This window comes from Lonchura striata, chromosome 11, assembly GCF_050655825.1.
Source record: "Lonchura striata isolate lonStrDom1 chromosome 11, ASM5065582v1, whole genome shotgun sequence".
In the NCBI taxonomy this organism is placed as follows: Eukaryota; Metazoa; Chordata; class Aves; order Passeriformes; family Estrildidae; genus Lonchura; species Lonchura striata.
The window spans coordinates 15,961,135-16,033,223 of record NC_140713.1 but is presented as its reverse complement, the minus strand read 5'-3'; the positions used below and the strand labels follow the sequence as shown (position 1 = coordinate 16,033,223).

At 38.7% G+C, this 72,089-nt stretch overlaps 1 protein-coding gene across 1 annotated transcript; it reads right to left on the bottom strand.

Annotated features, from left to right (window-relative positions):
- Nucleotides 1–12,501: 12,501 nt before the first annotated feature.
- LOC110484415 (sodium-dependent noradrenaline transporter) lies at nucleotides 12,502–68,330 on the bottom strand. Its single transcript, XM_021555023.4, has 14 exons — nucleotides 67,874–68,330; nucleotides 46,946–47,077; nucleotides 43,027–43,264; nucleotides 35,311–35,449; nucleotides 34,452–34,586; nucleotides 30,451–30,554; nucleotides 29,618–29,742; nucleotides 28,783–28,895; nucleotides 26,118–26,246; nucleotides 23,276–23,375; nucleotides 19,808–19,908; nucleotides 17,633–17,800; nucleotides 15,858–15,929; nucleotides 12,502–14,279 (listed from the first exon to the last, which is right to left on the bottom strand). Exons 1-14 carry the CDS (start codon nucleotides 68,313–68,315, stop codon nucleotides 14,256–14,258), a joined length of 2,022 nt encoding a protein of 673 aa, XP_021410698.2. The 5' UTR covers nucleotides 68,316–68,330; the 3' UTR covers nucleotides 12,502–14,255.
- Between the last annotated feature and the right edge of the window lie 3,759 nt (nucleotides 68,331–72,089).

Below are 72,089 nucleotides of genomic sequence, written 5' to 3'. Positions count from 1 at the left end.
ATACAAACTATGATTGATGGATTTGAGTTTGTAGTTTATTATAACCAGGTTTAATACAAAAGTTTTCTCTTGGCAGAAACATGCATTAATCTAGTTGGCACTGGCTGGGGACAGAAAGTAAATGAACAAGAATTAAGGGTCATGCATTACTCTACACACTTGAATCACAATAGAGGTAGGATTGGAATAAAGTGTCTTCCAAGAGCTGGAGATAGCTGGAGCACCAGCTGAGATTTATTTACAAAGTTATTTTTTTATTGAAGTCCTCTCATAAAGAAATTTCCTATAAATCAGAACATTGCATTGCTTGACATCAGGCTAATCTTGTGTTTTTTTGGTTTCTTGTATACCAAACAATATATGTGGGATCTATTAATAATTATATACAGGATATAATGTGTTATTATATAAGCTCTATTAATAATTATACATAGGAAAACCACAGTAGGAACTTTAGCATCAGGAATAAATTTTCTTGAATATTTAACTGCCTGAAATTTGGTGTGGTATTTAATGTTTAATATTCATAAATCATAGAAAAGACTTGTACAAGGATCTAAATAGTGTGATTGAGTATAATTTTTCCTGCTGGAAGATGTTTGACATGTCTTTGTACATCTTGAAGACATTCTAACAGGAGCAGGTGGAAGTTTTTGAGAATGGTAGCTTGTAGATCAGGAACCAGACAGATTAATGTTGTGTGAATTAGATTAGAGTCCAAATTGTCTGAATGAGTTTGTTACCAGACATCTAACCCAAGTGGGTTTTTTTCCTCTTGAATTGGATTAAACTGTCATAGTCAAGCAATTGTGCTGTGGTTTATGGGAAGTTTACTGACTTTCATTATTGAAATAAATTTTAAGGAATTTTGTAAGTTTGACCTTTTGTCACACCAGATAGCAGCAGGTGTTTGGAAGGCAATCAGCTGGCTAAAGAATTGTTGAAAAGCCAGATTTGTTCAAGTATATGATATTTTTTTGAGAATGGATTACACTAAAACTCCAGAAGACCCTTGAAACTTCTTGAATAATTCTAAGGGATATTTTTCTAATTTTTAGTGTTTGGTTCATATCAGTTTTTTAAAATTTCTGTGTTGGAAATGAAGTCTTGGAATTTAAGAAATACTGGGTGGTATTTGTTACCACCCTGATGCATTTTTTTTCCTAGCCAAGTAATAATGGCTTATTATGCTTGCATACAAAACATATTAAATATCAGAAATGAAAGAAAGAATATATAAATAAAGGAAGAAAATCCCTGGGAATGTCTGAAATCTCTGTGGCATTTTTATCTAGGATTTTGTCTCAAAATGGAAGTAGAGCAGGTAGAGATTTAAATGAGGATTTTACAAACCTACATTGTGAGTACCGAATTGTTTCAAGCCAAATACAAGTAGCAGAAAAATCAATGAGGGTAATAGCAATAACTTTCTACTGATGTTGTGTGTGGAACAGTGTTTTGTATATTCAATCCACTAAACATCCTTATGGGTCATAATTTGTATTTAGCCCTGAAAGGGGAATATAGCATGAGCTAAAGGAGCTCAGGATCCAGTCAAAATTGTCTTTCTCTATTATCTGTATTTATTCTGTAGAACATATTTTGGTCTTAGTAAATAGCTGAGCAAAAGTTAGCTATTCAATAGACATGAAAGGAAAATTTTTTCTGAAATTGTAGCAAAGTGCTATGAAGAACAAAGCTGTAAATAATATCACCCCTGCTTTGCAAAAATACTTTTTCTGAGACAAAATATTGGAAGAGTTGGCTAAGGTTTTTTCACAGAAGTTCTAACTTCTTGCCTAAAAATACAGTGTATTTTACAAAATATTTATCTCATAAGCTTTCTGATAGATTGAGATACTCATTTACACTGAGGTTGTTAAAAAATAGTTCAAAAAGTCTATTCTGGTGTAGCCATAGTCCACGTAGAGGGGCTGAAGTTATTCCTGGAAGCCAGGCTGGTATTGCTGATAGGTGCTAACAATGGCAAATGAAAAATCACATGGATCACTTGTTTGTTATGGCCTAGAACATAATTCAGGGAAAATGAACTGTCTTTAGAATTCAGGAAACTGAAATGTCTCAGAATTCCTTAGGTCAGGTCCTGAATAGCACCTCAGAAGGTCTTTCAAGGGCTGTTACTCAAAACATCAAAACATCTACATGAGGTGGTGAAATGTCTTGTCTTTGAAGATTTGTCACACATGGGACTCCTGTGTCTGAATCAACCCCCCTAAAAAAACCCAAATAAAATAACAAGCCACAGCATGAAGCCTGAATGGAATTCTTCCTGACCTGAACTTGCCTGCCACCTTCATTTGTATTGTGAGCAATGTCAGGGCTGATGTATCTCCAGGTGGGCTCTGCATGGAAAGGGTGAATGGGAGCAGAAATGGTTGATCATTTGTTTTTCCTCTTTTTATTTGCTTAATTGTATCTTAGCTTTGTATACAGTGACTTTTCTGTGCTGCCTCTTTCTTGATGACAACAGCCTCATGTACTTAAAGGGTAATGTCATTTTGGCTTCAGAAAACATTGAAAAGTCAATGGAAAATGTGAACTACTGAACTGGCATATTACAAGGACAAACACATCAAATCAGATTAGTAGACAACAGGTAATTTTGTTCTTGAATAACAAAGAATATTCTATATGCCTAGGAGGGAGATTAATATTTCAGGTTTACTTTTTGAGTAAAACAAATTTAAAAACAAAGAAATAGTTCAAAGTAGTTCAGAGGTTTCGGGGTCAGTTCAGTAGGTAAATGCAACATGCTTAAGAAATAGCAAAAGAGCAAAATAGTAATTGAAAAATAGATTTTGAAATTCCTAGGCTGCCTAAGTATTTCAAACCAGAGCAAGGCTGATATGGACTTCTGTCATTTCTAGGTGGTTGCTCTGGCACTCAAGCAGCACCCAAGCTTTTCTTGCTATTGCTTTGGATGAGACAACTATAAACTGAAAGCCAGTTTGTTCTTTTCCAAAAATGGGAAGTCGGAGTTCTTGCACAGTTAATTCTCAGCCTTATTTGCTATCCCAATAGAAGTGGGGCCATTGAAGCCCAGCAAAACAGGAAGATAAATGTAGTATTTACAAAATAAATAATATAAAATCAGCTCTTTCTAACATTGAAAAATTGGTCTTCAGCTACAGACACTTACCTATGTATTCTTTAAGTATAGAATGTTTTATGGAAATCTTAATGCTTCATTCTGTCCTTTTAAAAGGATTGCAGGTTTCTGATTTCCTGTACAACTTTTGTATTTCTATTGCTTGGCCTACACCAAATGAACAGAAGATGGTTTCAAAGCCATAGCTGAGTTGAGTTGTTTTAAGCAAAGAAGATCAGGAAACCCCTGCAGATGTTGCATAGGTGGCAAACCTGAGGCAAGGCATAAACCTGCAAAGTGGAGGAGTGCAGCCTGGGGACAGCATTGGAGTCACCTGGCAGAGCTGCTGCCAGCCATGGCCTTACTGCATTAGTGCTGAGTGTTCCTTTAGAGGGCTCTCCTTTTGCTTTGTGAAACTCCTGGTGACCTCTGCTTTTCACCACTCAGCCCTACAATGCCTTTGTCCCCTTCAGATTTGTCATTACAGATGGTGAAAGCTACGTCATGGAAGAATTCAAAATTGGCCATAAAGTTAAATGTATATACTCTTTACAATGGAGCTTAATTAACTCTGAAGTTTGAAAGCAGAAGCTTAAGGAAAGCTGTCAGTGACCTCAGAACTGAGGAGGACTAAATGCTGTTCAACTCAGGACCAGAGTTCTAATGGAGACAGTAGGTGGCAGAAAATAAATCAGTTCTAGGAACTAAAGCCAGGACAAGACCTATTATCTGTCATCAGTGTCTGTTTCACCTCAGGCTCAAAATTCTGGTCTGTGGTTCCTTTAATGTGTGTTCTGGAAAGAAGACGGGAAATAGTTTAGATAAATGTGCATTTGGTTGGAAGAAATCACCCATATTTCCCTTAAAGCGTGATTTAGGATAAACTTCCCTTCTCGGGGAGGGAGGAATTAGCCTTGGTTGTCTTAGGAGGTGGCTGAGGGGGACATCCTCAGTGTCTGTCAGTGCCTGCAGGGGTGTCAGAGGATGCAGCAGGCTCTGCTTGGTGGGGCCAAGCAAGAGTGATGCTGTTGAGGCAGGAGGGGAACGAAAAGACTCTGACTCCAAAGGCTGCTGAGAGTAAAACTCCTGTTTATTCAAAATACACTGCTCTTTTATACAGAGCTTTGTGAGGACCAACTCCATTGGTCCTGAAGTGAAAACAACCCACACTGTTGGTGCAAAGTGCTTGATGCACAGTGATAGAACTGAACTATAAACAATGTCAACAAGAGAGATCAAGAATTATTTACATTCTCTTCCAACAGATTCCCAGGCTTCTGCCTGGATAGAAACTCTGTTTCTCTCTTTGACTGAATCTGAGACCCACACAAGAGGACAAGAAGAAATGGGCTGGTTTTGGGAGGTGAGGGACAGGAAATTGCACCTGAACACGACTGAATGTCCTGTGCTCCCTTTCCACCAGAGACATTCTGAGTTGCCAGAATGTTTCCCTTCTATGAATTTTTTTTACTTTTACGAATTAAAGAAATGGGTAAAAAAAAATGGAATATTGATTATGATACTTTCAATTTTGCAATTGAATAGCTGTAACTGAATTTCTGGTCATATTCAATGTCACAATATTGGATGTCTTTAAAGATTTGCTTTCACAAGCACTGCTGAATGAAGCTTCAAATCAAGCATCTCTTCTTTGAAAGGTGATAGAACATTTTCTCTTCCAGAAATTCCAACTTTTTTTTTTGCTGCCTACATGTGCTTTATTTTTTCTGTAGTGGTTTGTGAAGGTTTTGTTAAAAGGTAATGAGTGAAACCACTTGATAATTTTTTTCTTCTTGTGTACTGTCATGCTCACATTGGTTAATATTTTTGCAAAGTGCTGCTTGCAGAAATTTATCTAGACACAATAATGTTCGTGTTGATATTTGTGGGAAGCAAGTACTTTTTTTTTAAAATAAAACTGAACACACAATTCTGAACATTAATCTCATGAATTTACCAGAAATCATACTATGTGTCAAATAAGACAACTTGAACTTAAAGTGTTTCACAGGCCTGTCTTTAGAAAATTTGTGATCAGGATTTAGAAAAACAGTATTGACCAATGGTATTTCCCGCTTGATTGTTTTCTGACTTTGGCAGAGAGAAAGAAAATTAAAAAATGGATTTTCACTTTAAGATGTGGCATGTAAGTATCTTAAATTATGTTGTGTTTTTCTCTGAGTCTCAGTAAATAAAAGTAATAAACCCCTGCCACTGGTGCCTTCTGAAAATGTATGCAGTGTCATATACTTTGGTTAAAGTCAATTTCTCTCTGGGTAAGTTGAAAACTAAATCTTTGCTGGAAGAGAAATCTATGGTTTGATCACACATTTTTGCTTGAAATTACAATAAATTTCACAATTTGATTGTAACATGACCCTGCAAAAAATAATGGGTGGCTGAACTTTGAGTCTTGCTTAAAAAGAAATCAAGACCAGAACAAACTTTCCAGTTTGGTTCAATGTGAATTTACGTCACGTGGAACTGTTTTCATTAAAATGTGCAAATGTTTCCACACATACTTTGTAGACATCTAGGAAGAAAATTATTGACTTATTTTAATTCATTTTTGCAAACCACAGGAAGTTTTGAAGAATTTTAATAACTGTAGGCATGAAGGGTTCTATTACCTGGCTGGTGTAATGTCATTGCTCTGGCCTGTCCCAGATACTTCAGAAGTTCACAAAGATCAGCAGAGTTATCACTGTTTTTACAGCTGAGAAAGGGGAGGGCCTTTCTGTTCTCTAGGAATTGCTTTTGATTTATTGCTGGAATTACACTTTGGTGGATTATGCAAGTAGGCATTTCTGGCTCTCTTTCAATTCTAGCAGTTCACTCTTAGTTTTTAAAACCGATTTCTTCTGGAATTCCTAGAAAGAGGCCTTTATTTAGTTCACACTTTGAAATACGTCATACCCGTTTTCTCTTCATTCTCTTTCCTTGTACAAGAATGTAATATCTCAGCTTTTTGGCAGCATTGTTGATTTGTCTTATAAGGAAAAAAGAACCAGATGTTTTCTGACTTTTCAAAGCCTTCAATTTTCTTTTCAAAGATAATTTTTGTTGTGCTTCTGTGTTTTAAATTATCTTAGGTTATAAATATTTGTAAGAAAGCAAGTTGAAATTTCATGTTTGCTTGTGAGAATCTGAGATGCTGAAGAACCAGGGAAGCTGACACAGTAGTTGAATCTACTGGTAGCACCCAACCTCATCTGCCTCCTCCTCTGAGTGCTGAAAAGCAGTGCTACTTAAATTTCTGCTTTTAGAGCAAATTAGGGAGCTATCAGAAGAGGCAATATAGGTATCCAAAAATAGATAGAAAACTTGGTTTCAATAATACCTCCAGGAGGACAGAATAATTTTGTTATTTTAAGTAATCCCTATCTGGCTTTATTTCCATAATCTATTAATGCTGAGTTAATGAGTGCTAAAGATTTGCCAATTGACTAAAGCTTGGTTAAAGCAGTTTATGGGAAAATGAAGAGTAGTGGTAAAATGAAAATGTTGTTGTTGAATGGTAGAATAGATTCAGTGTTTCACAGAAATTTGTTTTAAAGTATCTTGAAATTATTTAACTTTTAATTGTTTTAATACTAATTTGTGGGTTTGGATGTTTGACACAGTTAAAAACTGGCATATGAAAATTTTGTTATTCAGTCTTTCAGATGTATTAAAATAGTTTAAACCATTCATTCCTTACTTGAAGGCAATAGAGAAATATAAACAATTAAAGGCTGTACCTTAATAATATTGAGATCTGCTTAAAGGAAAAAGCAGCAAGGAAGGTCATTAGGTTCTGTATGTTCTAAATATAAAATTTGTATGGAGACAAGCGAGATAGTCTAACAAAATGTACCTTTGTAAATAGTGCTGTATATTATTGATGTGGAAATGTAAGAAATTGATGTGGAAATATAAGAAAGGTTTTAGTTCTAGTAAAAAAAGTTAAATAATTGTTATCTATTCTTCATTTATGTTGGGTTAAGGGTCACCTTTACCTGGCTGATCTGTAAATTACGGCTAGTACTACGTTTGGCAAAATTAACAAGACAAAAATAATTTCTCGTAAAAAGGAGAACAATGTAGCCTTGGAGGCTATCTGTGCTATGCATCATGATTCATGTTCCTAGAAGGTCTTCATTATTTCCTTTCAATGTGTGGTTGTGAAGACTTCATTTGCATTACTGTAGTTATTTTGCTGAAAGGAGTTCAAATTTAGAAATTAATCTGCCCACTGCATCCACTGGACACTGAAAGGATGTGAGCAGTCTCCTGAAGGTTGAGAGCTATGGAGGTTTCCAGTTTTTGTGATTTTGTTTTCAGCTGTCTCCTGAACCAAGGACCAGCTGCCCCTGCAAAGCTTCAGCTTGAATAATGTCGATAAAACCCAAAAATTTCATTTCAGCTTTTAATTGACAGAAGTAAATTCTTGGTACATAATCCTTTTCTTTATACTCTTTTTATGTGCATATTTGTCAGATTTTAATTAAATAATTTTATACACAATATTGGGATAATCTGTTACATTAATGCACAGCTTAAAACAGTTCTTATTTACACTGATCACAGAAAGACAGGTATGAGGACAAATACTTTACATTCACCATCTTTATCAGCATTTTAAGTATAGTTAACCAGCACACATCACACACATCCATATCCATATTTATAAGAAATGCAGTTGTTTCTAATTATACACATGGGCATGTAAGTGTCTCCCTTGGAAACAAACAAAAATTAATGAAATAAATTTGAAATGCCATTTCCCCCAGATAACCAAAGACTTTAAAAAAAAAAAAAAAAAAGGCAAAATTGGCCTGCAGATTGCACAATTAATGGAATTGGGCATGGAAACATGGTGGCTGTGTTTGGACACTTTTGGTCACTGGGGCACTTTGGAGAGTATTTTTACTAGTGGCAAGTTTAGAGATCCTATGAAGACTTATTCCTGAAAACTGCAAAGTGTTCTCTTGCTTTGGAAGTAGATCTACTGGACACTAACACATTTGCTTCAATGTTAAGTCATCTAACAACACAAAATTGCAGCCAAAAGGTACTCTGGATTTTTTGGTTTGTCTTTAGAAAATAAATTAAAAACACATGACTTCATTCCATGAGATTAAGGCAGCAATGGAGAATATTGTGCTACAATGTGCATTAGCTGTAGGTAATGTTCTATTCTCCTGTATCACATTTTTACATTTATAATCAAAGGCCAACATATTATTGAACTAGACTGGCTGACTACAAAATCGTGTAATGAAGAGATAGGTCTTGTGTGATAACCTTGTTACATCAAAGTTGAATTTCTCGCCTTACAATATACATATACTCTATGAAAATTAAAAAAACTGGTAAAAATATTAAAATATTTCCTATACAGAGGTACCCTTATTGAAGTTAAAGTCTAGTCACTGCTATAAAAAGGCATTAAAAATTAAGTAAAACACTGGTGTAAACCAAGTAAATGCTTACTGTAAAGCTTTTATTTGTAAGGCAAATCTTCATTAGACCTATTAGGATTTATTTTCAAAATGTATTGTTTGGAGGTTCTCCCTTTGTAACTGATATTGCCCATAGCAAAGGAGAGCTAAGTCTTGCAGAAAGGTTCACAGAGAGTACAAGGTAAATTACAGATGCAGGTCACCTTCAAGCTTAATGCCTCTTGGCAGTGACCAAGAAACAACATGACACCTGCAAAAGAAAGCCAGCTTAAGGCTTAGTAATTCTCTCAATTCACTGAATTTATTCTGTTTCCTTATAATGAAATTAGGCAACTCATGTTTAGTACAGCAGCTAAAGAAACGCCTTAAAGGAGGAAAGCAAAGCACAGGGGTGACTCGATCTTGCTGTGAGTGCTTGGGCAGGAAAGGCCCCCTGTTGTTATGGGAATGAATGCAGTTCATGGTTAATGTACACAAGGGTTAAACTCTCCATTTATCCCCTGCTCTTCCCAGCCACTCAGATCTAGAGACCTCCATGTCCTTCTAAGAGCACAATTTCACTGAGCACAATCATAGCTGTGTCTTTTGCAGCCTTCTGGTTTTTGCCACAGGCCCCCAGGCAGGTAATAATTAGCATTGACTCTATGATTGTAGAAGGTTGATCAATTGCTTTTTTTATCATCTTATACTATATTATACTATACTTATTAAGAAACTCAGTTACTCTTCCAGCCAGTTTGATACAGCTTTGACCTAATTGGTCAATCCATCCAAACACCATCCAGTGTCCAATTAAGAAATCACCCCTTGGTAACCAAATCTCCATGACACATTCCACATGTGCACAACAGCAGGTGCAGCAAGTGGAGATCAGAATTGTTTCTCATTCTTTTCTCTGATCTTCTCACAGCCTTCCCTGGCAAAGTCCATGCCTGCTCTCTGTGGCCAGAGAGCTCCTGCCACATCTGGTGTCTTCAGTTCCTTGGCCTGCTTTTCTGGTCAGCCACACAGCCACTGCAATCTCTCTGAGCACATTCTGGTTTTTAGTAGTGAAGAAAGCCAATCAAATGCTGTACTTAAAAGTGACTGTATTACCTTGTTATGTTTTTACTGATTGAATGCTTTTATTGCCTATGCAACTATCTGTAGTAGTCTCTGATGAATTTAGATGTGCCTAAATTTGGTCTAAATTTGATCAGTACTACTGTACAAATTAATCACTTTCCACTGATTATCTAGGTAAGCTCACAATCACCAACAAGAATGTGGATATGAGTCAGAGGAAGTAGCTGAGAAAGTCTCCCAAGTTGTTCAGGGGTTTAATCTAAAACATCATGTTAGCCTTCACATTGAGAAATTTGGGCTCTTACATGAGGTGATCTGTGGACCACAAATATTCCTAGTATTGAGAAAATGAACTGTGTTAGAGCAAAAAAGTCCCAGTTTACTGCTCCAAGAGGCTCAAGGTTCACACAATTTCTGCAGGTAGGGTTATGTATTGTCATTTGTTGAACTGTGATAGCTTTCCAATGTCTGGGTCCTTCGGGCTCATTTTAATGTTTTAATGTGGCACTGCAAATAAAGCATCTTTAAGTCTCACCTCTTTTGAAATTGTTGAACTACGGTTTTAATTTGGTTCTTAGGAAAGAAATTCTTGAACATTTGCCAAATCCTCATGAAATTTAGTGAAGCAGTTCAAGATATGAATGAAAGTTATCTACTCCTATAAAAGCAAGTATCTGCTAATTAATCCTGTATGAATTGAAAGAACTGCAAAAGAGACATTAGCAGCAAAATAACTTTGATGTGGCCTCTTACAACCTAACAGTACAAAATAAACTTAATTGATGTCAAAACAATAGTATGATAAGTAAATGTATACAAAAAATGGGCTTGCCCTTTTTAAATAGTAGTTAAATGGTATTTTGCTGAGAAGAAATGACTGAGTACAGGAAATTTCCTTTGGGAAAAGTACATACAACACATTGCACGTGCAGTCAGGGAATGTGCTCAGTAGTAACAGCCAAGTAATTCTCCTACTTTCTAAATTTAAAATATCATGTTTGATCCTGGATATCCTGCAGAATCCCTCACTATGGTAAGATGTCTTTCAAGTGTTGCCAGGGTGTATGTCTCAGGTCATGACTGAACACAAGAACTGATAAAAAAGATATTGGTCAAACAGGGGCCCAATAATAAATAGTACTAGTGCTTTTTGGACTATTGCCCTAAAAGGCCCACTGTTTCTTCCAGAAATTTAAATCTGTGGTGTTTTAGTAATGTAGTTTTAGAATAGTTCCAAGGATGTGAAGAATTTTCTGGCTGAATGATGGCAGGGAAGGGTACAAAGAGAGAATGGAGGGTCTCTCTCTTTGGTGCTGACTAACTTTCTGTGGATTGATGAAACATCATCAGGCAGGTCTTTTTCACTGGTCAAAAGAAAGATCAGAAGAGATATACTGATATATGACAGCTGCTTCCTTTATCAGATTAAGAAAAGGCTTTTGAGGAAATATTTTCTAGAACTGTCAAATGAGCTCTTTAGCAGCTTCACTGAATTCTTCCCATGGGTTTGTTACAACAAACATAATTAACAAGCAGATGATTCTGCAACTTGTACCAAAAATTTTCTTCTTTAAAAAGTGGGCTGCCTACTCAGACAGAATATACACGCAATTCCACAGGGATATCTGGGAGAGTGGCATTCCCCAGAGAGGGTTTGCTCTTGAAATGGGTGCAGCTGAGGGAAAGGGTCAGCTGCTGGGCTGAAAAGTCAAGATAGAGTTAGGGGAAGACTTGCAGTTCAGTGACATGGATGATAAAGACCTGACTGGAGTCTTTGGTTTTGTTTTTTAAGTACAGGTGTTTTAACCAAAGGGAGAGGAGTATCTCTGTGGCATTTGAAATTTTCCATATTGAAAATGTACCTGGGGGCCCAAAGCAGGTGGGTAAGAGGAGGTGGGTGCCCATGTTATGGCTTCTTATTGGCCTGTCTGTACCATATCACTGAGTGGAGAAAATGAACATAACCTGGTCTTCACAGAAGTATTTGTCATTTGTATAGATGCTAGTTTGTGTCTAATGGCATCATTCATCATCCAAGAGGCATGAGGTAGTTAATCATCTTATTCTGTGGAGAATTTAAGATATTTGTCTTTAGGACAGAAGTCATATTATTTGGAGGGAGACTTTCTTTGGGCAATATCTTGAATTCAAAGTCTGCCTATGCAGTCATGCAGTGTGTATTGATATTTTCATTCAGGCTAGTTCTGGTAATAAGATCCCTAATTCCTTTGGTAAGACTTTTGACTTCAGTATAGATTGCAAGTTCTTTACCTAGAAAACCTCAGAAAAAGGTGGCAATAGTGCAATGTAGTCCTGAGCTATAAATACTATATTAAACCCAAGAAGTTACACAGTAACAGAAATAAAAATAATGCAGTGGGTAATTGCCTTAGGAGTCCATATTAAGAATAAAATCAAACTCAAACACGCTGGCTAAAGCTGATGTATTCCCATGGATGGTAGCTTTGCTTCTATATCAGAGCAGAGCAGTGAGGAAATGTAACTTTTCCTGCATGGGTTGTGCTGTAGGGATGGTGCTGATGGACTCCACAACTGAACATTGGTGGAGGTTTTTGGCATTTCCAATCATGAACCAACCAGTGTGCAAAGTGACAACCTATTAAAGCTCCATGTTAAACAGCCCCTAGAAGTTTCTAAACTTGGTAGTTGCATCTATGCTAAGAAGCTTTTGAGCCATGCCAAGACAGTGACTGAAGCAGCTGTATTGTTGAAAAGTAGGCTTTAAAACAATGGAAAGATTCTCATGACGTTTGGCAAGCAATAAAAATGAGATTAACTGAGAAGTTGGTGGGATGATTTTTTCAAAGCCTTCAATATGTTTTCACTATTTAGCCTCTTGTGTAATTACAGCATTAGAACTGCAACATTTGGAATTCCTTTATTATTGAAATATATTTAATAATGAGGTTTAAGCAGCTGTTGGCCATCACCAGGGCCAGAAAATAAAACTTCCTTTATAATTAGAAGAAAGTATTCTTTGGGTTCAAATCCCTATTTAAATAAAACTGTTTGTCACAGAGACTCTTCAAGACAAGGACAACACTTGATTTGCTCTGAAGTATTGAATATTTGGAGGAAAAGAATGAATAAGGAGAGAAATTTCCCTTTCATTATTTTGAACAGAAATCAATGTTAAATAGAAAAAGCCCAAAAGCACTTGGCACTTTAAAACTTGGCTATTTTAAAAAAGAAAACAACTCAACAAAAATTGTTTCATAAATAAAAAAGAAGATCCATTGAAAAGGTCTTTTTTTAAAAAAGAGGAAGCACTACATACATTTAAAAGACAAGCTCAACTGAATGTATAGACAAAAAACACCAGAGGTAATGCCCAGAGGTAAACTGTGTTGGATCCAGCGGAGAAGCTACTGCCTCAGAAAATTACTGTAGACCTAGTGATAAATAATCACAAGAACTAATTCAAAGCTACTGAATGTAGTGATCACTTGAAAGGTACTACAGTGACAAGTGACCACAGAGTAAGAACAGCACCCAAAAGCAGAGTTTGTTCTGTATCTTCTACTTTGCATAATACTACTAGAGAACAGAGTGGGAATAGGTTTAGAGAGCTGATTGTGCCTAAAATATAATTAAGTTAATCAACAAAATCTAACTATGTTTTGGTAGGTGAATCCTGGTTAAATTATAATATGTTCACAGCAGGGTAATTTGTGAATTTGGTTTTTTGTGCCACTTGGTAATTATATATTTTTTTAAATTATCACTTAAGTATTTTACACTCTTTATTTGGAACAAAATACAACAAAAATATGAGAGTCTGTCTATTTGGATGTAACTTTCATGTTTAGCTGGAAAAGTCTGCAGAGTGTGGATCATATGATAAAGCCATTCAAATTGTTGATATAAGGGAATATCTCTTTCAAGAAGTACACTGTGATATTAAGCTGTGTTCTACACTAGTAACCTAACAGGAATTCTCTTCCTGCTGCTCTTCAGTTTCAGTGTAATTAAACTGGTCAGAAAATGGCATAGATATGTACAGCAAAGACAATGTTCTTCACCAAGAGAACGAACTAATAACAAACCACTGAAAATGAAGCACTGAGTCTTCACTTCAGAAGGATGCAAACTCGCATCCCAAAGGACAGTATGGCAAGAAAGCTAATGACATGAGGACATAGTTAAAATTGCTCTTTTGTCATAACTGAGGTGTATTCTTTCCTTAGATCTGACAGCACTCAGGTGGTGTTGGTTTAAAATAGATTGTGGCATTAATATCTGAAGAAGTTATTACTGTCAGAAAAGTTTAATTCACGTCTTCACAATAAAAAAGCACTTAATTTTTGCTGATTGTTCTTTTCCTCTGCTCCTCCCTCCTCCACTTCTGCCTATAGCAAAACTCACAAGTTTTGGTCATGTAGGGATCTCATGGCACCAAAGGATGCAATAAAACTTAAACGGAGTCTTTAAAGATCATTTGAAGCCAAGTAATAGAAGGGAGGCATTGACAACAGAGAGCAGATGTCTTCCCTCATGGAGTCAGTAGATAAACTCTGGGCCAGCCTGGCCCAAGCATAAGTGAGGGAGCTTTGAACTTGACTTTTCTTTATTCTCAGTTTAGCTGAATGTGGGCTTTTTCCTTGATCTGTTGGTTGTCATATTGCTAGCCAGTGTTGGAGCTGTAAGGAAACAGAAGTGGTTGTTAGATTACATCATTGATTCAAATGATGATGCTGATAGATACATTTTTTTGACAAATCTAGGGTTACAAAGATGTTTCAAAATAATGGATAGATTATCCGTTCTGTAACTAAATTTCTATGCAGTCCAGATTGCAGTGAGAAACGTGCTGAATGTAAAGGCTACTTAGCCAGATCTCAATTCAGTTTTAAAATTCAGAACTGCCAGACATATATGGGAATAAAATATTTGTATTTTTTTGGTTATAGTAGGCAGTGTTTTGTTTACAATCTTAAACATTGTGAGCAAATTACTAAATCTGCTTTAGCATTAACAAACCCATTCCTACCTGTTCATTGAAGATGGCAGCAAATTAAAATGCTCTTATAATGTAGCATGGTTTGAGGTAACTTTAGTTGTTTACTTCTGAGGACAGTCTTTACTAATTTATGTGAAATTAATTTGCTAGTTTTGTTATAGATTTGTGTTCAGAACACCAGCACTGTGGAGTGGCTGTTTATAGCCCTTTCACACAGGAACATCTGCCTCTGGAAACACTGAGTAACAGCAGGAACAGTAAATCATCTGACAGCTGAGGGTAGAAACAGAAGAAAGAGAAGGCAGGAAGAGGTGTTGTGCTATTTTATATTCTTGACCACATCAAATAAATAGTGGTCATGAAACAGGAAGCCTATTTATGCTTTCATTCTGCATCCCATAAAGCTGCACATATTTCCTTTAAAAGCCAAAATTTACTTCAAATAGTATCTTTCAGAAAAAGCAAAAGCCATATTTATTTTTACAGTATCAACATACAAACCACCACTATAAAATCTGGGTCATATTTTGTGGAGGTGTGCATAATTGTAGTTGCTTTCAACTTTGAAGACAGAAATGCTGATAAGTGTAACAAGCTTCACATTTGCATCCTTTTAATCCTCTACATAAAGGAGTTTATTTCAATAAGCTCATTTTATTTGCTAAATGGAAAGCAGTATTTGGAAACCTAGAGTATAATTTTCATGGCTTATGAAGTCTCCAGCAGTGTTTTCAATCAACTCTAGTCCTGTGGGGAAAGCCAATTCCATCTAACCTGGTACACAATTTCATGACATTATAGGTAAACTCTGACACTGGATATTTATTTTGTGTTTACCATATGGTGTATGACATAACTGCAGTTTCAGAAACATGACTTCAGCTTGCTGAAGTGCAAGTAACTGAGTGACAGGCCATGACTCTAGTGACACAAGTTTGGAAATACAAATGCACTAGTTTGGAAATAACTTTGTTTCTTGGTGAAATCTCACTATATTCAAACACAACCTAAAATACCAGATTCAGGTGATCTGTAAAATTGAGGCTCTCCTTAGGCAAAGAAGGAAGGTCCCAAAAGCCTTCCAAAAGAGTTGATGCTTGTGGCACTGAGCGTCCTGCGTCTTGTCATGCTGGCAGAAATAAAGAACTGCAGACCTGCTAAGGCATCCAGCATGAGGAGATTGGAGCAAGGCTGTAGTTGTTGCTAAAGACAGGAAATGGATGGTATCAGGAGAAGAAGCATGTGAAGATCTACTAACCTTAAACTGCCTCACATTTCCTTGGGCCACGAGTTGGTGCTCGTTTTCAGGCGTGATGCAGTAAGCTAGTCTCTAAACCAGACAGGAAGAAGAGGAAAAAGTCAGCCATATGAAGTGGGATTATGTATGTAATCCCCAATCTATAGTGGGGAAGTAGCATGAACTTTATTTAAAATGGTAACTTAAGTCTTTAATATCACTGCATCATGTGCCTTTACTCAGTCACTGAGAGAATAAGCCTATCATAAGCCCTTGAGTGTTAGCCTTTAATATAAGAAGCAACAGTAGAAAGTTTATGCAAATACTAAGTCCAAATATTTAGCAAGTGCATATAGAAAAGAGTATCAGGAACAAGTTGGTATAACAGGCCTTAGATTCCCTAAATTAATGTTTTTTCTGTTAGTGCTGTAAAAGGCCTGGCTGGTCCCAGAGTGGGAGAGGAAGGAGGCACTGGTATTTCCCAGCTCATCTCCCTTGTCTACCCCGTGCCATGCCCTTTGAGATCACATGTAGATTTTAGTCTATTAGGAAATTTTGACCAACTTAAGGAGTTCCCATTAGATTAGGTTCATACCTTTCCCCATCCCTTAAAGAGCCTCAATTTTGAGGCATTATATTGGAGCTAGTTACTTGGATGTCATGTATTAGCCTTTTGCCATAATGCTGGTGGGGAAACTGGGGAGCTGCTCCTTGCAGCAGCAGTAACAGAACCAGAACTTGCTAACAGTACAGATGAATGAGAGAATGTGATTTTGGCCAAAGGCTTCTACATCCCCCTATCAGTAAACTTAAGCAAGAGGGCAAAAGCCTGATGGGCCAGTACAAATTATTCTTTGAGACTTAAATGCTCCTAGAAAATGTGCTTGTAACCCTCCCCTGGATGGAACAACACAAAGGGCTTATAGAATTGTTGGAATTGTTGGAAATGAGATCTAGAAATTGTGCACAACATTGAGATGCTAGACCTGAAAAAAACAGGGCAGCTGAGAAGTTTCAGCTTTGGGGTGCCTTTCTACGGTGAGCATTACATGAGGTTGACTGTAATGTTTTGGAAACAATTTGTTCCTTTGTGAGGGGGATATGACCTATCTATGTAAAGGTTGAGATTTTATTTTCTGCTTAATTCTGTATGTGGTGTTGATTCAGTGATTTGCCTAAGAACATCAAAATCTTACTACACCATTGTGTAAGTGTAGCTGTAGGAAAGGAGAGCAGTAGAACTAGGTGTAAGTCAGTGGGTCAGGATAAGGTTGTAAAATTATGATGTGATGGAAAAAACTCAGTGCTGTATAATGGTGAGGAGGCTTCTGAGCACTGTTAGAGGTTTTAAGACTATAGATAAGAGTATATAGACAGTGAAGGTTAATATGATGGTAAAAATGATATGGCTAGTGAACCTAATTCATGTGTCATTTTGAACTGACAAATAAAGCAAGGTATAGAACAGTTTGAAGACCATACCTCATAGCTGAATGTGAAGAAAGCATAATTTGCACATTCTTTGTTAAAAAAATAATCTGATCTCATCAATTGGATCAATTACATGCATAAAAATATTTTTTTCACAATTATTATGGTGCTGTCTGGAAAGCTAATTTCTGTCTATAAACTCAGAGTGCCGTAATCCTACCTCAAACGACTGATCCACCTGACAGATGGATTCAAAAGGTCACTCATAAGTAATAAGTTTTGGGAGAGAAATAAACTGCCAATTTAGACACAGCCATTTCATTTCACAGCAACATTTCATGACATTTGATTAGTGTTCCACTTACTTCTTTAAAGGTCCCACGCACATTCATAAATTTATAGATGATATAGGCAGGCACAAGGATCATGGAGGATAAAGCTATTCCCCAGCCAATGCGGTTTGCCCATGGAGGGAAGGTGTAGTCATCATAGGTCAGAGGTTTGAAATTTATTATGCTGACTATCACAACAAACTAGAGAAGAAAGTATAAAATGAACACAGATTTAAGATGAAGAACCTTACTGCAATTGATTCCAGGTGTTCTATTAGGCAGCCACCCTAAAGTATGTTTCAAACCAACTCTGATTGACCTTCAGCCTGTTTACTTTGGCTTCTTCCTGCTTAAGCTGTTGAAGTTCTTGATGTGTTTACTAGTATTAACAGTTCATTTAACTACTGTGGATACAGATTATTTGAAATTTTGATGGGAAAATCAAGTGACTGTCCACTACTGCTTCACTTAAACTAGTGTTTCAGATGTAGAAAAGGGATTCTGTAGTCAAGAAAAAGCTCTGCAGGATCTGTTGGTTTTACTTTTCATTTCCCAGGAATATTAGACTTCCTTTAAAAGCTTTGTACCCACTTTTCAATGAGAGACATAATGCAAACTCCAGAATGATACATGTACTGAGGAAAGGTAGACCAGCCTTATGGCCTGGAAAACAAAGTTGTTTTTTTTCTTCCTATGCTTCCCTGTCCAGTGCTAGATGCAAGAAGGAGAGAGTGGTGCACCACCCTACTTCTCTGCTGTTAAATCCATAGGGGTTGTTTAACATGCAGATATCCTTGATTTGGTTCTTTGGGGCTATATGTTCTGCTCTATATTTCAATTTCCAGTTAAAATATTTTGAGCCTAGGGTTTTAAAGACCACACCAGGATAGTGTGGGTTAAAGGAAGATCTTAGTGTAGAATCTGGTTAGAAAAATACTAATTCTATTTTGTGATTATTCTTGGGATTGTGTTCATAGCTGCAGACAATACAGAGAAAGAGCTTCAAGAACTTACAGAGGGAAAAAAAGGAGTGTGCATTGTGATGGCTCAGAGATGTGTTATTTACAGATTTATTCTGACCCTTATGTTTTCAGGCTTTCCTAGGAAGATGTTGAGGATCTTTCACCGAGACATCTTAAACTACTTAAGGTTAAACTGGTGGGCTCTCCACTTTTAGCTTGGTTATTACTACACTCATGATAAAATGTAAATTTTCAACTGTTTCCTTGTGTGCAGAATCAAAGGATGCTTTATCCAGCTTTTTCCCATTCTGCTTGAGTCAGCCTGCTTGAAGTGCTGCAGGATATAGTTCCATACAAGTTCCTTTCTAGAACTGTGTTTAAAAGGATAATTAGTACAGGCTTTGTAGGTGCTTATGGATGAATTGGGGTCATAGCTTTTATATTTAAAAAAAATGTGGACCTGTTCTAAAAGCCTAGCCAGTGTATATTCACAATACCAGTAATGCTTTAAGATCGTTGAGCTTTAATGCAAGGAATTTTCTCATAAAATCATAATGAGGTCAAATTTCTGTGTTATTATCCTGACCTTTTGATTTACAAATATGCAAAGAGATTCCAATATAAAACTCGAGGTTAGTACTGAATCTAACCTTTACACAAAGCAACCAAATTCACACTTTGGGATTTTTTTTTCCCTAATGCAATGGAATGCTTGTTTTTTCCAACAGGCAGCTTACAAGGTACATTTTATACAATTCTTCAGTGTTTCACACAGCTAATTACAGATGTAGCTGTATATTAATTTTTCTCTGTTGTCATTTCACAAATTGGGGATCCTAGTATCCTGCAATCAGAAATATATTTTTGCTAACACAATCTTTTATCCCTGGCTAGCTTATTTTCCCAAGGGAATGGTTTGTGTTTAATACAGAGAGGTGCTACAGGGACAGGGAGGACTGTCCTAAATGTTCCCTAAGAAAAGCTGCCTTCTTAAAATCACACTAAAATGAAAGATCAGAAGAAGACCACAACCACCATTAGCTTCTCTCCCATAACTGAAATGTATTATACAAAATATAACCAGCATATAATTTCAAGGAGAAAAAAAGCATTAAATTGGACTGTCTCCTATTTGTCCCAACAATATCTGGCACAGCAATAGGTATCTTGCTCTTGGATCTGTTGTATATTCTGGGAAGCAATGCACTGGTATTCTTTTCACGATGGCATAATTATAAACACTTACCAATAAAAAAGCAGGACTAACAAATTTCCAGCACAGTCTCCAGTAGAGGCCTGGTTTGAAACCCATCATTTGTTGGATGTCTTCACTGAATCTATCCACACCTAGAATGGGTGTGAATGGATGCAAGCATGAGACTGACTTCAGTCTAAACTGATGAGATGCTGTCATACCCAAAATATCTTTTTCAGAAACCAGACATGAATGACTTTCAAAGCAGAAGACATAAGAAATAACAACTTTCATCTCCTTTCAATGTCTAGATGTATCTTTTATATCACTGTATCTGACTTAAACGCCTATGAGCACCTAAGGCCTGCTGCAGACAGCAGCATTACCACTGAAAAGAGGCATTTCACAAATATCTAGAATTTAAGTTGTAAATGGGACACAATTTTTAAAATAGTTATGGATTATTTCAACCTAATTCCTCTGTTATTATGAGTATACTGCAGGAAAATGTAAACCCTTACAGAAACTGCTTGCTGATAATGAGATAGATTCATATGATTCTTAATTTATCAAAGGAGATTTCTTTGTTCCACTTAAGAGATGCTTACTTTTCAGTGTTTCATTGAACAAAGAATGTTCTTTATTACAAATATAATTTCATATTTATGACTTTTCCAGAAAACTCAGGCAATTATTCTTCTGTTTATTGTAAATATGTACAAAACTACACCACTTTAGAATGGGATAATTAACACTGATATAAAATGGGGGGAAAAATATCCTTCTCTGTTTCCTGTAAAAAGAAAACAGTCTCTGACTATACACCTTAGAGACGTTGGCTCTGTGCATTCTGTCATGTCAGACTATTTGTTTACAATTTGCTTTGCTCAATGTATTCAGAAAGTTTACTTATAATCATGAACCCATTAGGTAAACAGCAGAAACGCAGCTTTTTTCCATTAATATTTGTTTGTTAGAGAGGATGTATAGTTTTCCATAAATATGATTTCTCTTTATGTGGATCAGTTCAGCACAATTTATTTTATTTAATGTAAATAATTGGGTCAGCTTGAATTAGTCCATTGTACCTAATAGGATGCAAAATATTTTCAGGGTGTGGACACTTGAGTGCAAATGTCTTAAAACAATTTCCAGCCCCCAATATTATGTCCAGGGGAAGAGAAATAGGCAAGAAGGATCTGCAAATGCTCTTTAACCTTAATCTGATTCTATTTGCAGTGCTTTCTGTGAACTTTAAAGTGACTAAATTTTAACTGCTATGAGCACTGACTGAAATTTATCATTGTGAAGAAGGTCAAAGACAAAGTCTATGTATATCAGAATTTTATTCATATGTTTCCAGACAGATGCACATGGACCTCAGACAGTGCTTGGTGCTCAATTTCTGCTGAAAATGGGGGATGAATAGGCCATGCTCTAAGACTGCACTTTTCCACAATTTTCTTTTTCAGTACTGCATGTCTTCAAATAATTGTACTAAGAATAAACTTTTAAGCAGAACACAGCTATAGCTACAGATGATGGCACCTGTAGGGCTTGGTTTCAGAGATACTTAATTTTTTTTATTAGGAGCTGGTTAAATACATCAAAATAGAATATTAACCAGAAAGATGATATCAGGGTTGCACATGAGGAAAATTGGTAACAACTTAGCAGTCATAACTAAGGTACATCTGCACAGTAAAGGAAACTAGCTCTCCCTTCTCTTACATACACAGTTGGCCTTTGCAGGAAAAACTTCACAATAAATGGTCATAGATATAATTTGAACTAAATTTCCGTGTTTTTAGTCTGTGCCAAAATGTCAATGCTTGCCTTTAGGCTGGCTTAATATTCAGCTAGGTCATTAAGGCAAGAGGGGTCTATCAGAAAAAAGAGGCAGACAAGATCATGCCAGATTTAATAAGTTTAAATAGCACCTGGGGCTGTAATAAGTTCTTTATAAAGCAACAGGTCATGCTGTGTCAGTAGAAACATCTGTCAGCTGCTCAAGAAAAATGAATAGATATTTTCCCAATTATGGGGAGGCTGCTGGAAGAAAGGAAAAAAATTATAAAGACAGGAGGTGTAAAATAAAATTTAACTAACTTTGGCCTGGTCTGTGAACCACCTACAAAGCTTAGCTACTGTAAAGTGCAGTAAATCCTGTTTTAATAGTAGCCAAAAGTAACTTTCTCCTAGAAACTAAACAAGTCTCTACATCCAAGCTAAACTGTGATAACTCGTCCACATTCAGCTCTTTTACAGGGATTAAAGACATTTGTCTGTGAAATAAAGTGCCTCAGTTGTTTTGAGAGACAGGTGCTTGCTCCATGCTGATGTTGGGTGACAGAATTAGTGCATTAAAACTAGAAACTTTTCCTTTGATAGATTGAACAGCTTTATGCATGGATGCCATTCTTTCACTTCACGCACTCTTCAACAGTTTTTTAACTGCAAGATAAAGTTCGATTAGGAGAACATAGGAAGTCAGAATGAATGGATAAATAAGTGACTGAGTGAGGTAAATAATAAGAATCCTAATGTCTAAGAACCCTCTGAATCATACATTAGCTATAAATACTAGGTCTGAATAAAAATGATGATGGTGTTCAGAGGAAGAACAATCTTATTGGGAATCAGGACAACTCATTCAATATAGACTTAAAAGGAAGAAGATTTGCAGGCTGCTATGCCATTGAAACCTGGTAATAGTAAAAAGAGTTGTGATCAACGAGGAACTAAAGCATGAGAATAAAGAGGAAATTAGGAAGGAAAAGAAGAGGCCATATTTTTTTTAGGTGGCTATAGCATATCACTGCAGTCTGATTGGCATAGAGTCTAGTGCCAGAGGTCAACTAAATACTCCTAAAGCTTGCCATATTTGGGATAAAGTAAATCACCACTCCTTTTTTGTGGCATAAATTAGTATCAAATATGAGAAATAGAATTTCTAGTATCCAGTGTGTTGGGTATTTTATACCATTCTATGAAATAAAATAAATAAACTGCTAGTGTTTTACAATGAAGTAGAATATTGTCTCAAGCAGAATGGATTGATGTAGGAATTATTCTAACTCTCTAAACACTGCCTTTATTTGTGTTGTGTGAAGAGTGCTTGAGATTGGTCCTGACTAATGAAAAGCAGAAACAGGTGAGTCTATATTTAGGCTAATCTACTTGCTTTGAAAGTACCAAATCTAAATCTGCTACTGCAAGTCATCAGCAATACTAAGAGTTGTAAAATACTGGCAGAAGGAGTAACTTTTCCATCCCATCACAGCCCCTTTCACAAGGCTGTTTGCTTTGGCTTTGTGCAGGGTCTCAAAGCTTGGCCCACTGAATGTCTGCATTCCTGTCACTGCTCATAAATCAAATGAATATCACTCTATGAAACCTGACTTGTCATGGTTTTGTGTATACAAGGCTATGCTGTTTTCCCTTAAAATGATGTGTAAGCCTGTAATGAGAATTTGGAATTTCATAAAAGCTTTTGCACACACAAAAGGAGAAGCTTACCATAAAACCAGGAAACTCCAATTGCCTCCATTAGAACTGCAAACAATATTGAAGTCCCAGCTGCAAATGTGTCCAGAAGTGTGAGCACATAAATTCCACCCTGCAACAGGGAGTTAAAAGATGCAAGGACATGAAGTTACAAATAGAATCACCTCAGAATTTAGTATCCACTTAACAGAAATCTGCTTTACTTGAAGCATTATCTGAACCCAAGTATTTTAGTATGGATCTGATGCATCAGACACAGGTTCATATTTGCATACAAAATAGTGCAATCAAAGTTGCAACTCTTCTAAAGAGGCTTTTGTTCACCTATGTCCTCACTTCACTGGGAAAGAGAAACCTCACTCCTGTTCAGTGGAAGTTTGGGGAAATGATCAGCAGCTTGTAGGGCAGGGCCTGTCTGCAGCAGTTAATGAACATCCTAAATTAATGGCAGGAATGGAGCTCTGCAAGGGTTTCCATAGGCCCTTACCTGTCACTCTGCTCCTAAGGCCACTTGCTCTGCAGGCCAGCGAGTCTTGGGTGAGTTGGTCTCATTTCTCTTTTCCCTGAGTGCCTACATCTCTCTTGGCCACTGCTCTGTAAGGCAGGAGGGGATGGAAATTGTGTCCCCAGCAGAGCAAGCAGCTGCTGTGCCCTGTCCAGTCTCTGGGCTGTGGTATTTGCAAACCTTCGCTCAGTGGAGAGAACATACCTGGTCTTCCTTCACAACAGCACATTTTGTGCTTCAGTGGTTCATGACTGAGAACTGGAAATGAATTGACTGAAGCCCTGTTAGTTTTTTGGGTTTTTTGGGTTTTTTGGTTTTTTTTTTTTTTTTTTTTTTTTTTTTTTTTTTAGCTGCAATTTTACTACTTTTTTCCATGTTTTACAGTGTGGTGTGTATTTGTGAAAATTATGACACATTTTACTGAGTTTCAGCTAAAGGTGAATGGAAAACCATGAGATCCAGATTTGTTTCAAAATGAACCCTGATAAAGTGTGTCAGGATACTTTGTCACATGGAAACAACTGAAATGTTTGCAGTGGCAGTAGATTTTTGTTAAAATATCTTTTTACAACCAAATTTAATCTGATGATGCCTGTTCAGAAGGGGAGGAACAAAGGGAATTATTTTACCACCAGTGGTAGAAATAGCACTTGTATTGTTTAAATCTGTAGGTGATTCTAGTCTCTGTAATCAGTTGCCTTTTATTTTATAAAGATGTCTTTTTCTGAAACAGCTGTGCATATTTACAAAAATAGGGAGAGCAGTACTCAGGCCTCATGCAGGTCTTTAATGCTGTGGGGACTTGTCCAGAAATGGAATGAAGTTTGGTTATTGTGTTAGAAAATGTTGCTTATTGAATGACATTTGAGTTTGACCTCTTGTTTTTGCTCTACAACTGCTCCAAATGAATGCATTTTCAATCAAACTTAGCAAAGTGAATTACTAATGATTTTGTAAGAAACATGCTTATTTCAGAAACAGTTATTTTTGAAAATATAGCCTTAAAAATTCAGGGGCCAAAATCAAACAATTTCATATGATGTGCTCACAAGGGTTTTCCTTTTTATCTTTTACACATCAGAAATGTTGTCCTTTAGTTATGTGAACCAATTCGTTTGGACTATTCTGGACAGTTTGTGAATTCCAGCTGGAGGGGTGAACTTCAGCCTAAACAGGTGCCATTATTTAAAAGCTAAAGTTAGGTCATTATTTTGAATAGCTTTAGTTCACTTGGAGGCAGTGGAATTGCACCCACTGGCACATCTTCTGGTTCTTAACAATTAATTTCTTCTGATATTGTATTTCAGGATATTTTATTCCAGTTGAAACTTTGAATAAACAGGAGCTTGTCCAATTTTTAGGTATTGATAGAAATAGTATGGTATTAAAAGGATAGATATTTAAAATGATATATCTTTTTTTAAAGTCTCAACTATATCTCAGTTTGAGGAGACTGGAACAAAAATACTGGGGTGTTTTTACATAAAAAGCACTTTGTTATTTATAAAGTTATGCCATTTCACTAATCTTAATAATAGACGTAGAAGCCATTTCTAGAGATGGAGAGAGGTTCAGCACATGAAACCAGGTTTCATGGTCGTTTCTTCAAATTTCAGTTGTTTTCTAACAGTTTTGGTATGTTAGTTAACAGGTCTCTCTGGTTTTTTTATGGCCAAAAAAGAAAAATTATCTCCTGCCTAGAACTCATTAATTTAATTCCTTAATTAGTTTTAAAATGCCAGATGAGGCAAAATATTCAGTCTGATGGTAGTGATAAATACAGGTTATTGAATGTTCAGGATAAGTTTTCTTTGTGCTTTATGTGGTGTTAACAGTAAAAGATGTCAAGATCTAGGTACATGAAGGAACAAGAAGAAACAAGGTGGGGAGACTAGTTCATTACTCTGCACTCCTTCCATGAGCAGTAAGTGTCTTTTACTTTCTTCAAGAAGAGGACAGATATATGGTCTGGTCACTTGAAATTCTTAACTCCTCACAGAGGAATAAGCACTCTACACAATTCCATTTAATGTGACTAGAAAATCCAAAACCAACCAAACAAAAAAAAAACAAACATGCCAAAGAAAGCACACAGAACCAAATAAACCCAGCAATAGCAGAGATAGTTGTTTGGAACAAAGACTTACAGGCTTGGTTGATAGCAAATGATCTTGTGCCAAAAACTAGAGAAGCTTCATATATTATATTAAAAGTGATGTTCTGAATAGAAGTTGTTTAAGAACTAAAATTTATAATCAAATGTAGTCATCTGAACCTATCCATATTTCATCTGAAAATGTTAATGGCATTTTTAGGTAATGTTTTGAGGGAAACTTTTGTTGTACTTACATTGGTAATGCAAAAAAGACCAAGTAGGAAAGTGCCAAAAGAAACACCAAAGGTGAAAAGCTTTCTGTGCTGCTTCAGAAGGTGGAAATCATCTGCCAAGCCAGTGATGACAGCCTCCATCCCACCCATCTGAGAAAGGGAAGGCAAACTCTGGTTAAATGCTACTGGCTATAGGAAATACAGACTGAAGAATGCAAAGCAGATTGTGCAATTAATATCCAACCACTATGATTTCTGATATTTCAGCTGTAAGTAACTGGTGATATGAGGATTAATTTTCTTCTGGGTCAGGGAACTGGACATCAAGAGGAGTGGCTGCTGCCTCCACAGCCTCTGAGGACTCTTTGCTGACTCAACAGAACAATAAGTAGACAGTACTTTGGGGAAAAGGATACACATTTGAATATACTCCGGGGGAAAAGCTGCTAGCTTAAGTAGCTAAGCTCCTTAAGATATTTCTTAAAGACAGGCATGGCAAGCACCTAAAGGAAATGTACTGAACAAAGATTTGCATTAGCCATTGATTAATGAATCCAGTTTGACAAAAATCTTTACAGACTTGGAAGAAGTCTATAAATTACTACAAAGGAAGGTTGATGTGATTTTTTTTTGTTGACAACATGAAAGAATTTTACTTTGCTTTTCAGAAGTTAATGTGGGACATTAGCTATTGTTTTGCAATACAGGAAAGGTACTTTCCAAATTTTCATTTAAATTGCTGGATTATGTAGGTGGTTATGAATTTTAATTTCTTTCCATTAATGAAAAAAATCTGCCCCTAAATGCCAACAAAAAGCTATGAAAATTAATTTCAATCTTTTATCATAGTAAACAAATTTATTTAATATTTTGGAGAAGCTTAATTCTATGCATTTTGTGATGCTAAAAGACCACAGCAAGACCTGAAGTGCCTGGTGCAATACAAAATTTGGTTAGCAGGTGCTAACACAGCCTGTCCTGTTCCTATAAGCCTTTGATTAAAATATTCCTGGTTGAAATCAGTAACAGAGAATTATCACCATAAAAAGTACTCCAGGACCTGAATTTTCTTTGGCAAATTATGACAAATCTTGAACCAGTAAATCCTTCCCTTTTTAGAAAGAAAGAACTAAACTTGGCCACAGCTGACTAGTTCACTGTATTTTAATTAGCTCCAGCAGAAAAACTTTTCTCTATTAGTAGGAAAATTGTGTTCTGCAACCTACAGTGTCACCTTTATGTTTCTTTACATTGCCCTACATTACTGCTGTTGCAAAGTTAACTGTTTTGGATCTAGACACTTCTCAACATAAATTTTCTTCTTCATTCTGTCCTTTTCCTACTGGTCATTCATGTCCTTTCACTGCAATAAACCCTTCATTTCAATCATTTCTATTTGCTTACAGTTAAAAAAGGTGCAGTTGAAAAAGCTACAATTCCAGATATAATCTTCCCTCAAACTTTTGTCTAAGGATGCAGATCTTAGTCTATATAGACAAATTTCATTGGGCCTCAGCTGGAATCCAAAAATCCAAACACTTTGGAAATATTTAGACCTGAATCTGACCTTTACAGCTCAGCCCTCACTCCACAAGATCTTATTTAGCTATTTGCCAATGATTATCAAAGCTTCCTGCTTCAACCCTTTTTTTTTTTTTTTTTTTTTGATTTTGCTTTTTTCCATATCAATTCATTAATTCCCTTTCTTGCCCTTGAAAAGGAATGAATTTTCCTGAAGTTTTAAGCAATGGAAATACAGTGTTTTACCATTTCCAGCAAGAAATTCCTGGATCAACTTTGGACATTCTGAACTTCAAAAGAGACTTCTATGCTTTGGAATAGTAAGAAACCCCTTACCCTACTAAAGAGGATAAAAGTTTGTCCATGGTTTTACTATTTCTTAAAGACCCTATCTGGTTCTCCAGAAATGTATTAACCTTTAAGCTAAATATAACAGGATGTCTTGAGGCCTCTTTGGTAGAAAAAAGTAGTACAAAAGTTGTTTGGGGACTTGGAATATTTTCTGGGATGAAGCTTCTATGATCCTGAATATCATGTTGTAAAACTTACCTCATCAAAGAGCAAATACACTTGTTAGACTAGACATTTTACAGTAAGATTATAGGAAAACAAAACTGCTATGGAAATATTCTGGCATGATTTTAAACTTGTGATTAAATTTACAGGAAATTCTGTATCATGGCTTGTAGAAAAACAATGGGAGTACCTTCAGACATTGTCTGTCTAGAGCAGATTAGTGGATTTTAGCACATAAAATAATCCCTTCTAGAAACCACTCTACTCAATGTCTTACTTGTATTTTGCAAGCAGGGCTTCAAAACCTTTTTGCAGGTTCATAGTAGTAATAGTTCATAGTAGTGTTGTTGGACCTTTAAATAGTAATAATTGTTGAATAGCCCTTCTGAAAAGTCATAAAAAAATAGCAGGGAGTAAATATTTACTGGTTAGTCAGAGATTTAATCTTTTCCTAAACCTCTTGATGATGGACAGTCTTTATAAGGCAGCAAGTAATAGTATTGCCATGTTCTCTATGACTGTGGAAACAGATTTAGGAAATGTACAGAATGTTTACTTGAAATGTAATCTGCTTAAGGCAAATGCCTCTTTAGTAACAAAATATGACAGGAAAAGGACAATGCCAAGGCTAGAAGGAAAAAGTACTCACAGAACTGTCGATACCAAGTGTAAGGAGCATGATGAAGAACACCACAGCCCAAAATGTAGATCCTGAAAGAGTTGAAATTGCCTCTGGGTACAGGATGAAAACTAAACCAGCTCCTGGAATGGAAAAGGGGAGAAGGAGGTGTCACTTCATTATGTTTCTTATCTTCACCAAAGTGTTCATTTTAATAAGATAAATCATGACTAAGTTGACTTTCATTTCAGTCCTTGTCATGGTCTGACTATTGTTAAAACAAAATTTGCGTTATACCAAAATATATTTAAAATGCATATTTACCTACTCATGATGATTTAGTATTAAAAAGACACTATCCCACTGTTGTCCACTTTGAATAATATTTTATTGGATTTGCAACTTTACTATTTATTCTTCTATGTAGTGGTGAACTGTTGCCTTTGTTTAGCAAGAGAACTTTTGGATGTGATGAGAGGTGCAGGAGCTGGGACCATGAGTGACTTGTTCCCAGTAAAGAATGTAGAGCTGAACTTAGCAGAACCATCAAAACCAGTCACCTGTGGCACTGAACAGCAATACTTTTGTAAGATTCTGTCCAGTGGTTAACATCTGTCTGTTGAATGGGCAAAACCTGTGGGGGTAAGATTCTGGGGAAGCTCAGTTCAGGAGAGGTGAGGTGAATCAATGCCATTGAGAGTTCACGTTTCAACAAGGGATTTAAACACAGAGTTCTAGTTCCAAGTAAGTTAATTCAGTTTACTTCCATGAGATTTTCACACACTTGCTGGAATCAAATATAAACACATTTGCAAAGAAATGGTGGGGGAGAAGGGTTAAAATTAATATAGAATTAACTTCCTACCTTCAGTAGCTACATCCTCAATTTTAACTTTGTGCTCATGAGCCATGTAGCCCAATATGGAGAAAATTGCAAATCCTGAGATGAAGCTTGTGACACAGTTAATGGTGCTAGTCAGCAAAGCATCCCTAAACATGGAGAGAAGAACAGCCCAGTGAGAAAAAACTTTAAGAACTAGATGGGGATTTCCTTTAACATTTTCCCCCATCCTTCAGTTTACAATGCATTTATAATATATGTACTTTCTGAATTTATATTTCATTGGAAAAGACTTGCTTGTTTTCATTCCAAAATTTACTGTTAAAAAAAACCATTTAAATGTTGGAATTTCTCAGATGGTGCAGAGTGATTCTGGTTGAATTTCCATGGTGGTGATTCAGCAAAACACTTACAAACTGACTTGATTTAAAGTGCATTCCTAAACTGGAGCACAATGTAAAATATCAGAAATATAATCCCAAAGCACAGAAACACTTCTGGAAGCTGGAATCTTTCTGCTTTTTGTTTCTGCACCAATAAGATTTTATCCTGTGTTCACTATTGTGCTTAATGGTACTTTTGAAAGGCAAACACCAGTATAGTTTACACAGCTGTCTAAAGTCCAAACCTAATCCCATTCTGCTTTGGAGAGCAGCAGATAACTTGGCAGGTTCCTGTTACTAAAAATTCAGTAAGGAAGACAGTATTTCAAGATTTGGGTTGGTTACTATGTCTACACAAAACTCACCATCATTAATATATGACTGAAGATAAAATGATTGCTTAAAAGTTCTTCCAGCTGCAGCCGGAGCAAAATAAAATAATTTTGCAGCAGGAACGGAAGAACAGGCTCTTACCTGTAGCAGTTGTTGTCGAACTTATTGTAACTGGCAAATGCAATTAAAACACCAAACCCAGCTCCTAAGGAGTAAAATATCTGAGTAGCTGCATCAATCCATACCTGCAGAATGACACCAACAGTGCCAGGGTCAGCTCAGTCCACAAGGATGCAGCAGGAGAAAAGCAAGAGCAGGGCTTTTGGAAAGAAATTGGCATTCATGCCAAGGGGAGGGAAGTGTCACAAGGAGCATGGCCCTGCTCTGGGATGGCCTCTGGAATGGGGAGGGGGGAGCAGGAGCAGGGGAAGAGCCCTCAGAGCACACACACACTGCTGCCCGGGGGCTGTGCAGGGGGACAGGCGCTTCTGGGGCTTTACCCAGCACTGAAAGGATCACAGGGGCTTTTCTCCTGGGTGACAGAAATACGCTTCCAACAGCTCTTGTTCCAAGTTAGCTTGCAATGTACAACCAGAAATCTAAAAATAGTTAATGGGTCAAGAGTTATAGGACATTTTCTTTCCCATACCAAAGCTTCCTTTGTGTGACTGTTAGTGCACTCTACATGATACTTTCCTGGTTCAGGAGCTGAAGCATGACTGATGTGCTGTGAACAGAGCCATGCAAGATTTATCTCATCTTTCTCACTTAGTTGGAGAAAGAGATATTTCTGTGATAGTCATTAAATTTCAGTTTAGCTGCAGTTTGATAATTTTAAGGATTGTCTACCAGGGAAACACTGTAAAAGTACAATATTTTCTAAAGTGTCCCTTCTACCAATAGCCATTCATCCAGACAGGAACAATGCCACAGTCCTGGTTCTCTGAACCAGAAACCTGAGAATAGCCTTGGTTAACCCTCTTCTGTTGTTACACAGACTTTTAAATGACCATCTTCAACAGAAGTAGTGAAATCAGTGGTGTGAATAATACCCAACATTTCTCAAAATGAGATCTGCAATGTTTGATTAAATCTGCCAAGAACTCAGAAAAAACTATGAAAAGCACTGGGTTTCATCATTCATCCATCTCTACAAAATCAGATCTAATATATCTATTCAGCAGCAACTTTCTGATCGATCTAAGCAGCTTATGAGCTCCCTCTGCATTGGTAGTTTAGTGCTACACTTTATATTTGGCCTAGTGGAAAGGAAGAGAGTGCCTTCTCCCATGCTGACATGATATATGAAAGCACTTAGGCTGTCAATCTCTTTTTTTCTCTCAACATAGATGACAGATGCTTTCAACTGCTGCCTGCTGGACACTGTGAACGACTTATGGTACTCTGGGTTTGTAAAAAACCTTAATTTTATGAACTATGGAGAGTTGATTACTTGAAAGATAATATGAAAAGCAGTCTGTGGAGTGTTTATTGCTAGCCAGTGGATAGGAGGATATGATTTTATCAAATTGTAGTTAATGCAGGGTTTTATGGATTTCTTTCAATGAATTACAAACCAATCCTGTAACCTTAATTCCATACTCATTCTTTTTATATACCAGTAATATCTTAATATTCTATTTTCACACAAAGGTTGAAATCATATTGAGTTGTACTCTATGAATAACATTTATGTGGATAGGAATGCAGAAGCAGGGATGCAGTCTCCTATGTTTGTTTTTGTTTTTTGAAAAATTCAGATAACTTTAGTTGTCAACAAAATTCCTGGGCATTTTCAATACCAGTTTTGTTAAACTCTTAACCAGATCTGCATACTGCCACCATAAGACACTAGTTTTCAGTGGTTCTGTGTCTCTTTTGTATATTGCTAGTGCAGTTTTACTCACCCTTGCCCACTTTTCATGCACCCTTAAGCACATGCTTAAGTCCTGTTGACTCAAGTAAGAGATCAGCACCTGCTGCCTCCCAAAGGATTTAAGCACATGCTGAAGTATCTGTTGAGTAAGAGTCTTGGCTCATAGCAGCTGATTAGGAAACAAATTGAGAAGATCAAGGTGAAGGGAAAAAAGAGCAGAAACCAGAAATTCCTTCACAATTAGGATTAAATGTAAAACATTCTCTTTGTTCTAACCAAGCAGGATGTAAGACAGCATGGCTCGTTTTGCAGTTCACGTTTCTCATTTTCACAGCTTTTGATTGATGTGTGATTGAATATATTTTATGATAGAATATTGGTTTTATTTGTATTAAAAATAAATAGGAACCATTTACAATAGGCAGTCATCAGTCTTTCCAGCCTTCTTTGGTGTTTATGCTGTTGTAACTTCTGTGCAGTGCAGTTTTGGCTCCACAAAATGGGGCACACCCTGACAGTGGCCATGGTGCTCTAAGGGCTCTTAGAAGAGCCTTGGCAGAGCCCTCTGTGGGGCATCACTGTTTGTGACTTAGGATGTTTCTTTGTCAGATTCTTCATTTGGAAGAAATTTTAAAAATCATATATCACATCCAGGGATGCATTGACATACACTGACATAGAAATGAAGTGGGATTCTATTCTTTGGAGCCTGAGGACAAAGATTAAACACACAAGGTTACTGCAGCAGCAGGGATCCCACTGGGGAAGGGTTGGCATGACAAAGCAGTTTGTGGCACTTCTCAGAATAAGTGCTCTTTGGCCTTTTATTATTCTAGTGTAACTTTTTGTTGTTGTCTGAAAAACGTAGTTGTAGAAACAAATAACTTGAGGGTCATTTAAATAGCAGCTGCAGAAATATTAAGCCAAGAAAGAGCAGCACACAGAATGTCCTTCCAGAAGCAGAAGGCAGATATGGTTATAGAGGCCTGGTACAGCTAGTACAGCTCAATAGACATCTACTTGAAATTGTGGTGTTTATTTCCAAATAGCACTTAAAATATATTAGAAAAATATGAGCACTGGCTTTGCTCATCTTGATGTCTTTGTATTTATGTGTATGCATAAATGTGAATTACTGGGGTGGCTACTGCCTTCTGACAAAGGTGGATGAAAATCCCAAATTTGAAGTTTGATTGGATTATTCCAAAATAGACATGGGGTCTGGGTCTATTTTTGAAGAAATTCCTGCTTTCAAATTTAGCATTAAAAAGTCAGGAATGTCTTTTTTTGGCTAAGAATATTAAAAATATATCTATATTATAACACTTGAAGACTTTTTTAATAATTCTGGAAAAGTCAAGCTAGGATTCACAGGAAAGGTACTGTGCAACTATGGACAGACTGCAGACATTTCTGAAAGCTGCAATTTTTCAAGATGATGCATTTCCCTCTAGTAAAATGATATTGTTTCTTTTCAGATTTATAACCATTTGAATGGCCTTGTGACCCATCCATAGAGACACTAATGTCTTATAAATGTTTTATGTCATTTTTGGGATAGTAGAAGGGAGTAAATATCTCTGTTGTCTTTGATGTTTATAGATCTAAAATGCTGCCAATTTCATGTATTAGTGACTGTATGTGTAGATTTTGCTTTACAAATAAGTCGTAGTTCCAAGTTACTCCACAAATTGGGTTGGTTTGTATATATTCAGTGATAGAATGAAATGTATGTTACTTTCAATAGTAAAATAAGAACATTGTACTTTTGAAAATCTTATTTGTATGAAGGACCATGGTTTGATTAGGTGATTTAGTCCTGGTCTTGTATGTTTAGCAAGGTTTGCATAGGTCAGTATTTTTGTTTTCTAGGTTAGTATTTAAGCTAGTTGTTCAGAAAGCAAGATTTTTCTTCTTGAGGGAATTCTTAGCCTTTTGAGAACTAAATTTTTGCATTCCAATTTCCTGTATAAAGGATATTGCAGTTGACTGGGTGCACAGTCAAAGAATGGACTTTTTCAGGGGTCTGCCACACCTGTAAGTGCCTTCACAGAGTGTTTTGTGATCTGAATTGTTTGGGTTTAGAGTGAGATAATCCTGTTTTGGAGAGCATTGGAAAGTTAAACTGTCATAGAAAGGGGACCAGTGCTTAGGCAGAAGCAGGAGCATGGCTATTTAATTTCAGGTTAGTTGTAATATCTTCAGTTTCAATAACACAGGCAATAGGTTTAATAATTAGGGAATGAGAACAGAAGAGTACACTTACTGTGGCTTCTTTTAATCTTCTGAAATCTATATGCAGGTATGCATTTATTCCATTGTATGCACCAGGCAGGGTTATTCCATGTATTAATAAGACAAATAATACAACATAAGGCAAAGTGGCTGTTATCCAAACAACCTGCAGACAACAGAGATCCCAAGGTTAATCAGCTGTTATAGAAGATTTAAGAATATGTAATAAGTACAGCTGGAATTTTCTTGGTTTAGTCCATTCAGTCAGATGGAGGAGCTCTTTTTAGGAGGAAAAATGCTGTTGTATGCCATGAATCTTTTCATATATAAGTTTACAGATGCCAGTAGGAGAGAGTTTTGACAAACAGAAGACAGTGTCAGTGTATGTTAGACTGCTGATTGCTCCTCATCTCTCTGTTGTTTACTAAAAAGTGCAGTCATTGCCTGATGTTAAGTGATCATTTCATAAAAATGTACAAAAACCTCTCAGAGGTATCCAACTCTAGAATTTCTGTTGAGGTATTTTGTGAGGGATGTCAAAGAGTGATTCCCCATGACTTTCATCAGATATTTCTCTTGACATGGCATTTTATATAATAAAACCAAAACCTCTTATATCATTGAAATATTAGTACATTTGGCTAAGAAGATGATGCACATTTAAGACAATTTTGCTTATTTAAAAATACTTTCTGGGTGAAACCACCAATGTTGAATTGAAAATAATACATTAATAAAATTTTCAGTCGGAATATCACACAAGAAATGTGATCGTTTGGTTCCTGAGGATGCTTCAAATCAGTGATTTATTTTCTTGCTTTCTAAAATTAGGAGACTTCTTAAAGTAGAAAAAGAACGTAGTCAAGACAGAAGGACAATATGAGCTCTACCTTTCCTGAAGTCTTCACGCCTTTCCACAGACTAAAGAAAAGAATGATTACCACCACCAAGAGGCAGAGGGCAAGTTGCCAGCGAGGCAAGCCAAGGTCATGGATCCCACGGCTCTCGTGCAGGTGCAGAACTCCTCGCCTACACACCAGATACACAGAAACAAAGTGAAGTCACTGGGGGAAAAGGCTTTTGCACCTCTCGTGTTGTGGGCAGCAGGAATGGGAATGGCAGCAGTAGAAACCCCACTGGCATCACTGGCAGTCAGTGGAGGTGCTTTGAGAAGCTCTGTTTTCTGTTAACGCCTTCAAATTATGTCCAAAGCATGTCTTAAGTAAAAGTTTCTGAAAGCAATCCTTGCTTCATAAATAGAGAGATGTTTGTCCAATTCTGCTAACAAAATAAACTCTCAGAATTCAAATGAGTCAAAAAGAAAGGAAAAACCATTGGTAGTAAGACAACTAGAATTAGTCTTTTGCTTGTAGATTTTTATTGAGAAAAGAATTAAAGTAGATGAGAAATACATGCAAAAATGAGAAGAGACTGTTATGGGGGGAAAGGCTGAGAACAACAGATGAAGTTGACAGTAGAATAGGGATCTATTTTATTAGGCTGGACAAAATGCAAGAGAAACAAATAAATTGTTTAAACTTTCTGATATTCTATTCTGAGCTCTAGGAATATTTAATTAAAACAGCACCAAGAATCAAACTACATGTACTAGAAATCAGGGATTTGTGCAAAGGAGCTTGGTTTACCCTAAGATTGCATCCCATGTAAGGGATATAAATTACATTTGCAATGACTTTGAGATGGTACATCCAGGTTCCAGGAGTCTGTCCATTCCTGTGGGAGGGGCAGGAATGTGGAGGGCTCTCCATTTGGAGCTGCATTCAGACATTCTGGTTCCTCCCAAGGGAAATTTCTTCTCATTCTCTCCTTCCCCATGCTCTCTTCTGGGAAGATTTTCCTAGTCACCCAAGGACTCTGGCACCAGTTCCTGCCTTACTTCCACATTGCATTCAGCTAAAGGGAAATACCTCCAAAGAAATCTGCAAACAGTGATTTGTTTGTTGGTACCACTGACTCTGTTTTGTCTTTGTGCAGCACTTGGGTCTCCTTTAATTTGGCATCAGACCCTGAACAGCCCACAGGCAGCTCAGCTGATTGGTACTCACACATAAATCCTACAAAAAACAAATTATTGAGGAGGTAGTGGGGCAGCTGCTCAGTAGGACTCAGTAAATGAAGGATCCAGTTATCGTTTAAATAACAGGAAATGTTGGAACCAATAAATTCTTCTGTGTCTTGTCTTTCCCAGCTGTAAAATAAGGATCATTATAAATGTGTGCTTTGTCTCTGTGCAATTCAGAACATATTTGTTATGGAAGTGGTGAATATCTGTACATAAACAGGGAATCAAACCAGGAAATAAAGAAATACCAAGGGTTGTGATCTGAAAATTATTCTATCATTTTCACTCCAACATATTTAAGCTATAGCCAGAAAACAGGATTTAAGAGTTTTAGGTGCGGAATTCTCTGGGATGGTTTTGTCAGACTGGTACTTTCTAGGGAGCTTTATGTATTATTCATCCCTGGACAGATTTATGTCATTGTCCTTTAGAAATTTAGAAAATTTTGCATAAATAAATCAAGTTTAAGGTCTTGGAGTAAGTCTCATTTTTTCAATACAAAATCAATCATAATTTTTATTTTTGGTCCAAATATGTTTATGACACAGCTCTATAAGCTCATTCTTTCACTTTTTATTAGTGGTAAAAGTTACTTGCCTAAATTTGATGTGCTCAATAGAAGAGTGTCATTTATCTAAATTTTACGTGTGTTGCATCAGATTGATTTAGAATTCAAAAATGTCATCACTTGTCAGTAAATTAGTATGTTAACTAACAAATGTATTTACTAGTTAACATATTAAGTACTTCTAGGAACATCTAAGTACTTCTAAAAGTTAGTAGTCATATTTATGAGATCAAACCCAAATGGTTTGCATAAACTAAGAATCAGCAAAATGGACAAGGTATAAATAGGCATAGTCCTGGTGTCCCAAGCTATATTCCCTATCCTAGTAATTAGACTATGTTTTTATGATTTAAAACTTAATGGAAGTTGTAGATTGAGGATGCTAAAAGAACTGTAAGTGTATACAATGTGCAATCTATAGAAATTAAATTGCATACTCAATTTAGAAGGCAATTTGGAGCATGATAATTGTGCTCAATTAGAAGGCTATTCTACATGCATCTTCTGTGTTATATATTTGGGCAACCACAGTTCAGTCATCATTGCTGCCAGTTTCCTTCAGAGCATGACGTGGTTTTCCTTTACCTGTGGAAGGTTAGGCTAGATACACGATGTGGATAGAGCCTTTTCTGCAGTTTGCCAGGCTCCAGGTATTTTTATTTCACAAACAGCACTACTGATATTCATCTTACATTCACCTGTGGTTTTGTGGCAGTTTGTGTCTACAGAGCAGTGGGAGGCAGAGCCTGTGGTGCACCACCTGTGGAGCTGAGCTGCCTCCACGCGGGCTCCTCACCAGGGTCTCCTCGCTGGAACTTGGGCTGGGGCTGCAGTGCACAGAGCAGCGTGGCTCCCATGGAGTGCCACAGGGGTAGCCTGGCTCAGGCCCAGCTCTGCCCCACCTGGGGCTGCTCTCTGAGCTGCCTGGATGCTTTGTAAAGAGCTCTGAGTGGGCACAGCTGCAGTGCTGAAGGATATCCTGGCTCTGGGACAGTGCTGTCCTACAGCCCAGAGCACGGAGAGCAGCTGAGCCATCTGAGGTGCAGTGCTTGAGCCCTGTGTGCCTCACCACCACCCTGGAGTGCTGGGCACAATCCAGGGGGATGCCAGGGGATGTAGCAGCACTTGGGTTTTTCTCTAGATATTTCAGCTCCCTCTTGTGTTGGACAATGGAGCCGTGTAATGGACTGCAAGATAGATTTTGGGAATCCAATGATATCCCAGTGGCACCCTGGCTGGCTTATCATAAATTATTATTTGTACGTAATCCCAGAATATACTAAATTGGAAGGAACCCTCAAGGATCATTAGGTACAACTGTTACATCTGCATAGGACATCTCTAAGAAATGTCCACATCTCCCATGCTGAGAGCATTATCCAAACACTTCCTGGATGCTGTCAGGCTTGGAGCTGTGACCCGGTCCTTGAGGAGCCTGTTCCAGTGGCCAATCACCCTCTGGATGAAGAACCTTTTCCTGATACCTGATATAAGCCTCCCCTGACACAACTTCAGGCCATTCCCTTGGGTCCTGTCACTGTCACCACAAAGAGAGATCAGTGCCTGTCCCTCCTCTTGCCCTCAATGTAACTGCACTGAGATCTCCCCTCAGTCTCCCCTGCTCTGAACAGACCAAGTGACCTCAGCTGTTCCTTACACAGCTTCCCCTCAAAGCCCTTCACCATCTTCATAGCCTTCCTTTAGATGCTCTGTAACATCTTAATGTCTTTTTTATATTGTGGTGCCCAAAACTGCCCCCAGCACTGGAGGTGAGGCCACCCCAGAGCAGAGCAGGACAATCGCCCTCTGTGCCCAGCTGGCCCCTGATGTCCCTCCTGGCTGCCAGGGCCCTGCTGACTCATGGCCAGCTGGACATGGACCACACCCCCAGGTCCCTTTTCATGGTGCTGCTTTCCAGGATCTCATTCCCTGTCTGTCTGTACATCCAGGGTTGCCCCATTGGAGGTGAAATTTCTTTTAAAATCACAACAACAGAGAGAATGTTTATCTCAATGCACTGAAAACTTTATTCTCCCACTAACTTAGCAATTCTGTCCTCCCTTGCTACTGTACCCCACTTCAGCACATTCATGACTCTAAAATTTACTGTTTCAGAAGAGCTGAATGGAAAGACCAGGTGTGATTAGCAGAATATAGGGCTATCCACTCTCATTAGTTCTTGCAGACTGATTAAGTTTTTATAAGCATTTATAGGCAGAATTTGTAAGCATCTACATTATAAATGTGGGCAGAATTATAGGCAGAATAGCTTGTGCTGACTTTTGAAGTGGTGTATTCTCTTTCGGGAGAAGTTGCTTCCCAATTGTTTAATGAGGATGGGTTCCTGCATCTTTGGGGTCCACAGCATTGGTCACTCCATTTGCTGTCAGACTGAACCATGTGGAGCCTTTGCCTGGGGTGGCATTTCCAGTTAAGACTTGTACCCAAAAGCATAAATCTATGCTAGAAAAGTAACCTTTGTTGTATAGGGTGAGGGTTTTTTTTACAGGATGTTCTTGGTTCACGCATTCATAAATTTTATAAACATGATGTTCATAAATATGACAAATGTAGACTGCTGTGAGTGAATCTTGGGTTTATTCCTTGATCTTAGGTAGGTTTTTGTAATTGTTCACAGCTTGGCAGACTTGTGAATTCTGTGAGTTTCCTTTACTGAATCTGGCATGGAAATTTCCCTGTGAAATTTCTCGTGCAGGAAGAATGGATTTACAGCCCTGAGAAAAAGTACTGTCAGAGGGAAATAGCTGTAGCCCAATGTTTGTTGATATTTTCACTGTTTTTTTTTTTTTAAATTGCCAAGACTTGTTTCTACAGCCGATTGTGATTTTTTGCAGGCACAGTACCTTGTGAGAAGATTAGTGCTTTTGTTCCTCCTAACTGGTATTTCTTAATCATCAGCATAAATGAAAGCAATATGGTAACAGACTTTTCCCAGACACAAGAGTGGAGAGAACAAATATAAAATATGCCTGTGTTCTGATAAAGTATTTAAATAGGAGCAATATGAAGTAGATGGGAAACTTTATTTGTGATGTACTTCTGTTCTTCTAAAAAAGAGAAAGGCTCATATTGAATTATTTTAACATGTGTGGAAAGGATAGAAGGCTCTTTTCATTTTCTGTGTTTAATTCCAAACCACTGAAGAGGGAAGGAATTAAAGTAATGTGTGTCCCTAAAGAAATGTGGAGTTGACATTTTATTCCTAACTGGATTTCTTTTATGTCTGGCTATTACTTAGCAGAAAGGCACCAGCTGATATTAGATTTTAGCGTGCTTTGCCAAGTTTACAGTATACAAATACTTTATAGTTGATTTGAAGCATCTCTAATGAAGTATTGCAGAGGTCCCATTCCTTCCTGTAGTAAGAAGCTGTCCCATGACATCAGTGGCACCTCGGCCTGAATTAGCCCTCTACAACTGAAACCAGACTTAGTAAAATGAAACTTATTAAAAAACTCTTCTACACTCCTCAGTGTAGAAGCACTTCAACCTTAAGTACTGCCCAGCTCTTGAAGCTTGAAAACAAACCCAAATATGTTCTTCAAGGTTCCCCTGCCATTGCCTTGGCATGGAATTTGCAACTTGAAATGATTTCTTCCTAGTCTGAGGCTTAGAGGTTTATTTCTGCTTTTCCTCCCAGATACTGGACAGCTGATAGATTTGGCCTAGATTACAAGTTTTCCCTTTTCTCACTCAATATAAGTACTGACAACCAGCATATTTCTGCTGAATTTGAGGTACCTTTCTTGTAGTATTTGATGAACTGTCACATCACAGCACTCCCACTTCCTCCTACAGTTTATTCCTGTGCTGGTGGAGATAGAGGCAGTCAGCTCTGGCAGCTACAGAGCTTTAGGAAATAATCAACCCTAAATTCTTGGTCAGGCCAGCTTAGTGTGAAGAAATTATATCCCAAAAAGAAGTGTCTGTGTCTTTTCAGAATAATCATACTAGCTCTCTGCTTGAGTCCTGTCTTGGAAGTACCTCTTTTCAGCCACTCAGCAACTGCAAAATAAATGTTTGGTGTTTCTGGTCTCCCTGCTTCTCCCTCAACCTGCCTACCAGAGGCCAAAACTTTGTGTGTGAGTGTTCTGATGTAACTACACAACCTAGAGAACCAAGTTTAAGCTGTATCACTTCCAATTTCTTTTTGTGACTCTGGCACAAAATATGAAACTTTATAATCAAAAGATTCAACTCTCCTTGTTGTAAGAAGAGCATAAGCATGAATTGGGTTATTTGATATAAGAAAGAAACTGTTTTCTGATTTCATTTATAGGTTGGATCTTAATACACTGAGACTTTGTACAAGTTTGGGTTGACACCTGAGCTGTACAGCTGGACGCGATGAGCTCATCCAAATACTGGATAAGTGAATATAATGCCCCTTGTGATTGCATGTTTTTACAGCTGGGAAAACAGATGTTGTAGAGTGTTTTAGTTAAGTAGTTATCCTTCTCATTTTTGCAATGTACTCTAGTCATGAATAAGTACAGGGCCTAGTGACCTAATTACAGCTGCAAAATTCAGGGATTAAAGCATGATGAAATGTCAAATTCCCTTTCTGTTCTTACCTTCTGAACACTGCACCTTGAATCTCATTCAGGATGAGGAAAGGACCATAATATTTCAAGTTTCAGTGTACAATCATTAATTCAGTTGTTCCCCAGATCAGTGGAACTAAATCAAAACATCATTAATTGATTCTACTTCAGCTTCACCCACTACAAAGTCAAAATCATTACCCAAGCATGATGTGATAGCAAAAGTTGTTGAGAACCATTTTAAATCATAAAAAGGCAAAGCAAGAAGGCAGAGATTGCATTTTACTTTGCTAAGATTTAAGTCTTCTATTGTAAGGGCAGTAGATTTCACAGCTGTCATTATTTGCCATTTCAGTAAGCTCCTTTGAACTCAAGCCCCCATCTTGTTTTCAAAGCACTGAGTTTCGTTTACCCAAACCCCTGCCAGCAGTTTGTGTATCACTACTGATCTTTCACTGTGCTGTCTTCAGAGGAGAAACAGCAGCCACAAATGTTAAAGAGCTATAAACAGAGACCCCAAAATCCCTACTGGTTATTTATGGTAACAGTGTTTTCCCTTTGTTTCTACAAGGTTGGACTAACTGCTTAGCAGGTGTGTGCCCTGGTATCTTTCTACTCCAAACACAGAAATATTAATTGATTCATTATTCAGATTAATTAAACAGCTGATTCAATAGTTTGATGCTCATCCCATTTCTCCTGATCAAATCCCATTTCCCCTATAAGTCCATAATGAAAATATTTATACAGACATAGGTATCTTTGTTTTATAGTTCAGTTGTTAATTTATATACCATTTGGGGTTTGATTCCAGCTGTTTGATTTAAGCCTGCCTTTGTCTGTCTCAGCCCGTGTTGCAGAACACTCTTTTGCTTAGGCATTAGTAAAACCCTGTCTTTCTGTAACCTGGTTCTTTCCTCCTGATCAGTGTTTTATCTCACTTCATTGAACTATTGAAGCAGTGGAACAAACAGAGGTCTGCTGTTGCTCTGAAATTTTGAGTGGAGCAGCAGTCTAAATTTGCGAACAAATGATTATTTTAAAGTCTTAAACTCATCTCAGTTTGACATGCAGTCACCTCTGTCAGAATATAGCTGTGTTTCCTTGCCCTAGCAAAGCTGGTGCAAGCAAAAGTGGCACATAGAGAACATTTGTGTCTTGTCCAATTCCATTTTGCTCAGTAGCAAGCACTGCATTAGCACAGGAGAAACCAAATATCACAGAGGCAAAAGTCAGTCACCCAGGCATACAGACCAACATTACAGCTCCACTTTAACCTTAGTCTTCTGATGCTTGTTCTAGAGGCTGGATAGAAACTATTTTACCTTCAAGAGGAAACTCCCTTAAACACAGAATTTTGAATAAATAGTGAAGTTAGGTCAACACTTACTCATAAAATTCAGCTGCAGGAGTGAGCTTGTACTTGGAGTATTTAGTACCATTGCCAAGCACTGATGCATTGAAGAGTTTTGGATCTGTACAGTTTGGGCTGTTCCAGCTGTTGTGGCAGTTTGTCCAAGGGAGCTCAAATGTGAATGATGAAAATAGATAATACAGAGACCAAGCTATGATAACGTTGTAGTAGAAACCCACGTAAAGAGCTATGAGTATCACTGCATAGCCTACACCTAAAGACAAAGGAAAACTAGATTACACATTGCACTTGACATGCAACAGCATACACAAACACTGGAGTTAAACTCAATGATACATGATTGTAAATGCATTTTAGGTCTTCACATCAATAAAAAGGAATTTTTGACATTTGCATACACATATGCGGATACAATGTACCTGACCTCTAAACAAAAAATTACAGAAATGCTTCTGGAAAATGACTGGCTTTTATCAAATCCAGTTGTCTGTCAGAAAAAGAAATTAAGCAGTGCAATGTCAAAATTTGTCCTTGTACAACTCAATTGCTGATTTGCTTCCAATGCAGAAGATTGCAAGCCCATGTTAGGAGCGAAACTCACTTCATCTTCATGACGTCAGGGACCTTGGCAACTTCTCTTGGAAAAGTAAAGCTTGACACTTAAATGAAGTTTCCCTATGCCACATGTTCCCACCCTGAATTAGTTTGGAACAGACACTGATCCCTCTCTTGTTTCTTTCCCATTACTGCTCTCTAGATTGGCTTCCATCAGCATGGAACTGGCTCCAAATCATGCATGAAAGAGTCTGTGCTGTTCCACCTATGTCTCCAGGTGGTTTTGGGAATGCCAGTAAAACTTGGTGACTCTTGGGTTGGGGCTAAACTGTGTGTGACATTCATCCCCTTTTTCTGTCTCTCCAGGATTACAGAATTCAGAGTGTAAGCGTTCTCTTTTGGCTTTGTATTTTTGCATATCATAAAGTGTGGCTGGAGGGTCTCTTTAGCAAAAGCACCCAAGAAAGTGCACATTCTCCTCATGAAAATGGACATTTTCCAACAGTTTGAGAGGAAGCTGCTCAGGAATCTTGCTTTACCTTGACTTCAATCATTCTTACTCTGTGTGCAGCTCTGTTCTCTGAATCTTTCCTCAAAGTTGTATGTACTGTATATAAAAGGTAGGGAGTAGAGTTATTTTATGAATGTCATCACTGTCACAGTGGGTACTGTAACAGCAACTAAGTGCAAACCTTTACTTCTAGTTTGCTTCAGTTTAATGTTTTGCATCAGAGGCCTAGCAGTTGGAGATTATTAGCTTTATTATTTCTTTATAAAGGAAGGAAGTAGCACCCACTGTGAGTATTAATCCAGGTTTAAAATTTGCATAAAGAACAGATTCTGACCCTGAAAGAGCTGTCAGCTCAAAGACTGCTGCAGTACAAAACAGTACAAACGTTACTCTTTGCTCTGCAGGAGGCTTTTAGTCTGTAAACCAGTTTTCTCATCCCTAATAATGGGGAAAAATTGTGAAAGTAAAGATGAAACAGTATTTTCAAATCCTTGGTGCTTAAATGAATCTTGTACTTGAAGACTCAAACTCTAGTGATACACCATGATCAATAGAATGGAGAGGAGGGAGGAAACCCCAAAAAGAATAATTCTTAAGTGTTAAGATGAATGCTAAAACACTAAGTATGGATAATATACAAAAGACTAAAATTAAATGATTGTTGTTTAAAAAAGTGTTCCTGAAATTCCTCCGGTCCAGGAGGATGCAAGATGTTTAATGTCAAGATTAAAAAATACTGGATCAAATGTGTTTTAAATAGCTCTTCTCTGTGATCTTAAGAATGTTCAGGAATGAATTTGCTCTTATGTTTCTAGGTTTTATTAAAAGTAATGCTGCACCACCCACAGTCTAAAATAGACTCTGGAAAAAAATGCAGAGATGAAAACAGACTATGTTACAAAGGTTACAGGGTATATTTGTAATTGCATGTGTTATGATAGCATCTCATTAAAAGTAGAGTGCTTAGAGTTCATAGCAATAATATTCATAGCTAAAATTAGAACTATAGTGCTGTTCATTTAGAGAAGCTGTTATGAATTTGTGTAGACTGTGTACTTTTCCTTTGAGTGAGAGATCTGAGTTGTCCCAGAAACAGCTCTAAAGCACTAGCAGTAAAATGTGTTTGCATGTTATCAGAGGTTTTAGTCAAAACTTTAAATGTACTGAGTTTATACCAAAGTGTAAATGTCTCAATACTTATTACTTTTTGAGAATCAAATAACTCTTCTATATTCTTGTAATAAGAAACTTTAAAATCATCAGTAATGTATGTTTAGTCCACCTTGAAAATGTCAGCTTAAAAACACAGCTGGAATGTCAACAAGAATGTACATGAAATAAGTTCTATTTTCCTTTCTCATAATCTTTTCAATCCTGAAGTCAACACAGAATACCTCTGAGCACAGTGGTATTTGGCTCAAATGCTTTGAGATCCTGAAGGTCTAATTTTTTGCATTTAGGTTTTCAAAATCCTCATTGTCATCCAAAGGTATATAAATAATACCAACAGGAATTTTTATTGAGCAAGGGTATTCAGGTTCCTGGGTGCTGGGATGAATTTTGTCTCCCATGACAGGATTATAGAAAGGCTAGGTAAATCTATATGAATTAATTTTAAAATTTTGAGGCACATTGTTTTATTAGCTCGCTTACTTATTTTCTGTTATACCACTAATTTTGCTGTGAGTTTCGGGTTTAACTGGTAGAAAAAAAACCCCTCCACTTTTCTTACTATGTGGCACTAGACTGCTTGAAGAGGAAAGCTGTATTTTGAGAAAGAAGACTAACATTTACTTAGTGTAACCTATATCCAAGCAGCAGATCCATCAAGTCTGGATTGCTATTGTTAAGCTCCTCAGCTTTTGTCAGTCCCAGGATGAACATGATCTGAATTTTAAGGTTCTAAGGTCAGCTGAACTTGCCTGGTTTAATTTCAGGTATGTCTCTGTTGAAAAGACTTTTGCATGAGATTTTAGATGCAGCCTAGTATATATACAAAGGAACTTACATTTTTTACTGGCAAGGAATGCTTAAAAATTTCTTTAGGTTCATTAACAAATACTTGTTTCATGTACAGAACACATATGGCTTCTTTTACACATTGTTTCCTGATCAAAGCCAAACACCCAACATATTTTTCCTTGCAAAATGATGCTGTGCACAAACAACACTCCACAGCTTTTATTCAGTGATGCTGGAGAGTTAATCCTAGTGGTAAACACTCAATAGTAATAATGTTCAGATTTTAATAAGTGTTTTTCATTGCTGTATCTGAAAGACATTTTACAAAGACTATCAGAATCATTGCTCCCACTTCACAGGCAGGAAAACGGAGGTACAGAGAAACCACAGAAAACTCCTGTGCTGTTATAAGTCTAGTGGCCAAACCTACAGTCTTCACAACTCCATTTTACTGTTGTAGGCACTGTGGTATGTTGGCTTCTGCAGAGAAAGCTCCACGCCCTGAATGGAGTAGTGGTTACCTTAGTCAATGGGGAAGACAGGGCTGAATTTACCTGGATGGGATTTGGTATTTCCAACGTTTGGATTGGCAAACCACCCCACTCCACCCTGAGATTCCCAGTTCCTCCCAAACCCCAGTACACAGGGAAAAGGGAGGGCAGGGCTGAGCTGCTCCTGCTCATTGCTCTCTGTTTCACTCAGCCAGCAATCACCCTGAAATGATTTCTGTGACTTTTCCCATGTTGTGTTTCACCTTTGATAACACAAAAACTTCTGACTTCAAGGGTTGGGGAAAGGTCACCAAATACCACCTTGTCTGTGAAAGATGAGAGATCTTTACATTGTTTGTGATCACACTTGTGTGGCACCCTCAGGTGCTGTTCAGGGGAGCAGAGGAACACTTACCTTTGAAAACTGGACAGATTTTCCAAACAGTGGCAGCCCCTTCTCGGTTATATTGTCCCAGTGCTAATTCCATATAGAACAGGGGCATTCCAGCAATGATTAAGAAGAGGATGTAGGGAATAAGAAAAGCACCTGAAAAGACAGTAAAGAGACATTGTAGTCTTGGTATTGGTCAAATTTTTCTTACTCTGTTGCTTACCTTTACCAGCTAAAGACAAAACCACTGCTTATGGGAAATAGAAAGGAAATATCAGGAAGGAAGAATCCATGTATTCTTATCCCTTTTCTGCTTTCTGTCTCAGAGACGGAATCCCTGAAAGGAGCTATAGGCTGTACCTCCTATTTCCCCTTAATGTTTCCCCTCTGCTTTTTGGCTCTAAAGAGAAAAAAATGTGTCCTTGAAAATTAATCCCTAACTGAATAAGAAAAAAAAGCTGAACAAACTTGCTTAGCTGAAAGAAAAAGGGACCATGCAATTTTTCAATTTTTTTTTTTTTTTAAATTTAACTGCAGTATTTTCAGAAGGCAGCATGGAACCAGCGACAGAAAAGAAAAATGTGAAATCCTGTAAGTGCAGCTTAAACCAATGTGCGAAGTGTCTGCTGCAACCTCTGGCTTGAAAATTAATTACTACTGGCTAATTATATAGAATTTGGACTTCCATGGCATATTTTGGATTTTGCGATAATAAATTTCCTTCTTCTTATGAAATGGGTTAGACAACACACCCCTTTCCAACCTAGTGATGCTCATGGCCGTTACTGTGGAGGATGTGGAGGTTCCTGCTAGCCCCAGTACAGCATCTTGATACTGCAGCAGGACAGTGCTGGGGCTGCTGGCACCTTCCTGGAGCACTTCACAAGGCTGAGCATTCTCCTGTGAGTTTGTACTGTCACTGAGAAACTGTCAGATTGGAAAAATCCTGGTGTGTGAGCTACTGTAGCATAAAAAGTATTGCGAGCTGAAATATGAAAGGATCACCTAATATAGAAACTACCTGAAAATTTCTTAGCTATCTCATATGATCCAGATCACAGAGAGATTACCCCAGTGCATGGCTACATGTGAAACTATAAAGCAGTTATTGCTGGTGTCATGTTTAATAACTGTGGGCTCTGGCAAATCTCTGCTTTGTGGTACATGCAAAGGGTAGCTTTTACTATATTGCACAGCTTGCTTGGTCAAGAAGAGTTCAATTAATATTAAACTTGCCTCTCTGAAAAACATTATTGGATTGCTTTAATAACTAGAGAGATGATAGAGTAACTATGTACACTGAATATATGACTAATGTCCTTAGGAATTACCTATGAAGAGGAAACTAGATTGTGAATATCATGGTTCAATTTTTCAGCAAAAGGCAAAAACATCAGTAACTTGACTATTTCTCCTAATAGCAAGTAGTACAAACTTCTACAAACCTTTAAAATCTGTTGTATTGGTTTAGTAATTTCAAAACTTCCTTTGTAAAAGGAAGTTTGCATTGCTTCTAAATTCATGCACTTACAGGAGGTAAAAATCTGGAAGCATGCCTGTAGCTTTTCAAAACATGCCACTAAGCAGAATGAATTACATGTTTGAAAAGTATGTTTGAAACTATTGTTATGCTTTTAAAAGTCTGAATGGTTGTTTCTTTAACTTTAGAGCTTGCTTTTCACAAATATTACTGGTGTAAGCTGCCTTGCATGCCTGCTCAGAAAGGGAATTTTGACTATATACTGGAGAATAGAATGGAAAAACAAACTCCGCTCTCTTAGTCATACCACCAATCTACTTCTAAAAGTAACGTGCTGTAACATAATAGTAAGGACAATGTATTCAGTATTCAGTCATAAGTTTAGTCATTTGAAAGTTGAAACCTTGCAACAAAAGAGAGGCAAGGTATATCAACAGAAAGAAAAAATAGCTTAAACCCTTAAGAATGCATATTAAAATTGAAATACATTGGTTGTATCACTTTGAGGGCAAGAATCTTCTTCATGATGGAATGTAATGTAAATGCAACTTGCATTTATATAAGCTACTACACTATCAGTGGTTTTAGTAATATTTTGGTGTTGTTTATAATCTGTTTCCTATGATTGCTGTGTTGAACTGTTGAATGTTTGAATATTGTGCAAAAAAAAAAATCTGTATTCAACAGATACTTAATAGCCTGCAGTTCTGAGCTCTGCTCAATTTTGAAGCATACTCAGCAAAATCAGTCTGTGATACAACATATTGCTTTCAGTATATCTAATATCTGGAAAAATTATTTTAGGTGGTTTTTCTGTCAAATTTCCACAAGTGAGCTTTTGAAGTGCCATATTTGTCTTTGATCGTATGTGGAGCTGACTCATAAACCTGGCTTGTATTTGGGAGGTATGGAGTTTGCAGGGAGTGATGTTTGATTAATGTTATGAGACCGTGGAAAACATGATGCCCATTCAGGGAAATTTGTATTTGAGAAGATTAATCCTGGAGCTGTGTAGTGGACATACGTACTAAATGCTAGTTTAAAATACTCAGTTTTTAAAAGTATTACTAATACCAAGATGAACTGTGAAGTGTACTGTACTTAGCATACTTGCTTAAGTGTCATCTGTTTGGCTGCGAGTCATTCCAGGCTTTAGTTATAGGAGGTTTCTTTCTTTTTTTTCTTCCCCCGCCCTGCCCCCGCAAGGGATTAATAAGGTGTGGTGTAATTTTCATCAAAGAGCAGTTACACAGTATGGCAGGGTTTCGTAGCTGGGTTACTTTTCAGGTGCTAAGTGATTGAAGTATTTTGAAATTGAGATAAATACCAAAGTAAGGGTGCTTAGTCATATTAGTTTGACTTAATGTTTTGGAGTCTTCTGGAAACTTCTTGTTTAGCAGCTTCTGATTAGGTAAAAAAAAATATAAAAAAGTCAGGTACTTTTCTAAGTGTCTTTATATTTGCTTTTATTTTCCTTGCCAATATTCAGAATCAATTTTCATGGTGTTTGCTCAACCCTTTCTGGGATCAAGGCCCCTTTGAATAAAAGAAATTATGGTCAAAATATCATTCAAATTTCCACATAAAATAGATATAGAATAGAATGGTCTGCAAATTCTTGTAAACAGCCTGTGTGTGAGAGCTGACCAGCGTCACTCTGGGCTTGCACAGGGGCTCCATCTTAGGGCCCTATGAACAAGAGGTGTTTGGAAGAATTTTTAAATCCTTGTTTGTGTGAAATTCCTGTGGGCCAGAGGCAAGACAGTCCTGGTGGTCCTGCTGCCTTAGATCCACCGGTGTGAACTGAAGCAGCAGCCCAGGCTCCTCTGCAGGAGCCCTTGCTGGTGGTGCCTGCCCTGCCTCGGCGGTCAGAGTGCGCTGGGAAGGGAGGCACCATGGGTCACTCCTGCCCTGCCGCTGGCCACAGAAACTGCAGTGCTTTAATTGCATGAATCCAGTGTCACATTTGGAGAGGCCAGACAGCCGAGCTCTTAGGAAGCAGGGCTTGGCTGACACTCCAGACGAGCTTGCCAAGACCTGCCTACCTCAGCGAGCTGAGGGAGCGCGATCCATGGTCTTGGCAGGAAGGCGTGATCGCACTCGAGGGCATTGCACTCCCCTCGGGTGAGCACACAGCTGCAGCCCACAAGGCAGCACTGCTTCCAGCAATCCCTAATGGCTCCTCATTTGCCTCACACCTAAAAAGCTGAAGTCACTGACATCTGTAATACAGCCCTGGTGCAAGAGCCATACTTGACTCTCTACTGCGTCACATGCAGCTAGAAAGCCACAGGCTGGCCTTAGACTGTTGTGAGCTGCTACATCTCTCTCCTGACAGATTTCACAAGATCCATACGTGCCCCTTTAAGGCACCAGTGCAAATATGGGATTAAGACAGACTATGTTTTATGCAAAACTAGGTTAAGTCAAACCCTCAGCTTCTACAAGAACCATCTATGGGAAACTTCAAGTGGAAACTTACACAGATTTTTTCTTTGAAAAACTATTGCATTTAATTAATGAAGGACAAAATGCAAGACAGACTTTGCATTCCTGTATTCAGTGCCAAAACAACTTCTTAATTTTGGTATACCAAAATCCACATGGAGTGTTTCCTCTCTTTTAAGCATTCCCAGCATCCAAAGGGGTGGGAAGCAAAAGCTCTAAATATTCTTCTCAGTCCTACCAGGAGGTCTCATCTTACTTTTAAATCCCAGAAAGGAAGAAGCATTAATTTACTAATAGCTGAGAAAATATAATTTAAATAGCTGTGGTTATCCTAAAAGGACTTTTGATGCACATACAAGAAGTAGGCCAGGCCAGGGGTAGTTGAAACAATTTTGAACTCTTTGTGCTTGTTAGCCTTCTGCATTTGTTACCATGGTTATTTCTAGTCAAAATGTTATACTGGCAGGGGTGTCTGCCAAAACAACAAACTCTGAGCAAATATGGCAGTATATTTTCCAATAGGAGTGTTTCTGGTATTTGTGCAGGAAAAGTCTAAAAGCAGAGATCTCCCAACTGGTGAACTGAAATGCAAGCTATTATCTCTAATAACATTTATCAATGCTGGTTTTTTTTTAATTCAGAATAAATAGTACTTCAAACGATATCAACAAATAGTTGATAGAATGTAGCACATTTGCTTGGACAACAAGGAAAATGGGTTGAAACTCTGATCTGTGCAGACTCTTGTGAATGAAAAACTAAGTCACTGAGTTCTTGAAATCTAGATCAAGATTGTACAAGATTGGAAAAGCAGGTGTTTCCAGTACATGGATGTTATCTGGCTCTGCAGCAGACAGGCCACCAAGCTTGCACAGCCTCCAAGGACACCTCTGAAGGAGGGGAGCTGGAGCCTGCTGCAGACAGCTGGGAAGAGGGGGTGGAAGACTGAGACCTTACTGACCTGAGATTAAAAGCAATAAGGGTCTGTGTGGTACAGCAAAGATATGGCAGAGCTAGAAAGGAGCATGAGAGAACCTCCAGTCAAAGACAAGATGATGATGATAACAGCAGCTGTCTGATGATGTTGACAGCAGCTAGCAAGAGATTCTAGTTGTAAAAAAGAATATATTTCTGCAAAACAGATTTCACAACATACTACAAAAACTCCAGCAGTACTTTACACATGTAAATTTCTCCAAATATACAATAAAATCATCCAGGTATGCAACCTTTTTTAATGGAAAGTATTTCTGAATCATAAAACCAGCAGATCTATACATGGTGAGAGGCATGTTTCTCTTAAAGTTTCTCTATTTAGCTACTCCCTCTAACAAACTCTTGCTAGATTTGAGCTTATTTATATTACTACTCTCATTTTGGGCTCAGATCCTCCAATTTTTTCAGAATTGCAATTTTAACAGCATTCCTTTCACTCAAAAGAAAGTGAAAACAAATAGTTTCCAGAAATGGTTCAGTGTTGTTGGCTGAGGCCAACTGAAGCCTGCATTTTTTGTCTTGAGCTGTTAACCTGCTACTGCCTTAAAATCACTTGAAGTAACTTGCAGTGTGTTTAGAAGGTGGTCACTGATCAGTTACTGAAAGGGTTACCTAGGCCCTCCCCTCACAAATCCAATTATCCTTTTGCCTTTTGTTACAAGAGTCATGAGCTAAAGAAACCCATTAGTAGCTATTTTGAACAAATTAATGAGAGTTAAATATATCCAGCCACTCAGAGCAGCATGATTCATTCATAAATAACAGCCAAGTCATTGGCCAAGGTCCTATTTACATAAATTAATGAAATGTTCACATTTACAACAATGTGTAGTTCAAAGATAATTGCAGGCATATACAAGAACAGGACTCTGGCCTGTGTTGTTTGGTAGGAAATGAAGGAATAAATGAAGAGTCATGGTGGGTTTCAGAGAATATGAATCAGATTGATCCAAGATGGCCAGTGTGGCAGCGGGAGCTATGGAGGTTTGCAGGGGCTTCCTGCTGCTGACCTTCACAACATTCACTGTTCCTGGCTTAGGAAAAGAGCCATTCCCACCATTTGCCATGAGTGTGATCATAGGAATTTTGAAGATCTGCTCTACAGGTTGCACTGGTAGCTTTTAACATTGTGCCTCTATAACAGAGGTACTATTGGAGTTTGATCTTTTGTTTCTAGATCAAGGCAATAAATTGAATTCTATCTGTAGTTTGGTAAGTAAATACTTGGAGTTTGTAACAATATGAAAGCCTAGCTGCTCACATTCCTGCTCAAATCCACCATCTTGATTTTATGCCTTTTTGTCTTTTAACTACCTGACTGGCTTAAACAAGAAATTAGAGAGTAAGTGAGCAGGACTGTGGAACCAGCTTGTAGATTATTCTGTTATTTATGCCATCTCTATTGCTAATGCTCAATAGAACAGGGGTTGTAAAAGTGGTAGTATCCTTTCCTGGACAGATAACACTGTTGGGAACAAAGCAGCAAACTTTATAGTTCACAAACTCTTCAAAAAGTCCTAATCAGGGGACATATGTAGTACTGGACTACTGGGTCAGCATGCAGATGCCTCCCTGGAGAACACAGCTGCTTTACAACAGTCATGGCTGGAAGCTTAAAAGATATTAAATTAAGAGGGGAAAATACTATTCTAGCACTTAATTAATAGGAATGTTCTATTAGTGTGTTTTTCTCTAACCTTGCAGCTATTAGGGGTGACACAAGGATATTCACCTGCAATTGCATATCAACAAAACCACCCAGGTGAGGTGTAGGCTGTACTTCAGATGTACAAGAGCAAGGTGCCTGTCAAAATGTACCCTGATTTATTGGTAGCAGAACACCCATGGCTAAAATTACTTTTGAATTAAGATATCAGAAGGTATTTTCTGTGAGCTTGTGGATCAAGATAAGCAGGTTTTCCTAGATTCCAGCACTAGATCCATAACAGCATAACCTCATGTGATAAGTTTTCCTTGAACTATTAAGTACTGAAAAGATATTTTCTGTGATATGTGGAACATCATCATGTACACCAAAGGAAATACTATTTCATCAGCTTAGTTGTCTCTTAAATGTAGGGAGAGTTGGTGCCAGGAAGATTTTGGCAACTACAGTTCTACTTTGGTTCAGATATAGACTGTTAGTCACAGTTTTCTCATCTTTTCAGAGAACTTGTATGTTCATTTGTGTTGGGTTTCCTTTTCCTCAGCCATCTGTAAACGAAAATAAATGGTTTCAAAATTCATGGATTAATATGAATTTGATGCCAGAACAGCTTGTGAGATACTTTGATCTCACTTGCTGTCCAGCACAGACCAGAGTTTCAGACAGAAAAACCTACAAACCTGATTGGAAGATAGTAGGCAGATCCTTTGCTATTTGATTGTTTTGTTTTGGAGGGTTTTTTTGGTGTTGTGTTGTTTTGGGGGTTTTTGTTTGTGTTTTAGTTTTGAATCAAGTGTTGGTCTTCCTGTTTTATAATCGATAGAGATGAGTGAACTAAACTAATTAATTACAGTGCAATAGTGATATCTGCTTTTCTGTCTGAAATTGCCACCCTATGGGTACTCCTTGGTGTTGGCAGGCTGAAGAGCTGTGCAGACACTTTTGGTGCCTACATTAAATTATGATACCTGCCTTCTAAGCTGTGCTTTTACCAGCTCAGCATCTGGAATGCCAAGTTGATATCCCTGAAATGTTTTTCCAACTTAATAAAAAAGAGTCTGGGATGAGTCCTCTGAAGTTGAGCCCTTCATTTAGGGAGTATTGGTTGGTCCTTGTTTCTACTCTCTCTAACATTCTTAGGATTGCCCCTGTGTAAAATGTGCTTTTTGCTGTGCATGTAGCAGGCCAATTCCTGGTTCTCAGCAATCTGGGATGGAGGGTGTTGCTCTTAAACACTACTTTTCTTTTGCACATTGTCAAAATAAAAACCAGCCAGCAGCCTCCAAGTTAAGCACCCTCTGGGGAGGATGCAGTACCCATTTTAGGCAGCATGAGATTCATAACTGTGCCAGGGTAAAACAAAGTGCCCAAGACATCTTAAATCATCTCCAGACAAGTGCCAAGCAGCTTTCAAGAGGATTAATGTACAAACCAATAGGAGGAAAATGCCCTGACATTCTGCTAAAGAATCAAGCACAGCAATCTGTGACACTCTTAAAAACTTGCCTTACACCATTTAGTGAATAATCCAATTGTAAGTTGCAACTTCAATGTTTGGACTCAAAGACTAAAGCAAAACACTCCTTTTCCATCCAGTCTTTAATAGAGATTTATTTTTATTGGTGCTATACTTTCTGTACTGTCTTAATCTTTACAAACTCTTGCCTAACAGAATCCCCTAAATTCTTCCTCTCAGTAAAGGGTTATTTCTATTACAGAAGTGTGAGATGATTTGAGTCTCCTATCTATAAGAATTCTAGTAAATCTAACCTTTACTCTCAGTCATTAGAAATGAAGCCTTCAGGATGAATATTCTTTCTGACTCCACTAAAGGAAGCAGAGTAACTGTACTGTAAATTACATATAATGCAAGCTAAAACAGGGTTTTAAAGCAGAAGGCAAGAAGTTATATACCTTATAATGCCATTGTCCATGTTTTCTTAAAACCCACTATGTGCAGTTTTCTGACATTTCTTAGACATGATTTCTAAATTACAAATTAAAGATATCAGATATATTTGAAATGAATAGTTTGTTATCTAGCCATAAAGAATATTTTCTTATAGAAGACAAATGCTGCATCATTTTAATTTATTTGTAAACTTTAATGGCTGTGTGTGGTGCTATTAACAATGATGATGGCAAACTTACCATTACAGTCATGGCTACTATTTGCACAATTGCCTAGAAAAATTGAAAATCCTGTACTCTTATCAAAGGTTATAGTTACTGTTGGATCGTGCTAATATTTTGGAAGGCCTGAGCAATGGTAATTTCTAAGTGGGTGTAGCTTCTTTACTTTGTACCTTTCCATTAGCACCGAACACAGGAATTTCATAAAAACTGTCACCAAGTTCTTCACATAAAACTTTTCCTTTTGGGAAAAATCTGTATTTGGCACAGGGTAGTGCTGGCAATATTCTGTGTGCAAGCCATTAAGTGGGGTCTCTGAGAATTTGGGCATTGTGAACATTAAGTGAAACCTCTCTGTATCATCCCTCCTGCAGCAGGAGGACTGTAAGAACTACTTCTCTTGACATCAGTTTGCTTTAAGGGGTAAACTGAGTCATATTTAGACCTGTATGAAATCACAACAGTGCTGCACAAATCTACCTATACTGGCTAGCAACACCCTTCTTTCATTTTCCATCCTCCAGCTACTCAGCTTCTTCTGTGGGAATTAGACAAAAGTTTTTCTTTAAGTTTGCAACTCGAGCCTTATGTTTGTTCTTAGTGGGCTGTTTCCTAATAGGCTTCAAGCAATGTAATTTTCCCCTCAGTCCAAGCTGTCCAGTACGTGTTCTGTCACTGCCATTCTGCACAGGGCTTCCTAGCTTGATACACCATGGCAGAATGTGAAAATGACCCCAGGGCCCATCATAGCTCTTTTCCAAGATGAAGCAGAGGCCTATTAACAGTTTGAAGCAAAATCCTTCTTGTTCCATCACAGTGCAAACTTTTTCTTGGGCAGATTGCAGGGCAGTTTTGTTCACTGATTACTCAGACCTTATGATAAATCAGTCTGGCTGAGTCTGGTGTTTTCAACTTGTCACACAGCGATTTTTTATTTTTGTATTTCTAAGCAGCTTTAAACACATAATACATCATGACTGTAAAATAGTATTTAGTAAGAAACATATAGGTGATCTTGAAGATCTCAAAATCTCATAATTTAGGGTCCAACACAGTGATTTTGTCATCAGCTTCTGTATGAGTCAGTGAAGGATTAAATGGCTGTTTAGGAAGACCGTGGTAGCTAGTTTCTGGCTCTTTCTGTTACAGTAGTGTCAAGATGGTAACTTATGCCAGAGAGTAATTGTATTCTTATAGCCACCAATTTCAAAAGTTCAAAAAACATGAAGTAGGCCCCAGAATACTTTAAAATGCATGATATTCTACTACAATCCTTTTATTTGCCTGCTTGCTTTTAGTTTTGAATTTACTTTGTACTCTCCCAGATTTTCTTTTCAGTCTTGAAAGCTAGAAAGAGATTCTTGCCTAAATCATTTGTTCCTATGAAGCTGTGAGAGTAAAAGGCACTTCTTAAAATAGTACTTTTTTTTTATTGCTTGAGGCCGGCATAGGAGAATGCTGAGGTCATAGTCTAACTCTCACAGAGTAAATCTATTTTGTGTAATAATCACCATCATCTATGTAATCCTGACAATTTGCTTTTTAGGTAAAATACTGAGCTATTGTACTGAGTGAATATCAGTTACTACTCGGTGGAAGTCTTCTGTATCAGTTTAGTCTGAAGAGTTTTTTATTACTTTATTGTGTTTTTCTTCCCACATAATTCTTAGTCTGGAAATTCTGTCTACTTAGGAGTCCTTAAGAGAGACGTCTGTTATTCGGGTTTAAATCCTGGCTCTGGTGACGTCAATGGAAAAAAATCACCCATTGACTTCAGCTGGGTCAGGATTCCTCCCATGTGGTTTACGAATCTATTGATTTTAACTAAGGCTGTACAGCCATGCATACATGAGAAACAAACTGTAGAAAAGAAGCAGATGATCAAACTCTTCCCCAAAACAGAGTCCTGGACTGTTTGACTTCATCAACACCTGTCTCAAGATCTCATTTACACATCTGCATTTCTCTTCTGAAAGGAGACAAAGCACTGCACAGCACAAACTATTCCCTGGTTTTGTAGTAAATTGTAGAACTAAGGTGCCTTGTACAGCTCCAATCTCCCCTCAGTCTGAGGACATGAGCTTGGGAACTTTCTTCAAGCATCAGTCTTACTGCACATCAGTAGGCAGATACAGCCGTGCATGCTGGTGAAGAGTCATGTACCAAACATACTTCTGAGAGTGGGTCTAAGCAGTAACTTGATGTTTTGGTAACATTTGGCCTTGAACTCTCTAATATCATAGTAAGCACAACATACTTAATTGTGAAATTAATGTGTTGTGAAATAAGGATTCCTCTGCCAAGAAGGAAAGATGCTGAGACCTCCTGAAATGTGGGTTACATTAATATTGAAGAAGAAAAAAGTAATCTTTCAATTGTAGAATGTATCCATGAAAGTCTGTGTGGAGCTTGTTTTTTCCTGCAAAGGCAAATCTTTTGAGGGTGTTTGGAGCACCTTCTAAATTTAGGATTAAAGAAATCGTTTCCTCCTGTATCAATCCTTGTGGAGAAGAGACTGTATCTCCATTTTATTGTTGTACTCTCTTTAAAAAAAGTGTGTTCAGGGCTAACCTCTTCTTATCAATGGATTGTGTCCTTGCTATCATTGTGGCCATGCTGACAAGTGAGGTCCTTACACGTGAATTAGGCACCACTAAAAACTGCCCCTATATATTTATTATATCCTTATAAATAAAATAAAGTGGGAAATCCAAGAATGGTCTGTTAATAATATTTGTTATGACTGTATTTAGGACTAATGAGCCACCATGAAATTCTTTTTTCCTATAAGGTTGTGACATTAATTACCAGGTTGGGATCTCCCAAGACCTGTGAGGATCTACTGCTCCACCTTGTGGTCTGAAAAACGCCTCCCGTTTCTCTGCTCCGTACAGAGCGCTGGGCCAGGAAAAGTCCAGCCTCTTCCTCTTTTTTTATTTAACTGGAATCAGTATCATACTTTCCCTTGAGATGCGGATCTTAAGGGCAAGTAAAATGCAGTCACCTTTGGCATGCTTCAGGATAGACATTGCAAGAGGTCTTTCATTACAGAAGAGCAAAATAGGGATGAAAATATCAGCCAAGAGTGCTGTACACACATACTCACATAGGTCAGTCAGGGCAGAATAAATTAAAATAGTTGGCAAAAACCAAGATGGACAATAATCAGATGCTTTTTTCAGTGCATACACTGGGCCCAAGGAAACACTGGTTTGGATGGTCAATGAGGCCGTTGCAGAGGGTTCATTCTTCCATGCTGCTGTTGGACCAGAAAATCAGCTCATTCCCACAGTCCTGCAGGCTTCAGGTAAAGATGAATGTTGTGCAATTTCCCAGCTACAATCCTTCCCCTACATCAATGCCACAGAAGTTTCTCAGACTATCAAGAGTGCTGCAGTAAGACAGGACACCCAGTGCTTGGAAATTATGCAATAACTATCTCCAGCTTTGAAATAAAGACTGCAAAGGAGTAATATTCTTCTGCTGTTGAAATTACAATTCCTGCATACTTGAGTGGGGCAGAATCAAACCAGTACTGTTCTTCTGATGCTGGGTTTGTTCTAGGGAAGCAGTTTATAACAAACCATTCTAAGAAAGACTTCATGTCTATGTGGTCTAACACCACTAGTCAGTGAGGGTTGGATTCTATTTTGGACACCTAGCATATATTCTTAGACAATTATAATAGCCAAACTGTAGAAATCAGTTAATACCTACATTAAGAACATGGCTTCTGCAATCACTTGTGCTTTTGGAAGTGAGTGGTTGTGTTCATAAAACCTTAAGGAGTAGGAGCACTGGAAAAATTATCATCTTCTATAAAAAGACTTATTGTATAATAAGGGCAGCTTGTCTTACTACATACCAGCAGTCAGAATGTTTGTCATAAAAACACATTTATGGACTGGCAACAGACAACTGCCTGCCCAATCCTGCCTGAATTTTGCTTAGTAATGTGTTATCACAGAATTCTGTTCACTGGAAAGTTGCTAGTGTGCTTTAGATGAATATGAGTGCAGAAAAGGACGTGACTTATGCAGCCAGACCTCCCTGCTGACAGTTTCTGCTTCTGAATGGTAAACCCTGGTCCCCAAAGTGCTGCTCTGGGCTGTCACCTTTGTCATGCTTCAGGAAAGATTGCAAAACTTGTTTCAATAGAGAATAGGGGAAAGGAGAAGGAAGAGTGAAAATAAAACAAAGGATAGTTTTGATATGTATTTTAGAGGTTCTCTCCTATGGTTTTGTTGAAGAATACATCACAAGACAAGGAAATCAACTGTTTTCCTTCCATGCTTCTCACCTCCTTTCCCCTTCTTTATAGATTAAAGGTTTCAAAAGCTCTATGGATAAAATTAGGTACCTTGAATCTATACAGAAGTTAAGATGCAGAATTATACTAGTTACCCAGAATTTCCATGAGAACAGGAATTACTCAACAGTTCTGGGGATCTAGGCACTTTTGGTGCTGATTTCCTGAAAGACTCAGATATCCATCTATAGGAAATCAAGTTTTGAATGTCAATAAAGCTTTCATTTGAAACTTTACTGACTTGGCACCAGTATATAAGATCTGCACAATTAGGACAAAATCTTTCCATCAAAGGTTCAAGACTTAATACAAAGGTAGGGAGAAGGAAAGCAGATGATTAAGGAGTTGTAGTTGGAGGAGGCAATTACAGGTTGTCAGGACATGGGTAATGGGCTACTAACAAAAATCCTTTGTCTCCAAAAGCCTTGAGGAGGGAAAACTCAAGCTTTATAACCACTGTGATATTCCTGGATTCCTTACATACTCTTCCTTGAAAATGGATTGGGACAGTGGATTTGTCCTTAATAAAATTTATTTCAACTTTGATGATGATAATAGGAACAACAATAATAATTTCTTTCTTGTTGCTGCATTTCAAGTCAAGAAGTTGGGAGTCAGATGCAAGATTCCAGGGGAGGTTGGACAATCCTTAAGGTCCCTTCCAACCCAAATAATTCTATGATTCTATATGTATAAAGAAAATGGAAAGTACTAAGACTGAGGTAGTAATGAAACATCCAGAACTGTTTTACAAAGATGCATCATTTAAATTTGTGTCTTGACTTCTAAGTTATGGTTTATGGTTTATGGTTATGGTTTATTATTTTGTAATAATGTTGAGAGCAGTTAGGTAAAACAGTGTCTAATAACTACATGTAATAACTGCAATGTATGCAAATGCTATGGAGATAACAGTGCAGACTGATATCTGAGAACCATACTACACTTCTTAAAAATTTAATAAATTGGTTAAACTGGGACAAAGGCTTTACAACTGGGAGTTGCTGATGTGCTTACCATCAGACATAGCAAAAATGAAGACATGGGCTATTTGATGTTGCTTCTCAGAAGTTCTCAAAATTCTTTAAACCATTCATTTCTATTTTAATACACAGCAAGAGGTTCAGTAATTTACAGCCTGATTTTAATCCATGCTTCCCCTCACAGAATATTTAAACTCTCACTAAAGATGTATGTTCCTCCTGATCTTATGTGTAAGTTGTTCTGTTGCATATTGGTGTAAGGATGGGGAAGTAGTATCTATCTGAAAATAATATCTTTAGACTTCTGAAGCTGTAGTCATATATTCACTGAACTGACAGACAGCTTTGTGGTATTTTGCCTAAAAATGAAAGTGAAATTCTGCCTCCAAACCATGTAGACCATGTCTGCATCTCTCTAGAGATATTTTGGTTTCTTCAGTAAAGAAGGGTTGTTGTCTGCTGCACTCCTAAGCTGGCCTTTCTCTTTTCCATTACTCCAAAGCTTAGGACGATGAGAGTGAGAAAGCAGGCACACAAAACTCAAGTGCCTGCTGTTTCAGTTTGAATGAGTAAGCAAGCCCAGGTCTCCATGCCAAACTGTAAGAATGTCCTATATTTGGTTCAGCAGGAGTTAATATGAACTTTGAAGGCTCCCTAATGTGACTTGCAGAATTTACTTGTGCAGAAATTGTTTACTAGGGATATTTCAGTACTTCCATTCCTTGGCAGAATTGAGAAGGGTGTACAGGAATGAAGAGAGCTTGGGGGCTAGGCAGGGGATGGGAAGATCTTAGGCTGAGATTTTAAATTTTTGAAAACAGAACTAAGTTTAATTTTTGAAGTCTTTTCTGCCTCTTAGTTTAGAATAAAGTATTTCAAGTGGTAATCAAAATGTTCATCCACTGTACTTGGAAAGATGTATCTTTGCTTTTGTCAGCTGGTCCACACCAGCTCTTTTAATGTCATCAGTAAAGCTGGAAAATCAGTTTTGGTAATTCATTGGATCCTTTAGATCAGTTCTCAATGCTTGCCCTGCATCAGCCACAGGATGGTCCTCTTAATGTGTAGCATCAAGCTAAATATTATGGAATCTCATCTACAACCTTTCTATGCTAGTGTATCTCCAGACCTTAGTAAATTTGTCAAGCTAGGAATTGCTAGAATTGTTCAGGAACAAGTAACATCTCTGCACAGGCAGGTATTTAGCTGAGAGTCTATACAGTGTCACAATTATACACTATTTCATGATATCATACCTCAGAGTCAGAAAAAAGAAGTTTACAACAGAGGAAAGATTTGGGTGAGAGATTCAGTTCTTCCCTCTCAGCTATTCTTAATACTTCATGTGTAGTAGGTGTATGATGCAGTAGCTTATAACCCTGCAGAAATTCCTGTTCTTATTTTGTGGAGCCAATAGGACATGCAGATCAGAACGGGTCATTTCAGAGAAGCAGATGGCAACTGGCATGTGAGCTCCAGTGCTGCTGATCCTGGGTGAACCCATGCCCTGCATGCACCAGGTGATTAGTGGCTGATCAAGGAAGGAAAAGAGAATAGATGGAGTGGGAAAGGGAAGAGAGCATCTGTAAGATGGACACTGACTCTGGATCTGGGAAAGGAGGTGTTTGCAACACCACACAACAGAGCATTGTCCCAAATGTCACACTTTGGCTGAGAACCCAGAGCTCAAGGCCGTAGAGAAGAGATCATGCATAACAGTTTAACCTGTCTGAGGTCAGTGGTTTGATGTGCTAATGGGAATTGAAAACCCCTTTTTAGGAAAGCAAAATTACTAGATTTGCATTTGAGCTTTGATTGACTGATGAGTCAAACTCTTGGCGTAGGCTTTGCAGTGAGATTACTTCAAAGTTGATTTATTATTATCATCATCAATGCTATTTTGAAGTATAAACTCTGATATTGTAAGGGAAAGGTCATCCACCTTTGAACTGTAAAGTATCAGGTTATATTTCTTCCCTAAAATAGTGATTGAATTTGGTGGCAGGCACTTTGCAAAACTGAGGAGGCAGAGTGTAGTAGAAGGACAAGGTGGTGCTGTCAGCACCACAGATTGCTCTCGGTGGAGTGGTGTGGTGGCCACGCTCCCAGCCCTGTGGGAGGTGACAGCTCCACTCTGTCCTTCTTGATGTGTGACAGCTCTGAGCTCCTGACTTTGTGCTGGGCCTGTTCAGGGATATTTGGATGTGGTTTATGCAGTCTTTGGTACCTGTGCTGTGGATTGCTCAGTCCTGCACTACAGCTTATGGAACTATAACTAGGACAGGGAGCATCAGGATAAATTGTAAGATAATTCTGAAGTGTATTGATTGCTGGCAAACTGTTAAAGCAAACAATTTCTAGAAATACTGTGGTCTAGAAACACTTTCAAATAATGCTGCAGGGGAGATTTAAAGTGTGCGTTATGGTAGCTAGAGTAATGTTAAAATATTTATTTGCCATTATTCTTAAATTCATTAAAAACTTAATCTGACTCTTATGATACAGTAAATCTCCAGTGACTAATCCCACAATTACATGCTTCCTAATGAGTCTGAACATGACTGACCTTGCAAATACTTTGGCTCACAAAAGAAGTACTTTATGTTGGTAAATTCCCTTTCTCCAAGTTTCAGTGGGAAATATTAATTCTGCCTATGACTATGCGGGAACAGGAAACAAAAATGAACATTAATACTGAAAGTGTCTTGTACAAAAACTACAATAGCTTGTTAACTAAGACTGAGCATCATCCTCCCCCACCGTGAGCACATCAGTTAATCATAGTAGGCATTACTCAACTTCATTTGGCATCAGTAAAATTTCAGATGTAATCAAAATATCAGGGTAAATCTTTCCCTAATTTGATGAGAGTATAATTTTAATAGTAGTCTTCTTCTTTGTTTCACCATAGCCTCTTGTAGAGCTGGGGAGCAATTAAAATGTTGGCTGTGTTATAAAGAGTTCTTTGGATGCTGACCACTAACACAGAGAGTTTTACAGCAGGGGATCTTTTTTTCTTAAAAATAATTCTTTAAAAAAGTGCTTTTGCCAGAAAGGTTATAACAAGGATATAGCTCTTGTAAGATTAGCCAGTAGAAACGACCATAGTTGATGATTTCTCCAGTGACAAGCCCTGCTCCTTTGCAACTCTCACAAATGCACTGCAGAAAACATATTCCATCTGCTCCAAACAGAACTTTTCCTCTGTGCTGCAAGCAGCAGACAAATACTGTAAGTTGTGGTCTTTTTTGATCAGCTGGACTGACAAGGTGATGTTTGAGAATTCTCCCTTTTGGAGAGTTGCCATATCTACTTAGTGGGATCTTGCAGATTTTCCCCGTCTGTTCAGAGTCTACCCTATCACCTGATAAATACTTTAGAGCACACAGTGGACATATCCCGATTCCAAGAAGTCAGTGAGGGCAAGAACTCCTTCAGATCCCACTGGATCTGTCTGCCTTTGTAAGTAAGTAACTGATATAGAAAAATAAATTCTCTAGATTTTTAGACTTTACTAAAGACTGGGGATTTTTTAATAGCAGAAGAATTATTCAAAAAATTACAGTTGTTTACAGAAGGGTTACATTCTGCCATCTATCTTTGTGCAGAAGTCCCATTGGGGTCTCTCAGCAGGCTACTCCCAAAACACAGATGTTTCTGGCTATTCATTCAGTGCTTTAGTTCTGCTGGATGCTTCTTACTCTCTAGCTTTTTGTTACTGGGAGCTTGTTAAAATATAAATGATTCTTTTTGTTACCACCACCAGTATTTCCTCCGAAGCTACCTAACGAAAAAAGTCTGTATAGCTGCCACTGGGTGGTGTATGCCTTGTGAAAGTAAAATTCACCAAAGTAAACTATCAGAGCTGTCTATAAGTGGAACTTCCAGATCTAACCCAAAAGCCCAAAAGAAGGACATACATGTCCTGGTAAAATTCAACTTTGAATTGGGCAATAGAGTGTGTGTTTATATTTTCCTTCTCAGTTCTTGTAAGTTTCATGTTTTCTTGAGAGCCACCTACTTTTACAAACATGAAAAGGCCCTTAGTGTGTCTGCAGGCATCTTGAATTAATCATAGTTATCTTTAGGACATAGTCCATATGTCAACCACCTAACATTTTTTTAAATGCAAAGAAAGATGCCATTTTCTACCACTTCCATGTCCTTGACATTGTTGTTCAAATTCTAAGAACATTTGTAGAATATTTGTGGTGTAGCTTTTGGTAGGATAGGAGAATTTCTTTTTGTTAGGTGACTATGCTGATTCTTTTTGTCAGGTGTGGAGTTGCGTTATGCTATGCTGAGCCAGGATTTAGGACATTGTAAGCTGCATGTGCTTCTGTTTCACCAACTATTTTGTATCAATTGGCTGATAACGTGTTCATAACCCACATATTTGACTGCCCAAAGTCAGCTCTAGAGCTCTGGTTAAGTCACTGAGGCTGAGTAATTGCTGAGTCTTTCAGAATAAAGAGAAACTGCAGGAGGAAGAGGAAAGGAAACATTTTACCTTCCACTGCTTTACTTTATGCATACCATCCAATTCAAGTTGATGTGTTATGTTGGTTTCTTCTTTACCTAGCAGCTCCTTATAAATATCAAGAGGCAAACTATAACACTAGTATGCGTATCCTATAAATTTTTTTATAGGTTAAGTCTGAACATGCTAGACAAGTATAAAAACAACTTCTGATTTCATCCCTTTAATTTGCTCAGCAGTCCAGAAAAACTACTAAGATAGTGAAATTAAGTTTTCTCCATGTCTATATCCACATACCAATTTTTGCATGGGGATACATAGCAATTATATGAAACCCATTGTGTTATCCTTTTGAGGCAGCAAAAGTTAAATTAGTGCTGGAAAGGTTCTCTCATGCAATAGCAGTGAGGGGCAGGGGGGGAGACATTTAAGAATATCTGTGATTTATGACTGGAAAGATTTCAACAAAATCCAACAATATGCCACAGCATATGCACATATGCCTGTTGCCTTATGTTTTTTGGTCTTGTAGGAAAATTTACACGTAAAGCAAACAAGCTCCCAAACACTGTTTGAAAGAAAGAAGGGACTGAGCTGGCTTGAAACTCAGTAAAGTACTTCTAGAGCCTGAAACTTGCAAGAGTTTCTACTGACTAAAACTGATATGTAAGTCCAACATAAGAGGCAATCGATGGAAAAATTTTAAGGTACCAGAGTGTTTGGTCTCTGTATCAGTAAAGAGTTCTCAGCCAATCTATAGACTTTGGTAGCAAAGGGCCTCTCTACCTTTGATGATATGGAAAATTACTGCAAACTTTTCACTGAAATGTGCCTCTTGTAGCTGTTGGCTTTCTCTTCACTGCCATTTGGAAGTATTTGAATCAGAAGATGCTAATGAAGACCCAGTTTTTTCTAGCTGAACTGGCATAAGATAATACATGGTTGCTAAACAAAATGCAAGAGTTGCAGACTCTTACCTTCTGTGCCTGAGCTGGCAATGAATTATGAAGGAAGCAGGTTAGGAAATTAAGTGACCCAAATTACTGTGGAAAAGAGTTCAGGCACTCTGGGTGTCACCTTGTGCAATGTGAGATAGGAGAATATATCTCTTTCCTTGAAAATTGCCAGATAACATGGACATGTGGCAGTGGCGCATCTGTCCTGAGCAGCATCCTGAATGATGCTGCCCCACCTGCACCTGACCCAGCAGGAGCCAGCTGGGTTCCTGATGCATTGTGCTGCTGTAGTGTCAATGTCCAGGACTATTTTTGGACATAATGAAATAAGGATGGAAGCTATTTTTCAATACTAACTACTTTCTTCAGTCTGTCTGGGTGGTGAGCAGAGAGATTTTCTGACTCCTCTCAGAAGTTTTGGAGCTACCAACTCGATCAAGTTTTTCATTAGCACCAATATCCTATTAAGTTCCAAGGACAGGTATAATTCCATATTATTTAATAGGGATTTTCCCATTCATCCTGCATTCCTATTTTCACTGGAAGCAATTATTTTATGCTACAAGTGTGACCTATTAGCCTTTATCACCAGGCAACCACACTATCACTATATACATACATAAATATCTTTCAGAACGTGCTTTCTCTCTGTCAGTTCTATCTGTGTGGTTCAGCGTTCACACACAGTTCTCCATCTGCCAGGCAGGGTCTGTTCCTTCTGTGTGTGATTTGAGAGCACCCCAGGCACCTGCCCGGCTTGCAGATGGTGTTACTCCATCACAGGCTGGAGTCATCACTGACAGCACAGCGTACTTCAGGGAGATGAAAGAGGATGATGGAGTTAAGGTCTTACTGAAGACATGCCAGACAATCTGAGCCAACTATAGTTACTTTGTGTAATTTTTTGTTTCTGTCATTGCCAAACTGTGCAGGAAGCTAGGCTTTGTTTGTAACAAGTCTCCTACCTACTTTGGAGGAGGGGAGAACCCCCACACTGCAGAACCGAGGGCAGAAGTCACAATCCTACATTAAAACTACCTCCATGAAACCTTTCAGTGGTCTGGCACTAACTCTTCTAGATGCTCGTTTTCTGCTTGAGTGTCTTTGGTTTGGCCTTTTTTCCCCCCTCCTCTTGGTGCTATTTTTTGCGAACGAAAAAAAGTGTTAAGCAGCCCGGAGCGGCAGCAGAAGGCAAATACGCCTGTACTGAAAAACTAAGTTAAACTTCGAGGAGTGTGTGAGCACTGGCTCCCGGGAAGGGGTTGAGCGGTGCCCTGGGGCCGCGGCGGGTCCCGCTGCCCGGGAGGAGCGGGGAGCGCTGCGCAGCGCCGCGGTGCCGCCGCTCCTGCCTTGGCCACCCGGCACCGCGCCCGGCACCGCGGGGTGAGCCCGGCTCCCGCTGTCCCCCAGAAACTCCGACACGAGCGGGATGCCGCCCTCGCGGCGGTGCGCCTCGGGGCTGTGGGGCCGGGGAAAAAGACCTCGCAAGCGGTTCTCTTACCCCCTCCATTTTTGTAGCAGAGGTATGGAAATCGCCAGACGTTGGCCAGGTCCACGGCGAAGCCGATGACGGAGAGGAGGAAGTCGATCTTCTTGCCCCAGGTCTCCCTGTCCTGGGTGCCCCGCGGCGCGGGGGCGGCGGGCAGGAGGCTGCTGCTGGTGTACTGCACCCCGTTGTGCTCCTTCACCAGGATCAGCTCCACGTCCTTCTTCGGCGGCGGCGGCGGCCCCGCGCGGTCCGGCAAGGGGGCCACCACCGACACTTTGCGCTCGGGCTGGACCTGTTTGTTCATCCTCGCCTTAAACATCCAGAGAGAGCGAGCTGAGGAGGGGGTACGGGCGCGCAGATAACGGAAGTGCGCTTCCGTTGGCGGAGGCGACTCCGCGCTCAGCCCGGCGGTGTCAGCGCGGCGGGAGCGAGGCACGGCCGTAATAAGAGCCATGCAAATGAGGCGGGAGAGGGGGGACCGCGGCGCCCCCGGGGAGCGCTCAGCCCGCGCCCTCTTCCGCGGGGAGCGGCCGCACCTAGGGCCGCCCGGCCCCGCCAGCTCCGACCCGCGCCCCGCACCGCCCGGAGCCCCGCACGGCCCCGAGCTCCGCACCGCCCGGAGCCCCGCACGGCCTGGAGCTCCGCACATCCCGGAGTCCCGCACTGCCCGGAGCCCCGCACCGCCCGGAGCCCCGCACATCCCGGAGTTCCGCACTGCCCGGAGCCCCGCACGGCCCGGAGCCCCGCACTGCCCGGAGCCCCGCATGGCCCGGAGCCCCGCATGGCCCGGAGCCCGCACCGTCCCTGGTTCCCCGCACTGCCCGGAGCCCCGCACTGCCCGGAGCTCCGCACTGCCCGGAGCCCCGCACCGCCCGGAGTCCCGCACTGCCCGGAGCTCCACACATCCCGGAGTCCCGCACTGCCCGGAGCTCCGCACGGCCCGGAGCCCCGCATGGCCCGGAGCCCGCACCGTCCCTGGTTCCCCGCCGAGTTACTGGGGTCGGCTCCGTCCTGCCGCAGACTACGGCACGCTCGGAGCTGCTTCTTCCCGCCAGGCAAAGCACGCATCCCTAGCCCGGGCAGCTGAAATTGCCGTTAGCAGGCAACAGGTAGAGTCTGCTTGGATTGCCCACTTCCCTTCTTTCTCCGCTGATCTCCCCTGTCCTCTAGTGTGGCCTTAGTTAAACAGCAGAATTTTTAGGTTTTGACATCAGTACCCGGTGGGATGCAGGCTGCACGGCAGAGCTGGACAATGCTAATGCTCCTATGCCAGGGCTGATGGATGCCCAGCTTCTTTCACGGCAAGTAGGAGGCTGGTAGAATTCAGTTATCAGGTTGAGGCATTTGTGGGACGTTAGCTATTTGCTGCTATCCAGATAGAACCCGAGTCTTTTCCATGTAAAATGGGGAAAGAATTATCTGGCAGAACAGTGATTGGTGCCAGAAGATGGCTAAATGCAGCTGCAGAAAGGGGTTTTCAGGGGCTCTTCTTGTTACAGCTGTGAATAGTAACTCTACGCTCTGTGGTATTTAAGGGAATAAAATTTGTTCTCAAAAGATAGAAACCAGCTTTCCCTCCCCAGTAGTAAGTAGCTTCCCTTCTGCTTGTCATCAATAGGACCAGGTCAAGTCATAGAGGATTCTTGAAGGTGTTACAGCCTACCATACTTATTTACTCTGCTAGGGCTGATGAAACACTTTTACATATATTGTAATACATAAAGAGATGATAGTCAGAGTTCATAAAGAAAACTGGATCTGTCTAAAAACTTGGAATGTGAAAAAGAATATCACCTCCGAGTTAAAGTTCACATATTGGCTTCCACCGCATCTCTCTTTAGGCCACAGACTAAAAAGGTGTTAGCAAGACAGCTAATGACAATATACAGATTTTTATGCCTTCACAAAAAATGCTTGGTTCAAGCTCCAGCATCCAAGCTCTGACTTGAATCCTAAAGCCTTCATTTGGGTGAAGTATTTGAGCAGTGGCTCTACTGTTCCAGAGCACTTAGGTGCTTAGACGATGCAGCTCATATGTTCTCTTTTGGTCACACTGTGATTTCCTATCCTTGTCTCTTTCCAAGACACCACACAAGACTTTTTCTCTGCTTTTTGACACTCCATGCCATACATGCTGTCTGTATGACTATCCCATGGTGCTCTATGAGCAGTTGCTGTTTTCCTGTGCAGTGCAGCCCACGGGATCATGCTCATGTTCAGCTGCACTGCTGCCTCCTCCTCGCAGCACCCATCAGTCACTCCACCACATGCACCAAATACACCAAACACAGACCATGTGCCATGCACTGCCCCCAAATATGCCTGGCTCGCCTGAGTTTAAGTGAATCTGTACCCCCATTCTCCCACAGCAAATAAAGGACACACTCTGTTTCAGACATAAAGGCAGCCTCCGCTCTCAGCTGCACAGCCCTGAAGGCATCTTGTTGACAAACTCACCAGATAGCACTGTGGGTGTCTCTGTCCCATTCCCTGGTACTATGGGGAGGGGAAAGATGACTGAAGGGGGACTGCTCCTTCTTGGTTCCACCATTCAGGGACTGCAGTCTCTCTGGGAGCTGAAGATGTAGTCTAGCCAGTAAGGAGCTTTTTAAACCTGGATCCCCTCTCTCCACGTGACTATTACTGCCTTAATGATCTGCACAGACTTCCTTCGCTAGACAGCGGCACTCCTGTGTTGCTTCTGGAAAAATAGGGCCTTGCTGAGGAACACCCTTTTCCCCACAAGGTCTCAATTAGCTGAGCTTGATCATGATGTCTGTGGTGGGAGGAATCTAGAAAACCACCTCTTATTTCCTAAGAGAATTAAATCACTCTGCATATATAGACACACACACACACACACACACACATTTTTTTTTTTTTACATGTATGCCTTTAATTCTTGCATGGAAAGTGTGCACAATCTGGCTAATGTAATATCTGCTGCACCCTCAAGGTAAGAAAGTCCTCAATTGGATTTTATGAAAAAGTTGCTTAATCTTGAATCTGTCTGGATCTTGTTATGCCTAATGTAGCCTGACAGTGGGTAGAGTTGTAGTCAGAGAAGAGAATATTGTATTTAGAAACCTCAGTGGGGCCAGGCAAGATGGCAAGGTGTTAGTGATATGCCACAGTTGGCTGGGAAACAGGTTGTAATTTACTTCAGTAAATAGTCAGGTACTGCTAGGTTAGTCATCAATAATTCAAATTCTTGTCTGTCATTTCTTGTGATGTATGGAAGAATATACTGTGTGCTGTAACAGTAAACTGAGGCTGTCACTCACACATTAGTGTCTATGAAGAAAAAAAACCCAGTGAGCAACAATTCTGTGTGTGCTTTCAGAGTTCCATTTGCTGGTGGTGTGAAGGCTCACTGTGCTTGTTGGCAGCAGAGTTTGAATTCTCCAATGCTGGCAGCACAGCCCTCTGCCACTGACCTACAGAGCTACAGGAGCTGCCTACAGTCCTTCCTAAGAACCTAGGAACATCTTCTGAGAAGGGCAGTACCAAAAAACAACGTTTAAATTGTCTGGAACTTGCACTTTACTGTTGGTGCATCTGTAAGAGTCTTGCTTCATGAAGTGTCTGATATACTTGGTTCAAGAGCTTGGCAGTTGAACCAAGGAAAACAGTAACTGAGAGAGGATATAATTGTTTTGTAAGTAAATTGAGATAAATGTCACTGAGAAAAAACACCACCACTGTTTAAACCAAAGGAATCACAATAAATTTAGTGGAAAAATGAAAAGAGTTCTAGCTATCAAAGCAATGAATGCAATGGGAACTAATGACTTGGGGTTTGGGATATTTTTTATAAGTAGATTTGTATGACAAAGTTGTTTCTTGACTTGAAGACTTGGGACATGAGTTTCTTATTATAATCCAAGACACAGTGACAAAAGGGGGAATGGATGTATACATAAAGTATTTAATTTCATGTCCTGGTACATCTACAGAAACTCATTCTGGCCTTGAGGCTCACCAGCACTAAAAAGACTAAACATTTTTCAAACAAAGTGCATAAGTTGAATGAAGTTAGGTTTAGGTATTCTGTAATAGAAGAATCTTGAGGAATAGCCAGTTGCTGCAGGAACTGGGAACAAAGCCTTCTGACTAAATCAATGTTAAAAGGATTTCACAGTGATAGGAACATGGCATTTGCAGGGGTGCCCATCTTTCTAGGTTAGCAATTAAAGTGTGCCAATCCATGGACTATACTGGGCATCTT

What these genes read in the sequence shown, in the direction of transcription:
- LOC110484415 (XM_021555023.4), bottom strand. Translation starts at nt 68,315, where the DNA reads ATGGCTCTTATTACGGCCGTGCCTCGCTCCCGCCGCGCTGACACCGCC. An exon ending in GCGTGAAGACTTCAGGAAAG is followed by an intron (nt 34,587 to 35,310) that starts GTAGAGCTCATA and finishes TGTTGTCTGCAG; the next exon opens with GTTGTTTGGATAACAGCCAC. An exon ending in GTCTTTTTTGCATTACCAAT is followed by an intron (nt 23,376 to 26,117) that starts GTAAGTACAACA and finishes TCCCTGTTGCAG; the next exon opens with GGTGGAATTTATGTGCTCAC.